Source organism: Dasypus novemcinctus, chromosome 29, assembly GCF_030445035.2.
Source record: "Dasypus novemcinctus isolate mDasNov1 chromosome 29, mDasNov1.1.hap2, whole genome shotgun sequence".
NCBI classification, from domain to species: domain Eukaryota; kingdom Metazoa; phylum Chordata; class Mammalia; order Cingulata; family Dasypodidae; genus Dasypus; species Dasypus novemcinctus.
In genome coordinates this window covers 10,622,154-10,694,242 of record NC_080701.1, presented here as the reverse complement: position 1 = coordinate 10,694,242, position 72,089 = coordinate 10,622,154, and the positions used below count along the sequence as shown (strand labels likewise).

The 72,089-nt window shown below is 45.8% G+C and overlaps 1 long non-coding RNA gene across 2 annotated transcripts; it reads right to left on the bottom strand.

The window, feature by feature from the left end:
- Nucleotides 1-28,259: 28,259 nt before the first annotated feature.
- On the bottom strand, nt 28,260-59,764 carry LOC131276552 (uncharacterized). Of its 2 annotated transcripts, none has more exons than XR_009184007.1 (5): nt 59,655-59,764; nt 49,049-49,204; nt 34,784-35,409; nt 34,393-34,699; nt 28,260-30,058 (listed from the first exon to the last, which is right to left on the bottom strand). It is a non-coding gene; the product is annotated as an uncharacterized lncRNA (long non-coding RNA). The 2 variants fall into 2 exon arrangements; XR_009184006.1 differs by having other exon boundaries at nt 34,784-35,311.
- Nucleotides 59,765-72,089: the final 12,325 nt, after the last annotated feature.

The following is a 72,089-nucleotide window of genomic DNA, read 5'->3' as shown; positions in this document are numbered from 1 at the left end:
GGGATTCGTTATGATGGGATCACGCTGCAGTAGGGTGGGCCTTAATCCAACACAACTGGTATCTTAGAAGAAGAGACGTGGACACAGAGACACCCAGGGGAGAAGGCCATGGGAAGGTGGAGGCTGAGACTGGAATGATCTGCCACTTCCAGCCATGGCACGCCAAGAACCGTTGACTGCCAGAAGAAGCTAGGAAGAGGCAAGGAAATAATCTCTCCAGAGCCTTCAGTGGGAATGGGACCCTGCCAGCCCCTTGATTTCAGTCCAGCCTGCAGGACTATGAGAGAATAAACACATTTCTGTTGTTTGAAGCCACCAAGTTTGAGGTACTTTACTAAGGTTGCACCAGGAAAATAGAACAGTATCTAGAATCTTGACGAGGGCCATGACCCCCTATTTTGCACCAGAGAACATAATAGGTGCTCATTAAATACTTGTTAAATGAATGACTGCCCTGAAATGTTTCTCTCAATTTAATTTTGAGGTGTCAAGTGAGTGTTATGTATTCAGACCACTGCTAGCCACGTTCAATGTGCTGAACAATGCATTGGCTCAGAGCTCTGAACTCTCCTCCAATTTCCTGAGAGAAAAGGCTATTTTCTCCAGCCTGGGTGTGTTCTGTTTTCCTAGTGACGTTTTGTTTTTCCTGTTGAGTGGGGATAAATGTACTAACCATCTATATTATGAGGACAATAGGAGAAAATGGGGTGGGGGGTCTCATGAGAATGAAGTTATAAATAAATTTCAGGCATTTAAAATATGTATCGCACATGGGGTTGACATAGAAAAATGGGATTTTCTTTTTTCTTTTTTGCATGCAATCACCTAATAATTGGGAATCATTTGATACTTGAGAGATAGATGGAAAACTGAGAAGGAATTCTATTATTATTATTTTTAAAAGATTTATTATTTATTTATTTCTCCCCCCCACCCGCCCCCCCAGTTGTCTGCTCTCTGTGTGTTCTTCTGTGACCACTTCTATCCTTATCAGCAGCATGGGAATCTGTGTTTCTTTTTGTTGCATCATCTTGCTGCATCAGTTCTCCGTGTGTGTGGTGCCATTCCTGGGCAGGCTGCACTTTCTTTCGCGCTGGGCAGCTCTCCTTATGGGGCGCACTCCTTGCGCATGGGGCTCCCCTATGCAGGGGACACCCCTGTGTGGCACGGCAGTCTTTGCATGCATCAGCACTGCGCTGCGCATGGGCCAGCTCCACACGGGTCAAGGAGGCCCGGGATTTGAACCTTGGACCTCCCATGTGGTAGGCGGACGCCCTAACCACTGGGCCAAGTCCGCTTCCCTGTATTATTTTTGTTTTTTTAAAAAAACTCTTCCTCATCTCAACTTTGCTTTTGAAATGACATGGTTTTAGACATTCTAGTTGGCTTGAAGGAGCCAACTTTGTAGAAAGAATCCTTTTCTGTTTTCACATTTGGAGTCCTGTCTTAAGGTGCCATCCACTGTCTGGGTCCCCTCACGGCTGTGGTTAGGTAATACCCAGATGCTAAGTTAGAATTTTGTGCTTGCCTCTCCATGAAGGAAAAAAAAAAAACATTCATTTCTTTAAAAAGTGATTCAGAGAACAAATTCTGGATATAGAATTGAAAGACGAAACCCTCTTCGTCACGCATCCGTGATATAACTCTCATTCAGGAAAATCAAGGAAAAACTTAGTCATCTGGCTCCCACACCGATCCTCCTCCACAGGGGACCCAGCCTCCAGCCTCTGAGGAGGCGACTTCTTGCCAGCAGCCTTCGGAGGGACTTACTTGAGCAGACTTTTCGGTTGACATGAGAGGCAAGGGAAGAGCTCCAACTTACACGTGTTACCAGCAGCAACTGGAGCCACACGTGAGGGTTTCCTCGTGCCTTCTCCCCCCTCCTCCTGAGGGGTTTCCCACCTGGCTGCACGATGGAATCGCCTGGAAACCTTTAGACATTCCTGCTCCCACCTCCACAGGCTCTGCTGGAGGTTTGCTCGTAGGAGACCTGGCCACGCCTGAGTATGCAGTGCCGACATTGCCCGTCACTGAAGGAATTTAAGGACATTGAACAATTGTTCACGAAGAAGCAAAGTCACCGACTTTGCTACAGAAGAGCAGCAGATGGGCTGAGAATCCAACAGAACCCCTGTCCCAGGCCACTCACCAGGCTCTGGTTAGCCACATCCTTGTTGCTGAGAAGTTTGGTCTGACGGGCAGTGGCTGCAGCTCCTGGGAACTGGTTAGGAACACAGACACAAGGCCCTTACCCCAAGACCTAAGAATCAGAGTCTGCGTTTTAACAGGAGCCGAAAGCCCAAGGAGGAACAGAATCATTTAAAATGCCTACTGGCTTCATGTGACGGTCAAGTACGGCTTTTGTGTAGGCCAGAATGTCTTCACAGTGAATTTTGACTCTGTGCTCTCCCTTTGACCCCAGGGAAGTCCTCTTAGATGGGGCTTTTTTTCCTCCCACCCATCTTGCCGTCCCTTAGAAGGATGATTACAGATGTGTTTGGGGTGGTGGTGGTTGGTAGGTGGGGCTCGCCCTTGCTGTCCTCTACTTATATATGCACCATAATTTATACGTAATACATAAACTGTGTAACCATTTGACACTGGATGTGGGCAGTTTAGGGACAGACAGGGTAGACTAAGTGTAAGCAATGCCTTTTCTAAGAGGCAGGCCACGTGGCAAATAGAAATGAATTCCAAAAGCTCTCGGAGGCATTTATGAACCACATCTCCAGATGCATCATCCTATTGAATTCTCATGACAAACCAAGTTAGGTTCAATTATTTTGCCATTTTACAAAATAATTGAGGCTCAGAGAGGTTACTTAAATCACCTTAAGTGAAAACAGATAAAAACAGGACCTTTGTTTTCCAAGTATTTTGGCTGTCTCAGGTAAGTCCCCGTTACCCCAGATTCCTGCATTTCATTGCCAGTTTTCTGAAGGCAATCAGGACTCACCCATTTTTCTGAACTAGGTGACATCTACTTTTTCATTGCTCCAGATACTCTAAAAGTAATGTTAATTAAAACGAATCCAGAAGTTCCAGTTTAAATAATGATAAACTGGTCTTGTTTTGTGGTTAAGCATTGGACACTCTTTTTTTAAAATTTTTTTTATTTTATTCATTTTGTAAAAATATTACATTCAAAAAATATGAGGTCCCATTCAACCCCACCACCCCCACCCCACCGCTCCCCCCCCAGCAACACTCACTCCCTTCATCATGACACATCCATTGCATTTGGTAAGTACATCTCTGGGCATCTCTGCACCTCATGGTCAATGGTCCACATCATAGCCCATACTCTCCTCCATTCCATCCAGTGGGCCCTGGGAGGATTTACAATGTCCGGTGATTGCCCCTGAAGCACCATCCGGGGCAACTCCAAGTCCCAAAAACACCTCCACATCTCATCTCTTCCTGCCCTTCCCCATCCCCATCAGCCACCATGGCCATTTTTCCCACTCCAATGCCACCTTTTCTCTGTGGACCTTGGATTGGTTGTGTCCGTTGTACCTCTATGTCAAGAGGAGGCTCAGATTCCACATGGATACTGGATGCAGTCCTCCTGCTTTCAGTTGTAGGCACTCTAGGCTCCATGGTGTGGTGGTTGTCCTTCTTCAACTCCATCTTAGCTGAGTGGGGTGAGTCCAATAAATCAGAGTGTAGGAGCTGAAGTCTGTTGAGGCTCAGGGCCTGGCTATCATATTGTCAGTCCAGAGATTCAAATCCCCTAAATATATCTTAAATCCCAACATCAACTACAATTCCAGTAATGTAGCATGAAAGTCTTGTGAAAAGAAATCCCATCTGAGTCCAGTTTCATCACGCAGAAACACCAGCTCCAAAGAAGGGCCATCTGACATGGCAGTGAACCCCATCTGCCATGACCATAGAACCCGTGGGTCTCTTTAGCCCTCAAAGGAACCAATACCTGGGGACACTCTTTTCAAGTATAAAATAGCCATGAGTATTTAAAACACTGAATTCTAAACAAGTGGTCTTATTTTCCCCAGTTTTAGCTTGCTAAAAGTTACTGGGAGCAATAAATCAGAAATAGATTGGCTTACAATGGGAATTATTATCAGGTTAAAAGTTCACAGTTCCGAGGCCATGAAAGTGTTCAGCCAAGACATCTTCAGGAGATGCCTTCTTCCTGAGCTGCAGCTGGGGCGACCAGGTACACGGGGGCATCCCCTCGTCTCTCCGCTCTCTTCTAGGCTTTCTTGCTTTCAGCTTTGGGCTGCTCTGTCTATGGCTTTTCTCTCTCCCAGCTTCATTGATTTCAACTTTTGGAGGCTTTTCTCCTCTCTGTGGCTGTTTTCCTGTAACTGTGCCTTTTTATTCCTTTGTTTATAAGGGATTCCTGTGAAAGGATTAAGACCCACCCTGGGTCATGCTCTACCAAAGTGATCTAATCAAAAGGAAGTTCCCTTAACTGATATTCAAGAGGTCCCATCAGCATTAGATTTACACAGAAATGGATTTGCTCTTCTGGGGTCCACCCAGCTTCAAGCTGTCACACCCAGATATGTTGGAGAGCATTCGGTCAAGCTCAACTCTAAGAAGATGGTAAGAACCCTTTGCTTTAGATTTCTAGAGACTGATGTTTGGTCAGCAGAGAATGGGCAAGGTAACAGTCAAATCAATGATGGTGTTTTAACCCCAAACTATCCTTGTTATATTAAAAGAATAAAATAATGGCATGAGATTGTGTGGATACAAGAGGCTGTGTTGGGACTGGATTCTTGCTGTGACACTGTCCAGCCATGGAGGTGAGAGGAAGCAGTGGGTCACATAGCCCATCACCCACATGATACAGAAGGAATCTGGTCCTCATTGGGACATGATCCATCAGTATGCACCCCATGAGTGAGCTCTCACCTTGACTTCTCCCATGAGAACACAACCTTGTATTGAGGAAATAATTTCAGATAAGAGAAGCAAGTGCTGAATCAGGTATTTTCATTAGGATCCTAAAGATTGCAGCCTACTCCCAATCGGGGAGGACAGACTAGTGTGTCAAGTTCTCAGCATTGGTGCAAGTATCTAGCGATCTTGTCCTTCAAGCAGTGAAGCTTGGTTGTCACTATGGGACCTGAGGGGTGGGGGTAAGAGGAATAGAATGGTTGGAACAGGGGGTAGCTGGGGGGCAATGGAGGTGTTCTACATGATCCTGCAATGATGGATAAAGACCATGTCAAACTATACCAAAAATTTATGAACTGTAAACCATAATGTAATAAAAAATTTATAAAAGTGTACAGTCTAAAATGTAAACCATAATGGAACCATGGTTGGTAGCTCTATTTCAATATCTGTACATCAGCTGCAGCAAATGTAACATCCACATGTAAAAAGATCATTTTTGGAGAAGGTGGAAAAGGGTTTGATGTTGGATATATGGGAGTCCCCTATATTGTATATGTGACTTTATTGTGATCTAAAACTTTTTTTAAAACATAAAAAAAAAAAAAGAATGTAGACACTGAGGAATAAATAGAAGAGATTGCCTTGCCACTGTACATACAGGACAACACCTATTATAGTAATGAAAGGCAAAACATCCAAAAAATTTTTGATGTTTTTCATTTTTTTAATATCCCAACTTATTTTTTACTTTATTTTAGTTTTTCTAAATTATTATGTATTCTGTTTCTAATCTTTAAACCTATCATTACTATTTCATTTTCCTATTAATTGAATTCAGCAATATATTAGACTTCATTTTTGAGGAAGTATTGGATCACAGAGGAGTTCAACTATGGAGGGGGAGGAGCACTGAAAGGGGATATCATTGATGGGGTATGCATGGGTGGGAGGGGGTTCTCCAGGGCATGCATATAGGGTATATAGATATGTTCAGATGTTCTTTGGGTAATGGATAGAGTTTCGCATGACAAATGAGGGAGTGCTGAGTTCCCATTCTGGGGAACTCTGTCACACTCCGCAATGCAGCAGCAACAATCTCCCAAATGCGAGGGCAAAGACTAGTGAAGAAGGAAGGTCCAATGATGGATCTTTGATACTGATGACTATGCTTAGGGGCCTATGTGATGGAAATTTCAACTAGGCCTAGAGCTGCAGTGTGTCTAAGAGTTACTTCCTGAGTGGGTGGTAACTCTCAGGATGCCTCGCTCAAATGTGGCCACTCTGTAAGCCAAACTCAGCATATAAGTGCATTACCTTCCCGCTCCCTCCCGCCTCCAGTGTGGGACATGACTCCCAGGGATGAACCTCCCTGGCACCAAGGTATTTCTACCTAGCATCAGCTAGTGATGCAACTAGAAAATGACATTGAATAAAAGGGAGAAATGGTAAAGGCAAATGAGTTTATATAGCTAAGAGACTTCAAAATGAGTCAGGAGGTCATCAGAGGCATTGTACTTATGTGCATCTCAGCAGGATCTCAGATATAGCCAAAGTAGATATAATCCCAAATAGGGGTGCTCCTGAGGGCTATGGAGACACCCAGGTCCAACAGTCATGACAGATGTCAGTGGGTCCTACTTTGGAATTTGTGCTCCTGAGTATGATAGAGTTGGACTCAGAGGTGACCTTTCTACACATGCCTCTTCTGTCATTTTACTGAACCTCTGGTTGGTGCTGAGATTGGTATATGCTTGGGAGACTTGAATCTCTGGACTGACTGTGCCGGCTGGGCCCTGAGCCTCAGCAGGTTTGTTGGACTTGCCCATGTCAGCTAACAGAGAGGTGGGGGTGGCCAACCACTACACCAGGGAACCAAGAGAGTCTACAACTGCAAGCAGGAGAATTCCATCCATCAGGCATGTGGGATCTTGGCCCCTCTCAAGTTAGAGATAGAGTTGGCATCGCCATCCCAGGGTCCTCAGGATGGAGGAATAAAATGTGAGTTAGAGTGGACTTACTCTACTATAGACTTATTGTGACTCTAGCAATGGAAGAAACGGTATCATTGATATGTGGAGACAGTGGCCACGGGAGTTGCTGAGGGCAGGGAGAGAGAAGAAGAGGTGTGATATGGAGGAATTTTCAGGACTTGGAGTTGTCCTGAATGATATTGCAGGGACAGATGCAGGACATTATATATCCTGCCATAATCCACTGAATGGACTAGGAGAGAGTGTAAACTACAATGTAAACTATAATCCATGTGGTACAGCTGTGCTCCAAGATGTACTCACCAAATGCAATGAATGTACCACACTGATGAAAGAGGTTGTTGATGCAGGAGGAGTGGGGGGTGTGGGGAATGGGGGTATATGGGATCCTCTTATATTTTTTAATGTAATATTTTGTATTATCTATGTATCTTTAAAAAAAACTTTTAAAATCTATATTTTATAAAAGATTTCAGCCTACTAAGACAATGTGGTCATGTCAAAGCAATGTTTTCCCTGATGGCCATGGTGCATTTTTAAATTATTACTTTTATATCAATGTTACAAATTACTCAGTGAACACAAAATAACTACAATAACAATAAATCCGCTTTAGTCAATGGTCACACACCCCTCCCCCCATTTTTGTTCATTCCTCAATCTTGAGGGGTTTGGGGTTATCTGCTCTGACAGCTTCAGGCTGAGAAGGGATGAAGGTATTATGGGCCAAGAAATGGAATTGTTTCGATTGCAGTTGAAGATGCTCCTTGCTTCTGGGATGGGGTTGGTCGATCGTCATTGTTTTGTTAGTTGTCCAGGGAAGGTCCAAAGAATTGAAGGGTGGGAGTTGACTGCATCATGGTGCATTTCTTATTCATTTCTTTGCTGCTTATATTTAGGTGATTAAACTTTCAGTTTCCAGGAGACCGCTAGATGCCTCATTTCTTCTAAAAAGCAAATACAGAGATTCAAATTTTATATCAAAATTTATTTTTACATATAAAGGATTGACAGTATTAATTACATTTCAAGCTATCTAAAATGACCCAGGAATGGAATTAAGAATGGCTACTTAAGGGAAAGAAACTAGAGCCACAGAATGTGTTTCATTCGCAGACTTTAGGAGGCAAGTACGACGGAACGTGGGGACACTCACTTTTCCCCTTCGTTCTGTTTTCTTTTTTCCTTTTTCTTCAATGGTATTCAGTTAGTTGAATGGTTTTCTAAATACAGGGAAGTGTTACCCTTTCAGGAAACGTAATAGAGATGGATATGGGAACGAGAGGCAGGTGCCAGATGGGAAGCCAGGCAGCCCTGCGTCTTCCATCCACTATTCATGAGGGCTCCCAAATCACATCTAAGAACAATAGCCGGAGAGTGCAGAGGGAACGAGGAGATGTCGAGAGATAGCTGTCTACGAGACAATGCCAACACCCAGGTATGAATTAAATATAATCCCAACTCAGCTTTCCCCATCATTAATCATTGCACAACCTAGCTCCCATGACCTCCAGCTGCATTCAGCCCCAGGGAGCGATCCTGGCTCTGTCGGGAAGTGCTCGGGTCTGGGGCAGGACTGCGGGAAATGATCCGCCTCTACCTGGAGGACAGGGCCAGGTCTGCTCTCACTCCCGGCCCCCCTCGTGCCCGGACGAGAGGCATTTGCGTGCCTCCAGGTCCTAAGGTGGACTAGTTTGTCCTGCTGGCTCCGGGCCTCGGTTTACGCAGAGGCTGTGGTCACCCCAGGGACGAGGCCCTGGGAAAATGAGGCTCGGGCACGGCTCCTGCTGGGAGAACTAGCCCGAAGAATCCCACGTATGAAGTCCCGGTGTTGGGTGCTCCCGGACGAGTCTTCCTCTGGCAACTTCGGCTTGCAAGGAGCGTTTGCCAGCAGGGCCTTCGAGAAGCCATCATTTCACGCTGTGGCACAGTCGTAACATTGACATCCGGGGCAAAAGGATGCTAAAGGCCTGTCCAGGAATTCTCCAACTTCATCCATTTCCAGTGATTTCACTTTCTCTTTTCTTTGTTACCTGCCAAGGGAAAACAGCTGATGAAAAGCAAAACAAAACTCAACAATGAGGTTATTTCCCTGCCAGCGTTGTTGCCCTGGGTTCCTGCTTCTGGTCTGGGTTTTGACATAAAGACATTGTCTGCCCATAGAAATGGGCTCTGCCGTGCCTTGCTCTCAAAACCTCAATATTGGCTCTCTGGCTAAGCCTCGAACTCTGACCCTCACTCCACTTAGCTCCTGGCAATCCTGGCCTGTCCCCTGACATGTGGCATTATTTTCGTGTGCTTTATTGTCTCAGCCTGACTTTGATGTTTGGCTGCTGTCCCACCTGGCAGTGACCTAGGACAGCCAGCCTTTCATTGGGGTCGCCCCATGGCTGGTGTAAGAGGGAGCACAAGTGAGCTGCACAGAGTTCAGATTGCCCAGCCCAGGTTTAGAACTGCTGCACTGGGTGCTCCTGAGGAGGTGGGTGCAGGCTCCTAAAGCTACTGCCCACCCCCACCCCCGGGAGGGCTGGGAGCTGGCCCGAATAGGGCTCAGGTCTCCTGAGATTGGACTGGCTTCTTTTCAGTGAAGGGAATGGGTCCTCGAAGTCCCAGGGAGCGAGTAGAGTAGAGATCTTTGCAAACTTGCTGTATCCTCAGTAGACGAGTGTTAGAAGGGGTCTCGACACCAAGGTGGGCCAGAAACGGGGCCGAAACGATGCTACAGGGCCAGCAATCTCAGCTCTACAGTGGCAAAAGCCAGTCATTGGGCGAAGGAAGAAAAGAAATGCGGGTAAAGTGAATCAGTGAAACGCTTTGTCTCTAAGTCCCCAATAATACGTGGCAGCTGTGGGGTCAAAGTAAAGGCGTTCTGAATACCCGGTGATCAGGCTCCTTCTTAAAGCTCCAATGCTTTTTTCCCTGCCTATCTGCTCTCCATGTGAGGACATGGGCAGGTAAGCATCAACATTAAACGGGAACCTTTCTGCACTGCATTGCCTGGATTTGAACTTGAGCCCGGCCACTTGCCAGCTGCCTAGTTTGGGGCAAGTTAGCCTGTCTGAGTGTCACTTTCCTTGGGATAATAGACCCTGCCACAAAGGGACGTTGGAAGTTTAAATCAGAGTTTGTGGCAAGACCTTGTAGTGACAGCTATAATAATAACTGGAGAATTCTTGGATAATTCCTCTTTAGTCTTGGATTTTCTTTCTAGGAGTCAGCATGACAATCTTCCCTTTGAAATGATATATGTGAAGTATCTGTCATATTTCTACACAAATGTCAGCAGCTATTATCCTCATCATTATTGTTATTATCAACATTACAGACGTGGCGTGACTTGTCTGAGATCACACACCGATCTGACGTGAGATGAGCTTCGAGATCTCTAAAATCCCAGCTGAAAAAGGGTTGCGTTTAAAGATAGTACCAAAATGTCATCTACGTTTACTCAATGAAATTAGATCCTGTTTATATGTTTTTAGGTAGTGTATGTAAAAGCGATTCTCTAAGACTTTGGCTTTGTCTCAAAAATTCCCCAGATCATATATGAAAACTCCCAACAAACACCTGACTCCCTTAATGTACGTAATCACTTTTTGGAAAAGTGGGCTTTCTTTTACCATTTAATAAATCCACTTTAGCTTTAACCTCCAGGAGGTTCCAATTTGTTAAAGATCTGGTTCTCAATGCATAAATCATAGGGTAAAAGAAAGCAAGATGCAATGGGACTAGTGGGAAGGACAAGCGCTATGCTCTATGGTCCACACTCTGAATTTTCCTGTGGACCTAAATCCCGCCCGGGCGCTGTGCTGGCAGAGCTGGATAGGGGAACGATTTAGAACTCTGCTTATCTTGATATCTCATCAGATAAAAAACGATTTAGGTTCTCAAATTTCCAGCCTATTTACTAATATCAGGGAGGCTTCTACCCTTAGTTTATCAGGCCCTTTAAAACCAGGCAAATCCAGTTCTCCAGTGGTAGGTGATTCCTAAAGCTGCAAATTGAAAGAAGCCACAGTGTTTAACATGGGACTGGGAGAGGATTTTGGCAAGGGTGACCATATAATTTGTTGACAAAAGTGCGATGCTTCTGAGGCTGAAAAGGAAATTTATATTAAATATGTTTGTGACCTAGAATTTGAAAATCATCAGTGTAATTCACCACCAAGGAGAAAAACCATATGGTCATCTCGATAAAAGCAGGAAAAACATTTGACAAAATTCAGCATCACTTTATGATCAAACTCTCAGCAGGGAGTGGATGCAGCTCAAGCAATTGGGCACCTGCCTCCCACACGGGAGGTCCTGGGTTTGGTTCCAATGCCTCCTAAAGAAAATGAGCAGACAACGAGCAGACAGAGGAGGGAGCCATCGGGGTGAGGGAGGGGCGATTTAAAAAAAAACTCTCAGCAAATCAAGAATAGAAAGGCACTTTCTCCATCTTGAAGAAAACATACTGACAACATCACATGTAATGGTGAAATATTGAATACTTTCTCCCTAAAATAAAAAACAAGAAAAGAGTATTTATCATATTTCTATTCAGTGTTGTATTAGAGGTCCTAGCTAGTACAATGAAGTAAGAAAAAGAAATTAAAGGCATACGAATTGGAAAATTAAAAGTAAAACTATAATGAAAATATAAAGATATATAAAATATAATAAAACTATATCATTATTTATGTATAAAATCCTAAGGGATCAACAAACAACTACTTAGTGAATTTAGAAAGGTTGCAGGATACAAAGTCAATATACAAAAATAACTTATATTTTTAAATACAGCAAAAACCTGGAAAATAACTTCTAAAATAATTCAATCTACAATAGCATCAAAACAAAAAAATACTCAGGAATAAATTTAACAAGATATGTGACACTGAAAACCACAAAGCATTGCTGAAAACAGTTAAAGACCTAGTAAATAAAGAAATAATACTGTGTTTAAGGTTTGGAAACCTCAATGGTCAGGATGTGAATTCTTCCTAAACTTTCCTAAGAGTGACTGCAAGTTCAATCAAAATCCCAATGTTTTTTTTTCCTTTTAGTAGAAATTAACAAGTCAGTTTTAAAATGCAAAGGACCTAAAAGCAAAAACTGTCATGAAAAAGAAGGACAAAGGGGATTCATATTACCTGCCTTCAATACTTCCTATAAATCTGCAGTGATCAAGAAGATAATGATAGACGGATAAATGGAGGATAGACAGATAAATGGAGCAGAATAGAGAATCCAGAAATAGATCCCACTTTTAGGGTGAATTGATTTTTCATAAAGCAACAAGGCAATTTCATGGGGGAAAAGAAAGTCTTTTCAACAAATGGTGCTAGAACAACACAGGGGTAAAAATTAACTTCAACTCCTATTTACACTATACACAAATACTAATTTGAGGTGGATCACATAGTATTCATTAAATGTAAAAGTTAATACTAAAATTTTTTTTTTTTTAGGTACCAGGGATTGAACCCTGGACCTTGTGTATGGGAAGCGAGCACTCGACCACTGAGCCACATCATCTCCCCTTTAGTTGGTTTATTGTTTGTCTGCTTGTTTTTTGTTTTTACGAGGCACTTGGGATCAAACCTGGTACCTCCCATATGGGAAGCAGGTGCTCAACCCACTCTAATGCTTCTCAAAGAAAACTTATAAAAGTATCTTCATGATCTAAGGGGAGGCAAAGATTTCTTAAAGAGGAAATTAAAGAGCACTAATGTTTCCTAGGCTGCTCAAGCTAATACCAATGCAATGGTGTGGCTTAGACGATGGGAATTTATTTGCTTATAGTTTTGAGGCTAAAAGAAAGTCCAAATCAAGGTGTCATCAGGCCATGCTTTCTCCCCAAATACTGGGGCATCCTGGGGCTGGCTGCCGGGGATCCTGGGCCCTCTACTTGTCACATGGGAAGGTGCATGGCCGCATCTCCTGGTCTCTCCGTTCTCTTCCGGGTTCAGCTCTTGCCTCCTGTGTTTTCCTCTCTGTCTGTCTGAATTCCATTCTGCTTATAAAGGTAATAGGATCAAGACCCGTCCTGTTTGGGCAGGGCCTTAACTGAAGTACCCATCAGAGAGGTGGACACATGGATCAATGAAACGGAATAGAGAACCGAGAAATAGCTCCATGGAAGCAGAGAAACAGATTTTTTTTAAACTAAGTGAAAAAACAGTTCAATAGAGGAAGGATAATTTCTGCAACAAATGGTGCTAGAGCAATCAGATATCATACTTGGGGGTGGCAGTGGGGAACTCTTGACCTAATTCTCCCACCTTGTATGAATATTAATTCAAAATGGAGCATAGATTTCAATGCAAGACATACAACTTTTAGAAAAACTTGGAAGAAAATCACCTGGACCTAGGGTGAGGTAAGGAGTTCTCAGAGGTAGCATGAAAGCATGATCTATAAAAGAAAAAGGTTGAAACTTGAAATTATCAAGTTTTGTTCCAAGAAAGACTTAAGAGGATGAAAAGACAAGCTACAAACTGGGAGAAAATATTTGCAAGCCACATACCTGACAGAAGACTGGTATCTAGAAAGTGTAAAGAACTTTCAAATTGCAACAGTAAACCAAAAACTTCAACTAGAAAATAGGCAAAAAAAAAAAAGAAAGAAAGAAAACATGACAAAAATATGTGAATGGCAAATAAGCACATGAAAAGATGTTTACCATCACTAGCCATTAGGTGTTTTATTAGTCAGCCAAGGGGTGCAGATGCAAAGTACCAGAAATCTGTTGGCTTTTATAAAGAGTATTTATTTGGGGGAAAAGCTTATAGTTACCAGGCCATAAAGAGGCCAGCTCAAGGTACGATAAGAGGTACTTTCTCACCAGAGTCAGTTGCCACGTGTTGAAGCAAGATGGCGGGCCGCATCTGTGAGGGTTCAGCCTTCCTCTTCCCCTTAAGCCTCCGTGGGCCCAGCTTCTTCCCGTCTCAGCTGTCAGGAGAGTGGCTTGTCTCTCTCTGGGACTGCAGGACCAAAGTCCTCTTCCACGTCTATGTAGCTCTTTCTTCTCGCATATCTGCTTCTACGACCTCTAATGATGTGGTCGGGATCAAAGCCCTAATCTTAACATAATCAAGTAAATTTAAACCTCTGAACTTGTTACAATCAAAGGGTATCACACCCAGAGGAACAAACCAGCTCACAGACAAACTGCTACCGGTGTACTGGGTCTCTGTGCATCTATGAGAACAGCTAAAATTTAAAATAGTGACCATAACAAATGCTGGCAAGGATGTGGAGAAACTAGATTTGTCATCTCTTGATGGTGAGAACGTAAAATGGTACAGCCACTCCGGAAATCGGTTTGGCCATTCCTTGAAAACCTTACCATCCCACTCAACAGTGACACTCCTGAGCATGTATCACTGAGAAATGAAAACCTCGGGCCACACAGAACCCATACCTGGATGTTCAAAGCAGCTTTACGACCAGCAGTAACTTGCTTAAACTAGGGCCACTCCATGCCGGGGCATGCTATTCAAGTGAAGTAATGATGCTCACAAGCCGTGGGTGGATCTCAAAGTGAAAAAAGCCAGTTCCAAAAGGCTGCACACTGGATGACTCGATGTATATACTATTCCAAAAAATTTTTAATTGTAAAGATGGAGAACAAATTAGTGGTTGCCAGGGACGAACTAAAGGGGAATGATGGGTGGGATTATAAAGGGGTGGCACGAGGGGGATCTTTGGATGATACGATTGTTCAGTATCGTGGTTGCGATGGTGCTTACAGGAATCTACCCTTGGATAAAATGGCATAGAACGATGCACATGCAATGTAGCAATGTCTGTTTCCTGATTCTGATGTTATACTCTAGTTATATTAGATGCAATCACAGAAAGAAATGGGTGAAAGGTAGAGAGGAGCTCTCTGTGCTACCTTTGCAAATTCTGGCCAATCGATATTTATTTCAAAATACTTTTAAAAACTGCCCCTTGAAAGACAATATGAAGAAAATGAACACTCAGATCCCAGATTGGGAGACACTGTTTTCAATTCATTTATAACTCCTAAGGGACTGGTGTCCAGAATTGTATAAAGTACATCTACATACCCATAATAAAGACAACAATCTAACTTTAAAAAGAAAATGAACAAAAGACATGGGCTAGATACTTCACAAAAGAAACGTGAATGACTGATAAGCACCTAAAAATGTGCTTGACACCATTGATCATGAGGACAACGCAAAGAAAACTACAGTGAGATGCCATCTCACACACTCCAATGATTAAAATGAAAAAGACCGATGACACCAAAGGTGGCTAAGACGTGGAGCAAGTATAACTCTCTGGCAAGTATGTAAAATGAGACAAGCGCTTTGAAAACTGGCATTTCTTAAAAAAAAAAAGTTAAATTGATTCCTACTCTATTGTCCAGTCATTCCCCTCTTAGGTATATACCCAGGAGAAATGAGGAAACATGTCACAAAAAAGACTTCTCGTACATGCGTGTCATAGCAGCTTTCTACAAAATATCCCCAAACTGAAGACAACCCACTTGTTCACCCACAATGAAACTCTACTCCATGTGGCAATAAAGCAAGCAAACTACTAATTCGTGTGCAATACAGATGAGTCAAACACATTATCTTGGGTGAAAGAAGCCAAATACAACCTGTCTGATTTCGACTTACACGAAGTCAGAGATCAGGAAAATACCCTATGGTGCTTAAAACCAGAGCAGGATCGCCTACGTGGGAGAGGTGGGTGGGTTTTAACTAGAAAAGTGTTTGAGGCAGTTTGGGGAGGCCATGGAAAGATTCCATGTCTTGATTGGGTTATTGCTTATACAACTAATTACATGGTCAAAACCAGTTGAATTGTACATTTCACTGAATGCAAACTGTACCTCAATACAACTTAATTATTTAGGACAAGGCATAAATGGGAACTATCCCAGGCAAGCTGAGATGTATGGGCACTCTAAATCTGGGTGCTTCCAGCAAATATTGGCACGGTTACAAGGAAGCCCCACTTTGTATGGAAAAGCAATTTAAAAAAAAAATCAGCTGCTATTTGAGCAGAAAATTGTTGCCTTCACAGATCCCCACAGTCCAAAAAAGGCAAACAGGCATCACAAGGTAATTCTGAAAGTAGAAGACTCTCTTGTGACACAAGCCCGCACTGACCCTGAAGGCTATTTTCTCTGCTGTTCCTGCAAAAACAAGAGTCCCTGAGCACCCTAACACCTGCTTCCCTCTTGTCACGGGACAGCGGAATGCCAGGGAGACAGTTTTTCTGTACACTATTGGCGCTGAGCTGATTTTCTGGAGCAGAGACTTTAGAAAGAGAGTTTGTTTATAATCTGACCTATTTTCTCTGTGTTCAGAGCCCTGTGTAAGAGCTCTATTTGCAAAGTTAGATTTCTGCCTAGCAGATTTGTTTCTGTAGGAGATTCTGAATCAAGGATTTCTTTAACGTGTTTTATTGCCCAACCTCTAGGCTACAATTCCTGTTTTTAGTAATTAGAGGATCCCTGGAGCTGAACTGAGAGAATTCAGATCTCCTGAGAGCCTCAAAACTGGCACACAACTGCAAAGAATGTGTGGGTATTACCATTAACAAGTCCTCACCCTGGCTTCCCTCTCTCCCAAGAAGGGGTTGTACCCGGGACGTCACCAACAGTGGAATACGGTGTAGAACAAAAAGGCAGCAGGCAAAGGAACCAACTGAACAGAAGTCCGTTCCTTTCACAGGGTCCCCCTCGGCGTGCTGCACCTGACTGCTTTGATGGTTCTCCCCCTGACTTCCCCATTAGGTCACTGGTGACGCCACTGCACCTGACCATCACGCTGGGTACCTGGGAGTCACCTGGAACCCTCCACGTCATAGCTTCCAAGTCCCTCAGATGCCACCTTTCCCATTTTGCTCCCATTCAGCCTCTCGTGTCCAATAACATTGTCGTAAGTTCCTGGGGCTGCTACAAACTGGATGGCTGAAAACACAGACAATTCTCTCACAGTTCTGTAGGCCAAGAGGGTAGAATCCAGGGGTTCACTTGGCCAAGCTCTCTCTAAGACTCTAGGGGTATGTGTTAGTCAGCCAAAGGGGTGCTGATGCAAAATAGCAGAAATTGGTTGGCTTTTATATAGGGTATTTATTTGGGGTAGGAGCTTACAGTTACCAGGCCATCAGGAGTTCAACTCAAGGTACCATAAGAGGTACTTTCTTACCCAGAGTCTATTGCCACGTGTTGATACAAGATGGCGGCCGACATCTGCAAGGGTTCAGCCTTCCTCCTCCTCCCAACTCTCCATGGTCGTAGGTCCTTCTAATCTCAATGCAGGCTGGGACAAGTTCTATCTCTCCTGAAGGCTCATTTCTCTCCGGGCTCAGCTGCTCTGCTCTCAGCTGTAAACTATCAGGTGAACGGCTCATCTCTCTTCCTGGGGCCTCTGCCATGTCTAATGGAGCCTTCTCTCTTTCCTCACATACCTGCTTCTCTGTGTGCTTACTTCCCAGGCTCCAGAATCAAAACTCCCACTAACTCCCTGCCCTATTATTTTCTCTCCTACTGATGTGGCCCAATCAAAGCCCTAATCATAATTTAATCAAGTATAAGTGAAACCTCTGAATCCAAAACAATCTAATGTGCCCAGAGGAATAGACCAGTTTACAAACATAATCCAACACCTATTTTGGAATTCATAAACAACATCAAGGTGTTAAAGAAAAAGGCCAGGAGACAACACTGATACTCTTTAATACTCTTTAACTGTTATGCAGGGTGGGCCCTTCCTTGAGTCAGCTTCTGATAGCCCCATGTGTTCCTCAGCTTGTGGCAGTAAGGCTCCATCCTCACGTGTCCCCTGCTCTATGTGTCTGCATCTCTTCTTCTAAGGACATCCATCGTGGTGGATCAGGGTCCCCCTGATCCAGTGTGGCCTCATCTTTATTGGTCACATCTGCAGAGACTTTCGCTCCAAATAAGCCGCATTCACAGGTTCCGGGGCTTGGTTCAGACTTCAGCCTATCTTTTCAAGGAGGGGAAGAACACACCTCCTTCTTTAGGCCCCTGGTTTTTCTCACCTGGACAATGGAGTTGACTTTCACTGACTTCCCTACCTCCAGTCCCTGCCTCTATCCCACCTGCCCAGTAGTTTGTCCTAACGTAGAGGTCACCATGCACCCTTATTCAAAAGTCTTCAGCAGTGTGCTCTCCCTTATGGAATTAAGTAAAACTCTGCTTTTGCAGTCCCAACTTTGATTAAACTCCGCACACCCAGGGGTCTGACCACTGTCACACTCTTTCAACACTGCCCTGGGTTGGTGTTCGGCCTTCTTTTTGGAGTCCATGCCATCTCTTTGCATCCTATCCCTGATGCTCATCCCCACACCAGCCCCTTTCAGAAGTCCTCCCTTAGCTCTCACCCGGGCATGTTCCCTCCCTCCTCTAAGCCATCTTAGCACATGTGAAAAGAAAAGTCTGATGGTGCTTACTTTCTGTCTTCTTTTAGGGTGAGTCCTAAACTTGACTTATTCCCATTATTAGATTGTAAACTCTTTGAAGGCCAAGGCTGAGTTGATTTGTCTTTGTAATCCTTCTGTATTTTACACAATATTTAGCACAGAGTAGGCATTTAATAAATATTTGTGGACTTCAATTCAATTTCCACTCTTGGAAAACTTACATATTTATACTATATGTGGTTAGGATTAGTTACCACAGTTAGGCCTGGGTCAAGATTTAGAAAAGTGTCAACTGTTCTCTTGCAAATAATTGAGCATTGTCTTCAGTTTGTATAAGACATTAAAAATAAAGGAAAAGTCCAGGAGACAAAACTGATACTCTGTAATACTCTGTTATACACTTGTCACAGCCCTCCATTACAGAGAAGCCATATGCAGTTTGATATGGTTATGAATTCCAAAAATAGATATTGGATTATGTTTGTAATCTCATCTGTACCTGGACCTGATTGAGTTACGATTAAGGCTTTGACTGGGCCACATCATTAGGGCACTGAGCGCCTACCTCTTGGTAGGTGGGGACTTGCAGATATAAGACATGGCAAAGGACAGAGTTGAGGGTTCTTAATGTTGGAGTTTTGATGTTGGAGTTTGATGCTGAAGTCTTAAGCTGGAGCCCCAGGCAGAGAGACAGAGCCACCTGTCTGATAGTTCACAGCTGACCTTGTGGAGGAAACAGAGGAGCTGAGCCCAGAGGAACCCAGGAAGCCTGACCCCTCGCAGACGTCAGCAGTCATCTTGCTCCAACACGTGAAAATAGACTTTGGTGAGGGAAGTAACTTATGCTTTATGACCTGGTGTCTGTAAGCTTCTACCCCAAATAAATACTCTTTATAAAAACCCACCAATTTCTGGTATTTTGCATCAGCACCCCTTTGGCTGACTAATACACTATGTCTGAAACCATAGGAAAAGCAGGACCTTAGAAACTGGAAGCAGAATGAGCTGGAAAGCCAGGTGGCAGCTGGAGGCTGCTGGCAGGGACCACGGAGGGAAGACGCCATGCTAGATGACTCCAGAGTCATACCTGCCCTCTGTGGCGAGGGCCAAGTTATCATGTGTTCACCAACCTGCTTTCGAGTTATGACCTTTTTTTTTTTCATCTTGGGTAAATTTCCTTTAAAACATGATTTTTCCAATGTCTTAATGTTTGGTGGAGTTGTTCTTGCAAAACTGAGGCTGCCTAAGCTTCACAGGGAGAGCCAAGGAAAGGATATTTCTGCCAAAGGTTAAAGCAGGGCTTTAAAGGAGTGAGAGTTGGGTTTCAAGGTGGCAGCATGAATCCAGGGCAAGGAAGCATCAAGAGGCAGAGATGAAGCTGCACCTCCATCTCTCTCTCGAAGATTTTTTTCTGGAGCTCTCTTTTGTGAAACTGTGGAGTGTTTCAACACCACTTTAAACAAGAGAGCCGGTTCCTGTCCAAGGTGCTCAATAAATACTCAGGTTGACTGCTGATAAATGCCCTTGACTATTCCAAATGGATTAGCTCTGCTTGAAGGGAGAGCCATGTGGTACTTCCATCCAAGACGAACACTGGCCCTTCTGCAGCTCAGACATGACCCCTAATTGCCTGGGTTCTTGTTTTGACAAACCATGGTGTCCGCCATCTTTGAAGTCCAAGCCTGGATCCTAAGTTTGAATGTGAGGGGTCCCTAAATCCGATGGGAAAGGCTGCACCGCTGCTCTTGTTTCCGCAGGCCTGGAAGGACTCGTGCTTCTTTTACTCCCCATCTTCGCCAACTCCCTTTCCTTTTGGTGGGAAGAACAGAGCTCTGAGGTAGGAGAACACCGGAACTGCCATGTCCGTTGGGGACTGAGGAATCTCCGACTTTACTCAGTCCTGGGTGGGGAGCTGCAGCCGAGGGGGGAGCAGAACGGAAGAAGCACGGCCGGAGAGACCACGTCTCCTCACTCTTTTTGGGCTTCAGGAATCAAGTCTGAATTCTGATGAGGACAGTGGAAAGCCACAACTTGTTTTTGAGACATGATTTCTCTGACGCCTTGGGAGAAGCCAGTGTGGAAGAATTGCCTTCAACTGGGTTTCTCCCTCTCTTGGGTTGTAATCATCTATGAAACCAAACACAAATGTAGTTAAAGGCTAGAATATATAGACAAACGTTTAAAAATGTATTTGATCCAACCATGCAGACATAGACACTATGATACCAATATCATGTAAATCCTTCTTTTTTTTTTAAAGATTTATTTATTTATTTATTTCTCTCCCCTTCCCCCCCCCCCCCCCCCAGTTGTCTGTTCTCTGTGTCCATTGGCTGTGTGTTCTTCTTTGTCCGCTTCTGTTGTTGTCAGTGGCACGGGAATCTGTGTCTCTTTTTGTTGCGTCATCTTGCTGTGTCAGCTCTCCATGTGGGCGGCACCATTCCTGGGCAGGCTGCACTTTCTTTGATGCTGGGCAGCTCTCCTTACGGGCGCACTCCTTGTGCTTGGGGCTTCCCTACATGGGGGACACCCCTGCATGGCACGGCACTCCTTGTGCGCATCAGCACTGCTCATGGGCCAGCTCCACACGGGTCAAGGAGGCCCGGGGTTTGAACCGCGGACCTCCCATGTGGTAGACGGACGCCCTAACCACTGGAACCTAACCAAGTTCACTTCCCTGTAAATCCTTCTTGATAGTTTCCCAAGCAAATACATACACACAAACATATTTCAAAACAGACCCACACTAATTATTCTGAGTTTTGTTTTCCTTCTAACATTCCCTTGTGTAGTTCTCTGTAAATGTAAGTGACACACAAACATTTGTACGGGCAAACCTCGTTTTGTTGCATTTCACTTTTTGTGCTTCACAGATACTGTGTTTTTTTTTTTGCAAAGTGAAGATTTGTGGCAACCCTGTATCAGGCAATTCGATCAGTGCCATTTTCTCAACAGCATGTGCTCACCTTGTGGTTCTGGGTCATATTTTGATTGAGGTATGTATGTTTTTGAGACATAATGTTATAGCACACTTAGACTACAGTATAGTGTAAACATAACTTTTAGATGCACTGGGAAGCCCAGAAATGCGTGTGGCTCACCTCACTGCGGTATTCTCTTTATTGCAGTGAATATCTCCGTGGTATGCCTGTAATGGCTTCAACTATTCCACTTTAGGCATATTTTATATTTTTTGTTTATCATTCTTGCAGTACTGATTTGGAACAGGGAGTCATTAACACTAATTATTTTGCTAATTTTGTGTTTAAATTAAGACGCAGGTTTCTTGGGGCACAATGTTTATATTAATATTTTAGGCCAAGAGTTGTGGCTTCAGGCCCTCAGTTTTTTAATGTAGCCCAAATATTGCACGGGCCATCTTGCCATTCTTGTCTTGGTATAAGCAGACTCTCTTTTTTGAGGATGTAGAGCACTCAGAGTCCTCCCCACCACATCGACATCTTCCTCTTACTTCCCCCGCCTCTATTGTTTAGCCTTCGAGTGTTTCACCTTAAGTCATGTTAGGACCTAAAGCTGGACCCAGAGCCATGCTCTTTCCCTGTTGTTTTTTTTTTCAGTATCCATCTCCCTCCCCTACCTGAGATGGTTCCTTCGTCTGTTTGCTCATTGTTGTTGCTCATCGTTGTGCTCATCTGCTCATTGTTTTTACTCGTTGCCTGCTCGTAATCTGTTTGTTTTTCTTTTCTTTAGGAGGCACCGGGAACTGAACCCAGGACCTCCCATGTGGGAAGTGGGCGCTTAACTGCTTGAACCACATCGGCTCCCTGCATGTTTTGTTTTTGGTCATTGTCTGCTTGCTGTTTGCTGATTGTCTTGCTCGTTGATTTTGCTCGTTGTTTGTCTTCTTTAGGAGACACTGGGAATCAAACCAGGACCTCCCGTGTGGGAGGCAGGCGCCCAACTGCTTGAGCCACATCCACTCCCCTCTTTCTCTGTTTTGCACCAGCAGTCCAAACCCTCTCTGAGCTTTGAGATGCTTCACTGCAGATCTGAGTGTCATTGGGAGGAGTCCCACGTGTACCCCACGCCTTCCCCCCAGTCTCCTTGCTAACACCTCCCCGTTTAACATCATTTGGGTGGACCCCACCATGACCCTCGCCATCGTGGCCCCCAGCGCTCACTGTGTCCCCTGTTGGGGAGCAACTCCGCCAGGCTGGTCTTTCCTGCCCTGCCACCAGAATTCTGGTGGACAAAAATAGCACATAAATAAAAGTACTTACCACTTTGGTTGATTTGAATGGCATTGGCTCCATCTTGATATACCATTTAAATATACATATTTATTTTACATAAAAGCATGGAAATTTGCACAAGAAACAGCTTCAAAGGATGGAGTCTTCTTTCTTCCTTTTGCAGCATGGGGCACCAGGGCCACGAGAATCAAAATTCCAGCCTTCTTGGTTGCTTAGGGCCAGAGGCTCACCCCAATTCCAGGTCCCTGGTTCCCCATCCCCCTGGTTTACTGTCAGACAAAATCAGGAGCTCCTTTGCAACCTCAGAGAGAGAACAGAAAGTCCCCTCCATATTCCCTGTGACTTGCAATCTTTTGGGGTCAAAGATGCAGATAAAAGAGGGAATTTAGGCTCCAAAACCTCCAAGCTTTAAAAAAAAATTGAAGAAATGAAAGGATATGAGTTTTCAGATCCCATACCAAAGAGTAAACTGTTCGCTGCTGTGACCTCCACTTTTCAGATTATCTCATAAATCTGTCTCCCTTTGTGGCCAGAAAGGTGACCTCAGTTTGGGGGACCCTGGCATGGGAACCAAGATTTTGAAGATTTGTTATGGGAGTTGCCCTCTGACTTTTGTACAATCCTTAGGAATGACTTTAACCTCGTTGTGACCCGACCCCCCTCCGTAAAAGGGAGATAAAATTACTTGCCCTCATACCATGCCTTTTAAAAATCTATGAGGTTCCCAGGGGGGAAGTTGTGTTTTAGTCTAGAAGGAAAATGATACTTTGCCCTTTCAACAACTCTTAGATAGTTATCCGAGATAGAAAACCTAATTAAGTGTATTCGTGTAGATGAAGTCCTTTCCAGCTGAACAAAATGTAAAGACCCAAGAAAGTTTTACCCTTAACTTTTGAAAAATCTTTGTTTCATCTTGTGATGAAGTAGATCACATCTCATAGGGAAAACTGCCCTTGGACTTGGAGAGTGGCATTTGGAATTCCAGATGAATATAGTCAGCCCTTTGGCGGATGGTTCTGATGAGAACCTGGCACCTGTCTCTCCTCTGCATTCAATGTCAGGTCCATCCTGGCTACTGGCATCTCATCCGGAGTTAGGGAGTCATTGTTTCCTTACCAATCAATGCGTGGATGTGCCAATGGCCTCTAACTCTACAGCATCGGCTCTGATCTCCCACTGAGCTTCTTGCTTGGATTCTAACCACCTGCCACGTGTCCACTGTGTGGCCAATTCCATCTCACGAGGCTCTGAATGGAGAGCATCATTACCTTCCCTTCCCCACCCCACATCCTCCTCCTACATGCTCCACCCCAGTCATCCCACCCCAACACCCATGCCAGACCATTCCCTTCTCTCGTCCAGCATTTTCAACCAATCAGGAAGTCTATTTTTTTTCTTTAAGATTTCAAATACACTTTATTTCCTCAATAATGCCTTATTTTAATGGATACACAATGCTTTTACTGTCATCAATTATAGGCTGGTTTTGAAACAATGCAATACCACAGCAGCAGGGATGGTCGCTGATCTCTCCGTTCCTTTGGGGTGACTGCCAACGAGGGGCAGTTTCCATCCTATTCCAATGTGTGTTGTGACCTGTGTCCCTACAGCAACACAGAAAGGGGATCCACCAGCAAATACGGCATTACCATATTTATCGTGGAACTCAGGTGTGCGCTTCTGGTGATGGCCATTGTTTGCTGAATGCTTCAAAGAACTTGAGGATGACTCAGACAAGAGAAACATCAGAGAAAGATCATGAAGCTGTAGACAGAGTATGGCCACTGCAGCTGCTGCTGGCTTGGGGCAATCTCATGCCCTGTACCCTTATCGGGAAATCCTGATCATTATGTCTCAAGGTTTTCTCCTCCTCTTCTTCTCTATGTCACTCTCCTACTTTGGTCTCTTACCATCTTTCATTTAAACTATTGATAGTTATTTTATTTTTTATTAAATTGTCTTTTATTTTTTAAGATACATGAATCACAAAAAAATGTTACATTAAAAAATATAAGAGGTTCCCACATACCCCACACCCCACCCCTCCACTCCTTCCGCATCAACAACCTCCCTCATCATTGTGGCTCCTTGATTGCACTTGATGAACACATTTTGGAGCACTGCTGTACTGCACGGATTATAGTTTACGTTGTAGTTTACACTCTCCTCCAGTACATTCAGTGGGTTATGGCAGGATATAGAATATCCAGCATCTTTCCCTGCAATATCATTTAGGACAACTCCAGGTCCCAAAAATGCCCCCACATCTCATCTCTTCTTCCATCTCCCTGCCCTCAGCAATTACCTTGGCCACTTTCTCCAGATCAATGCTACAGTTTCTTCCACTACTAGTCACAATAGTTCCCTAGTTGAATACCAGTAAGTCCACTCTAATCCATATTTTATTCTTCCATCCTGTGGACCCTGGGTTAGTGATGTCCACTCCACGTCTAAATGATGAGGGGGCTTAGATCCATGGCAGATAGATGCAATTCTCCTGCTTGGAGATATAAGCACTCTCAGTATTGATAGTTATTGATTCAATATTTATCAAGGATATAAGAAATGCCAGGCACTACTTGGGGTACAATCAGTGAGCAAAATATACAAAGATCACTGCCCTCATGGAGTTTGCACTCTAGTGGGAGGATGGGGGAGGCAGACAATAAAACCACAATAAATCAGCCAACCACATAGTAAATTGATCATGTAAAAAATACTATGGAAAAAGAAGTAAGGTGAGAGTGTTGAGAGGGGTTGGGGGGGAGGCTGCTGTTGGCCATTTTAAACAGGAAAGTTAGAGTAAGCCTCCTTGCAAAGATGTTATTTGAGTGAAGACATGAAGGAAGCAAACCATGTGGCTGCCGGGGAAGTCTTCAAAATGGGGGGAAGGATCCTGAAATGGGAGCAGAGCTGGAGTGCTCAAGGAGCAGCGTGGCTGGGGCGCAGGAAGCAGAGCCCACTGTACCGAGTCCACTGCACCACGTCCACTGCACCACGTCCACTACACCAAGCCCACTGCTCCACGTTCACTGCACCAAGCCCACTGCACCACATCCACTGCACCAAGCCCACTGCTCCACGTCCACTGCACCAAGCTCGCTTTCTGATCCTGAGTTGTCCTTGCTGGGTGTTGAGCATTAGGGTAGTGGGATCCTATTGGCTGCAGCGCTGCACACAGATTTAGGGGACCAGCATAGAACCTGGGGCACCACTCAGGAGGCTGTAGCAGCAACGCAGGGGAGAGCTGCTGGTGCCTTGGACCAGGGTGGTGGCAGCAAAGGTGGAGAGAAGAGGCAGATTCTGGAAATATTTTGCAAGTAAAACCACCTGGATTTCGGGAAGCACTGGGTGTGACACAAGTTTAGGAGCCAGGGACAGGGAGGTAAGGGACCCGATGGTTTGCCGGCGCCTGGTTCCCCCTGCCTAACCCCACTTCTTGAAATCCATCCTCCAACCCTTGCCAATGACCTTGAAGAATGCAAACTTGACCTGTCACTGCTCACTTTGGCAGCTCCATCTTGGACTACAGGAGGTCCTTGTGACCTGGCCCTGCCTGAACTCTCAACTCTCCAGCTTCACTTCCTGTCGCTCTACCTTGAACAATGACAGTCCCCCTCCAGGCTCACGCTGGCCCCTCTGTACCCGAGGCTGTGCCTTGGCTAATGCTGTTCCGTGGTTTCCTGCTTTGCTTGTGTCGCGTCTTCTCCCCTGATTCGCCGGGTTGGTGGGCGTTCAATTTCCAGCCCGACTCGGCATGGCCCTCTCCGGGAGGTGGCCCGAGTGCCCGCCTCGGCGTTCCCATGGCTACCTGTGCGGGTGGCTCACACGCGCTGCCCGCAGGTCCACGTGTGGAAGAGCGTCTGGCTTTTTTGCGACTGACTATAAGCTCTGCTCTCTCCCCCAGGTACTTAGCACCTTACGGAGCACTGGAGGACTCAGGGTTCCAGAACGGTTCGCCGCCTGGGTCTGCGTAAACCTGACGCTGGCCAAATTCCCGCCCACTCCACAGCCCTTCTGTTACCAGAGTCTCTCTAGATTCTTGGCTGTGCTGCAGAAATGAATTTCCAGAGCGCACGGGGTGAGTTAGGTCAGTGATTTATTCAGGTAGGGAGGGACGAGAAATGGGAGAAAGTAACAGATCAGGGGTCCTAGGAAGGGAGGAAGGGGCTGAAAAGTGATAAAGCAGGCTGATTTACAGGCTACAATTTCCCGTTACAGATTAGAACCCCCCAGGTTTACTTGTCTAGTGATCCAAACGGAGGAGAAGGCAGAGAGAGAGAGTTTAGGCCTCGCTGTCTGCTTTTTGAACCATTAATTATTCCACCCCTTTGCTAAGGGCAGGGGAGGGGCTCCGCACTTTGCTGTTTTGATTGGTCGCCCCACCCATCAATCCCCCAGTGAGGACCCAATGATAAAGTCCCCAGGGAACTTCCGGGGGTCTCCTGGCTCCCAGAGGAAATCTCTGTTCTGAACGGCAGGATCCTGGGGGGAGGGGGAGGTCTTGCAGCAGCCGCCCTGGGGTTATTGATGTCCCTGTGGACTCTCTGCCAGGCTCCAGATCCATCTATTGCTCCCCTGTCCTACTGGCCGGCTTCACCTCTGCGGGTCCTGGGACCCAGCCTTCCCTTTCATCTCTGGAAGCCACAGGGCCGGAGGCCGCGGGCTCCACGCTGGGATCGCCAGGTCCCTTGGTTCTCTCTGAAGCAGGGCAGCCCACCTGGGCTCCAGCTGGCCGCCCCAGCCACCCGGGGGCTCGGCCGGGAGTCATCGCGTACATTGTACAGTATTTTGCTCCTGAGCATAAGACAACGGAGGCCCGAAACCACCCAGCAGCCTTTTCGCCTGGCGGTACTGGTGGCTGCCCGGGGTTAGGCTAGCAGTGAAAATATCAGCCCGATCGTCGCGGCAGCAGGGCCTCCCATCGCAGCTGACAAAGTCTCAGAGCAGCAGATGGGGTCATTTTGTAAGCTTTTTGTGCCCAGAGAATGAGGGACCGAGCAAAGGGCTTTGTGGACCCACGCGCTAAAACGGAACAGGGCAGCTGCAGGAAGCACCAAGCTGTGCCCTTCGGGAGGGGAAAAATGAAATGAAAACCCAAAAGGCCTCTCCCCGCAGTGAAGGAAAGGCCCCCACGCTGCCCTAGCCCGTCTGTGCAGCCCAGGGCTCTGGGCCTGCAGCCAGGGGCACGGAGCTGTGGCCTGCGCAGCCAAATGAGCGGTGCCAGGGCCCCCGGCTGGCAGTGGTTGGCACCCTGGCCCGTCACCCGGCGCAGCCCGGCAGTGAGCCTGGGAGAGTGGAGCGGCCACGGCGGGGGCAGCGTGGCAACCTCACGTCCTTCTAGAGGAGGGAAGAGTGGGAAGGAGAGCTGCCGGGGGGGCAGTTGGCAAGGGGAGTGGTCTTGGGGCTTTAAACCATCTCCAGTGCCCCGTGACTCTAAGAATTTGGTAAACTGCCTTTTATTAGCGCTGTTAAGCCCCGGCAGCCTGGAGCCGTCTCTTCCAAACTCAGCCATCTGTTCCCCTTCTCTCTGTAATTCTGACCACACACAAAGGTTTAAGCTCAGCAAAGGATTCTTCTTGCCTTTAAAAATAACGGGGGATAAATAGAGAGATGGAAGTGGGTGAGCACAGAAGCTTCAGAGGCTGTCGCCTAAGAAAACGGCTGTTTCTGACACAGAGCCCTGAAAACGGGCTCCTTTCATCATTTCTTGATAGGATGACGAGCGCGAGGTTGGACAATAAATAAGTATGCATTGAACTACTTGGTTTTATTAAGCAGTTTTATTGAGATATAGTCACATACCATACGATCTATCCAAAGTGTGTAATCGGTGGCGTGTAGTTATCATCACAATGTGCATTCATCACCACAAAGAATTTTAGAACCATTTCATTACTCCAGAAAAAAAAAGCCATACCCTTCAGCAGTCCTTCCCCAGCCCTACATAACCACTAATCTAATTTCATCTCTACAAATTGATTTATATTTACGTTGTATATAAATGGAATCATACAATACGTTACTCAATATATTTAGCTCATAGCAGTGCAATCAGACAGTATTTGTCCTTTGGTGTCTGGCTGGTTTCACTCAACATACTGTCCTCCAGGTCCATCCACATTGTCATACGCTTCACGACTTCATTTCTTCTTACAGCTGCATGCTCTTCTGTTGGGTGAATACACCACAGTGTGTTATCCGTTCCTAGCTTGATGGACACCTGGGTGGTTTCCCCTTCTGGCAATATGAGTAATGCTGCTCAGTACAGTTGTGTAGACGTCTGTTCCTGTCACTGCTCTCAGTTCTTCTGGGTGTATACCCAATAGTGCTGTTGCAGGGTCACACGGCAAGTCTATAGTCAACTTCTTTAGGACCTGCCAAAGAGTCCTCCACAGAATAGCCCCAAGTTCAACTCGCTCCCCAAACAGAAATCCTTTCCCTTGCATATGGCTCTGTTCTAAATACTTTTGATGGCAGGTGTCCATTACCTCACCAAGAAGCCCCTTTTATTTGGAGAAAGTTCTTATTTTCAGATACTTCTCCTTAACATAGTGCCTAGATCTCTTTCTTTAACTTCCCCTCTTTTATTTTTTCCCTTCCTGCCAAGAGAGTTTCGTCCAACGCAGGTCAGATCTGAAGACGAACACCAGAGCCCCAGGCCACCGCCTCTTCCTCTCTCCCACGGCGAAGGGAACCCGCGCACCGTCCAGTGCCATCGACTTCGTGGGTGTCCTTGCCCCCCCCAGCCTGAGCCCAGCACTCCTGGCATGTCACCCCTGTGACGTCAGCTACCGTTTTCTGAACGCGGATCTCTGATTCATGCATCCTAACACGGCCTTAGGTTGCAGCCATCACGTGGCATTTAAGTAAGACGCAAACTTGTGGTCAACTGAAAAATCCTCGTCTTTTCCACTTGAACGTGCTGGAGAGCCCGGTGCCCGCGCTTGAGGCCACCCTCGGAAGCCTGGCAGACGTGGAGGAGAGGAGGGCATCTGGGCCGAAGGGAGAAGCTCGAGCAGCGCGCTCAGAGAACACACTGAGTGTCCCGCCAGATACCAAAATCTAATTAAGGCTACAGTAATTAAAACCGCTTTACACCAGCATAGACATAGAACTGAAAAGAAGAGAGAAACGGAGCCGTGGAACTTAAGTATTTATGAACGATTTCCTTTCAAATAAGCAGGGCAAGGAAAAAGAAAAGAAAAAGAAATAAATAAGTGGGGCAAATACTCTTTGAAGAGTAGTCTAACAGCACTTGGCTGTCCATTTGTTTAGGAAGGTGATTCAATGCATTCTCATCTATTGTTATACACCCAAATTGATTTTAGATGCATTAAAGATCTAGATGTTAAAGTATACAAATACATACATGCAGAAAAGACAACTTTTGAATCATAGGGAAGGACTCCCTTGAAAAAAGACTTCAGACCCAAAGCTGTTCTTTAAAGGGTTCCACACAGCAAAAAGCATTTTTAAGAGTGTTTTTAAGAGTTAGATGATCTTATCTTCTTGGTACTCAACAAGATGGATAAAGGATCTTTGGCAGGTGAGAGGGTTGGGCTGTAAAAAGAACAAAGAGAGAAAGAAAGTAGCATTTTCTTGGGGGAGAGGGAAAAAACAGTCTTCTATAAAGCATATAAAACACAAAATATTTTCTTTCAAACTTTTCAATAGCAAGTTTGTTTTTAATTGTTGCTTCTGTTATATCTATACATATCTACGTATAGATAAATAATCTCCAGGAAAGTTTCCCAGGCCTCCAAGTCCTGTCTCATATAACATTAAAAAACAAAGATAAATTGGACTTTATTACAATTAAAAACTTCTCTTCATCAAAAGGCATCAGAAGCATGAAGATGCCAGCCACAGATGGGGGAAGATAGCTGCAATAAATATTTCAGCAAAGGACTCATCATATAACATTTACATATACTGACCGCTTTCTCTAAACCCTGCCAAATATTTCTTACAAGGAAAGCCGCCACTTGGCTCAGTGCAGCTGATGAAACTTCAGAGGAGACATGGACGGAGAGCAAATGATTAGATCGAAAAGCTGGTGAGACAGCTTGTCTGTGAGACAGCTTGTCTGCGAGACGTGAACGGAGGGCCCCAGGCATGTGGTGGGGAATCCGAGAATATTGTTCAATGAGTAACTGACTGAATGAATGAATGGCCAGCAGGGGCGGGCCTTTTACACTCTTGGCCTTGACCTGGGCAGGTGAGAACCTCCCACAAAGCCTCAAGAAAAAATGGACGTCACCGCCTCAATCTCAAGGGCACTTGGCAAGACAGACGTTTTGGCTCCATTTATTTTCCAGTTGACTTGTTTGTCCGTCAAGCTCTCACTTGTGAACGAATAGCCTGTGCCTTCCTAGGAAGCTGTCAGAAGTCTCATATGGAAAACGATCCTATTTCAAGCACAAAATCAATTGCTAGTGAAACATAAATTGAACAAAAAGAAATCACAGGCTCTTGTCATATAAATGGCTCTATTTTGTCTCCTGGTGTGCCTTTAAAACATGGATCCTGGAATATAAATTTGACCAATCCCCATAACTTCTTTTGGTCACTCTTAGGTTAAAAAGGAAGAAGAGGGGAAAAAAAGAAAGAACGTTCTACAATCCCCTTAAGACAGGTGGTGTACGTTCAATCATTCAAAACACCTATTTCCAGGAAATAAGGTTCAAACTTGTGTTCAAATTCACTTTCCTTGCCGGCGCCAGCCGGGACCTACTGTGCGCCGCCTGGCTGCTGGTGTGTGACTCGGGGAAAGGGATCTGTCTTTCCCTGATTGGTGATGAGGCGCTCCTCCCCCAGCTTGCCAAGCAGGATCCAGGCAGATGGAGAGGAGGAAAAGGGTACCGGAAAGTTCTTGCTCAGCAGGTGCTGATCTAAGAGGCTCACCCTCTCTGGACCTGCAGATATTTAAAACTGACTCTTTCTCATTAGCCACTTTGGAGATTCCTCTGCTTTGCCCCTCTGATTCAGTTCCTTCCGCATATGCAGTGCCTTTTTTTTTTAAGGCCCCCTCCATTGTCTGCTCTCTGTGTGCATTCGCTGTGTGTTCTTCTGGGTCGGCTTGTATTCTTATCAGCAGCACCGGGAATCTGTGTCTCTTTTTGTTTGTGTCATCTTGCTGGTCCCACTCCTGGGCAGCCTGTGCTTTTTTCACGTGGGGTGGCTCTCCTCACAGGGCACACTCCTTGCACATGGGGCTTCCCTACGCAGGGACACCCCTGCATGTCAGGGCACTCCTTGCGCGCATCAGCACTGCGCATGGGCCAGCTCCACATGGGTCAAGGTAGCCCGGGGTTTGAACCGCGGACCTCCCATGTGGTAGGTGGACGCCCTAACCACTGGGCCAAATCTGCTTCCCTGCAGTGCTTTTTTTTTTCTTCTCTTTTTTAATATTATACTCAAAAAATATGAGGTCCCCATATACCCCCGACCCCCCTCACACCACTCCTCCCCCCATAGCAACATTCTCCTCCTGCAGTGCTTTTTCATCAATGGTTGTTCCTTATTCAGCCCTTGTGTTTCTGGTGGCTCATGCTCACAGAACCTTCCCAGTGGTCTCCTCCTCCTTCACCTCCTTCATCTGGATTTTAAATGGGTCTGGGATAGCTCCTTCTCCCCCAGGACCCCTTTCTGTCCTACAGAGGCCACAGATGTGCTCAAGCAGTTTCTGGGGTGCAGGACAACCTTAAGGCCACAGTCCTTCCCCTTTGCAAGGTGCCCCGCAGCTCGCCGGCAGTCGTTCTTGGCTTCCAGATTTCCCGGGCAGAGGCCATTTGCTCCCCAAACATGAGGAACACTTTTCAAGCTCTCCCAATGTTCCCATTAAAGCTATTCTCATGAGCGTCCTTTGGTGGGCCTCGCAGCGCTGAGTGATTGTCTCCTAACAAACCCTTCCCACATGCCCCTTCTAAGTCCCTTCTCTCTTGACCCTTTTATCGTCTCCGTATGCAGGAAGAGCTCTCCTTGAACAGCCCAACGATGGTGCAACCAGTGTTCAAGCATCTTCTTTGAAATGATGCTTGATTGTATGTTTCACAACTAATTGTGATATCTGAGACTTTATTTTAGTGCCTTGAATAATCCAATTTAACATTTTTATACTATTTCATTGAAAGTTATCTTTTGTACGCCAGGTTGATGACTCTGATTCCATGGCTAATTGGGGACCTCACTGGGGGAAATGGCTTGTTAATGAATTAATTTTTTTCACCCTGCAAACTTTTTAATGATTATTTTGAGCTTACATTTTGGAAATGTTTTACTTCAAACCGCAACAAGTAAATGTTTATAATATACAAAGAAAATACAACCAAAAGTAAAACTTGCTTTAAGTGTGTCTTGCACGTAGATTAGTGTCTTTTCTTTTCTTAATATGTATTTATTTTTGAGCTGCACAAACACACTTAAGAATTTGATCTTTATAGTACAACATTTAGGAAATAAAAATGTACTCCCACCTCAAAGAAATAAGAAGGTTGTGCAGGATTATATGCCAAACAAAAGAGAGAAGGCAAGCGTACGCTGAAAGTGCAGGCATCATTAAAAAGGAAGAGGAAAAGCTTGAGAGGCTCATTAACTCCCTGTTTTAAGGAAGCAGGATTTTTGACCACGTAGCTTAGAGTCCAGCAACACAGGGGGCAGTGGTGGAAACGTAGTGTGTGTAGTATGAAGTGACCAACTTTACACAAATACACGGTTAGAAACTTACCAGAGAACACTGAAGATCTGAGAAGCTGCTCTTTGGAGCAGTAAAGTAGGACCACCTTATTCCAGTCATGGATGGCTTATTAATTTTCATGTGAATGTAAACAAATAGCCATGGACAAGGATTTTGAAAAGAATCGCCCATTTAACTTGTTTTCCGAGGTAGCCAGCCTCCCAAACGTTGCCCAGCGGCCCCTGCCTCCCAGCCCTCCCGCGCCGTGGAGTGCCCTGCCTCCCTGGGCAGGGATGGCTGGGGGATCCCAGAACAGAGAGAGGCAGAGGCGTGGAGTGCTACTTTCAAGATCAGGTTGTGACACACTTCCGCTTCTGTCTCGCTTGCTCTGTATCTCATGGGTCATTCACTCTGAGGGAAGGCATGTTGTGAGAAACCCACACTGGAAGGAACCAAAGCCTCTGCCAACAACCACTGGAGTATGCTTGGAAGAGGCTCCCTCAGCCCCAGTGAAATCTTCAGAAACTGTAGCCCTGGCTGATAGCTTCCCTGCGACCTCGTGGGAGACCCTGAGCCAGAACTACCCAGCTAAGCCGTGCCGGATTCCTGAACCCAGAAACTGTGTGCAACAGAGATGTTTATTGTTTCAAGCTGCTGGGTTCCGGGGTCATTTGTTACACAGCCATAGATAACTAATGCACTGTCTAAACAGTCGGATAAACGGTTTTTAACATGTGCAAAGTATTTTCACACAGATAATTGCATTTACAGCAACAACCGGATCCCTCTTTCTATCTAAAGATCAACATAAAAATAAAACACAAATTTAACAGAGGGTTTTTCCTTTTGCCAAAATATGTATTACAGGACTTCTTTGAAAATACGAGCAGGCTAATCAGATATGTTTAAAATAGAATTTAATCTACAAAACTCTTATTTCCAGACAATTTTTCAGAAACACATGCATTTCTGTATATTGCGTGTAAATAAGACACATCTGTAAAATCATTCTCCAGAGGGCCAGGCAGGACTCTGGGTCTTTTGGATTTCCACGCTTGCTCTGGGCAGCTCTGCACCGTCCCTCTCCCACACACATCACACTTATCTATTTTTAAACAATCTCTGGAAAAGGAAATGTATATGAAGTGTGGGTATGAGGGAAAGCAGCAGCAGTTTGCCATCTTGGCGAAAGTTCTTAATAGATAACTGAATTACTCACGTGCAAAGTGTTCTCTGTTTCTTTCCCATGAACTTTCATTGCGTTCTTCCGACAAGAAGTGAGGCAAACAACGGTTTCATCTCTGGAGAACTGAGGCAGAGACGAGAGGAAATGCTTTTGGAGAGGTCGTGTAACTAGCAGGAGAAAGGAGGATGGCTGATGGAGACCTGAGTTGGTGGGCTGTGCCCCTCTGTGGAGTTCTGCTCTGGAACACAGGGCCTGAGAGCCTGCTGAGGGGCTCGGCCCTCCACCACCGCACAGCGCATGGTGTATCTTATCAATACTGAAGCAGCTGAAAATACCACTCCTAAAAAAAAAAAACAAACCTGTGAGGTCTGGGAGCTGAATTTTGAATATACCAATACAGGAGTGGCAAAGAGACAAATTATACCTGATGTGACAGGAGAACCCTAGCGTGGCTCACCACGACACGCAGCATGTTCCAGAAGCATTGCTTGGCAGGGGGAGGAAACGTGCCCCAGGTCCCCTCCTCTTGCGCCCCCTTCCCCTGCGTTAGAACCTGTGTTTGCGACGCAGGGCAGTCATCTTGTGAGGACCTCCAGAGGCCCGGGAGGAGCAGGTTCAGAGCTGCATCTCCATGCCGGGGCTACAGCAGAGCCAAGGTCCTGGGGTCGGTGTCAGGCTTCCGTCGCATCCCCCAGCATGCTGTCGTCACCTCTGGGCAGTCTCTGGAATGGTCCAGCCTGCCCTTAGCCCCCCGCGGTCATTGGCACCAGGGCTAGTCCAGGGACGCTGCCCACACCACCTGAGGTCTGTAACCTCTGCTCCTTCAGCCGGAAGACAGCGCATCTGCTCGCGTGCTTGTCTCTGCGTGCACGCGGGGCTGCTGGAGGGTCTGCTCAGGTTCAGAAGTTTCTGGTGCAGTGATGTCTTTTCATGGTTCTCAACTTGAGAGTTTCTTTAAAAAGAATAATTCGAGGGGAGTGAGTGTTGGCTCGAGTGGTTGAGCACCTGCTCCCCGCATGGCAGGTCCCGGGTTTGGCCCCCCAGTGCCTCCTAAAAACAAAAACGAACAAATGCAAATAAATGAAAACACCAACTCCAGGGAGCTGATGCGGCTTAGCGGTCAAGACCTGGCGTCCTGTATACAAGGTCCCGGTCCAATCCCTGGCCCCAGTACCTGAAAAAGAATAATTTTTTTTTTTTAAGAGAGAGACTATATCTAAAGAATAGAATAAAGTTAAAGAAGAATGACCATCTGTACTAAATAAATTAAATGTATATTATCAAGTATATATATGTATTTTCTAAAGATTTATTTTCTCCCCTGCCAGCCCCCACCCCCCATAGTCTGCTCTCTGTGTCCATTCACTGTGTGTTCTTCTGTGACTGCTTCTGTCCTTATCAGTGGCACAGGGAATCTGTGTTTCTTTTTGTTGCATCATCTCGTTGCGTCAGCTCTCTGTGTGTGCGGTGCCATTCCTGGGTGGACTGTTTTCTCATGTGGGGCAGCTCTCCTTGTGCATGAGGCCCCCCCTACCTGGGGGACACCCCTGCGTGGCACAGCACCCCTTGCACACAGCAGCACTGCGCGTGGGCCAGCTCACCACATGGGTCAGGAGGCCCTGGGTTTGAACCCTGGACCTCCTGTATGGTAGGCAGATGCTCTATCAATTGAACCACATCTGCTTCCCTTGAGTATATATTTTATATTTCTAGGTGTGAACTGAGTTTGAAATACTAAGTCCTGAGCCCATTTTCTAGATTTTTTCTTTATGCTCTTGGTCCCCCTCTGGGGGCCCCTCCTTATTTTTTCCGTGCTATCTTCAGTGATCCGACCAATGAAGCTGGCTGTTCCTTGCTATGCCTCTCTCTTATTGGAGTGTTTTGCTGTGAACACGCTGTTGACACCCCGATCTGCCGAGTTCCCTGGCTTAGTTTGGGGACCACTGCTGACCACTATTGGAGCCCTCCTCTCCCTCCTCCCCCACATCCAGCCCTCATGAAGTCTCGCTGATTCTGCCTCCTGACGATGAGTCATGCTCACTTCCGCCGCCTGGCCGCCTGGCCACCATCTCTTGCCTGGGCTGCCGCCACATCCTCTTACTGGTTTCCTCACCCCCAACGCCGCTCCTGACTGACCCCTTTTCCCACTCAACAGCGAGCATCTCTTTACGCCACTCCCTTGTCTGCTGCATTCAGCTCACAATAGGTTGGCTCAGAGGGAAGGCAACGCAGAAATAAAGGTAGAGGCACAAGAGGGAGACAAACCTGGGACCAGGGCACTCACAGCTTCTGGAACTGAGAGCCTCACCCCTAGTTTTCCCATCGCTTTTATTGGGAAAACTCCTAAGCAGCTGTTTGCTATCTGAACTGCAACATCATTTACAATAACAGGGAACAACTGCTACATCTGACAACTGCAACATTTAACAGGTGTAACATTTACAGTAACCAACAGGTAAGCCAGTTTCCCACAACATTTCCCCCTTTTCGTTTTTACAGAGTCTAGGCAAATGACGTTTTTACTGATTAATAAAGCTTTAACAACAAATAATAAGACTTCCAACTAGCAGAATAGACTTTCATTTTTCACGGACTTAAAATTTCCAACCGGAAAGGCTATATAAGCCAGTACTCGATATTAATCCAATTTACAGGCTAAATTAATACAAACTCTTACCCAGCCAAACAGCATTTAATAATTTGATAGAGTAGCAGGGACCTTACAGCTTGTCCCAATTGTTTGCCTTTTCCAGGCCCTTAAAATAGCACTGTCTCTGATGTTTCTTAGTAGGGTCACTGCCACAGGTTTCTTCTATGCAGCCAGATTCATTGCCGTCAGGCCAGGGCAGAAAGTCTTGAACCACAAAAGTCCATTGCTGACCTTTTCACACAGTTTTTGTACTTTTTGTATTCATTCAGGCTTGTTTTACTTTTACAAAACACATTATCTCACTGAATGCTGCCACAATACTTTTACAGCTGGTCTATGCATACTAGTTCTATTCCACATATCTCCATATTAAGCATTTTATTTTAGGACAAAATCCACCTTATTAAATTTCAGTTAGCATTCCCACAAACTTTTCACTTTTTTCAATATTCGCTTAACTTGGGAAGCGGACTTGGCCCAGTGGTTAGGGCGTCCGTCTACCACATGGGAGGTCCGTGGTTCGTGTGATCTGAAGCCAGGCCCAGCACATCCGGGAGAGGAGGATACCTGAACAGCAGGAAGGTGGAAGGCAAACCAGAGGGCGTCTCATCCCAAGGACAAACCGAGGTCACCGGCTCGAAAAACCCTGCAGGCTGCCGAGTGCCCGGCAAACTGCCATGCCACAGGTCAGGGCCTCGCAGAGGCTGATGGACCCTCTCGGCTCTTCCTGCCCCTGCCATGGTCTGCGGTGGCCCCTCTGTCCCCAGCGCTGCCAGAGGCCAAGGCAGTGGGTACCGCTGCCGCAGCCATGTCTGGACGATGCCGCACAATTGCCCGGGGACACTGAAATCGGGGTGCTGGCCCAAGGCTACGTGCCGTCTCTCATCACAGACCCCTAGTGACACCAGGAGGTAGGCGGTTTTTCAGATGAAGACACTGAGGCTTTACGCGGATGGTCTCAAGATCTCACGGCTTCTCAGCAGCAGAGGGATTTGAAGCCAGCGCTGCCCGATGGTGCATCGGGGCCCGTCCACCTGCAGCTACAGCCCCCCAGGGGGAGCCGGATCCACAGGAGGTGTGTGTGTCACCACCTCAGCAAGGCCCTCAGACAAGGACTGGTGGGGCTTCTCTCCATAACTTCCCAAGAAACCCTTCAACCTTCTGTAAAGCTCTTCCAGGAGAAAAAATTATTGGGATTCTCATGAAATTTTTTTGCCTCCTTACCAGTACTTACTGAGCATGTGAAAGTATAGTGTCAGAGGCTTAAAGTATGACTTTCACCAAAAAACAGACTCAACATGTGTCGGACATTTCTTCACTCACTGAGTGACTAGATGAGATGGAAAAGCTGCTCCAGGAGCATTTTGAGGAACCGCATATTTGTGGGTGTTTTGAGAAAAAAAAATGAATGGCAGAATAAGATGGCGGATTAGATGCAAAACAGGTGACTGTCCTACAGGGCAATAAAATCATGACCTTGGGGTTATCTTCTCTACCAAATAGAAATCTACAAAGTAACATGAAACCTCACAGAAGTGTCTGGCCTGACCGAAGAGTTGATGGCAAGGCCAAACACAGATGTATTTCCCTCCCTTGGCACCTTCCAAACTTTGCTGCATGCGAGAATCTCTTGGGGAGATTTAAAAACTCCCGATGCCCCAGGTCTCACCTTTGTTACTTTCCTGTCACTTCTGCCTTTTGCCAGAACTGTCATTACAAGTAATGCAATGAGATGGCTTAAGCTACAGGTGTTTATTAGCTCATTGTTTCAGAGACTAGAGCCCCAAACTAAAGTGCCATGCCTTCTCCCAGTCATTCATGTTTTGGCAATGCCTGTCTTCTGTCACACGGCGACATCCTTGGTCTCCTTCTGTGGCTTTCTTGGACTTCTGGGTTCTATATCCATAGGCTTCTTCTTCTGAGGCAGGTTAGTACAGGGTAACTGGAGGAGAAGATGAGCCACAACATGGCTGACAGACAACATGGATGACAGACAACATGGCCGACAGACAATATGCTGACAGACAAGATGGCTGACAGACTGCATGAATGACAGACAACATGGCCGACAGATAACATGGATGACAGACAACATGGCTAATAGACAGCATGGCTGACAGACAGCATGGCCAGCAGACAACATGGCTGCAAGACCTCACTGGGGGGAAGCGGACTTGGCCTAGTGGTTAGGGCGTCTTATCTACCACATGGGTTCAAACCCCGGGCCTCCTTGACCCGTGTGGAGCTGGCCCATGTGCAGTGCTGATGCGCGCAAGGAGTGCCCTGCCACACGGGTGTCCACCGTGTAGGGGAGCCCCACGCGCAAGGAGTGCGCCCCGTAAGGAGAGCCACCCCGCATGAAAGAAAGTGCAGGCTGCCCAGGAATGGCGCCACACACACGGAGAACTGACACAGCAAGATGATGCAACAAAAAGAAACACAGATTCCCGTGCCACTGACAACAACAGAAGTGGGCAAAGAAGACGCAGCAAATAGACACAGAGAACAGACAACTGGGGCGGGGGGGGGGGGGTGGTGGATAAATAAATAAATAAATTAAAAAAAAAAAAGACCTCACTGGGACCTTGAGTTTAACCTTGAGGCCCCAGTTTCTCTTTCTAGGACCTCCCCTTGGCCCTGGATATTCCGAACAGGCCGTACCATTGGTGGGGTAACCAGTAACAGCTGGGCCCATCCCCTTATCATTAACGAGGGACAGGAATAAATAACGGTGTGAAAGGTGACCACACAAGGCAGGGTACACTCTCCCTGCCTAGAGGAGCCTGCACCAAATCTTGGTGTGTATTTCCATCTTTCTTTCTCATTTCTCAGCAAACTCTCTTCTTTCCCCCATGTCACAATAAATTCTTTTTACTGGCTTAACTAAGCTGGCATGTTCTTAAATTCATTTATGCAACATAGCCAAGGACCTAGAGGAATCCAACGTTTTCCTGTCTTCACCTCCTCTCTATAATTAATTCTCCAGTATCAGGACTAAGGCCCACCCTGATTCCACCTGGCCACCCCTCAGTAGGATGTTACCAGTTCCTAATCACAAATAAGTCCCCACCGTAACTGGTCGCATCTCCAAATGGGTTCACGCCCACGGGACCTCAGAACTCAGATTAAGAACATGTCCTTGGTTGGGGTACATGATTCAATCCCCAACATGCTGTCACAAATTACCACAAAGTGAGTGGCTTTGAGCAACAAATGTATCCTCTTCCATTTCTGGAGGTCAGACATCTAGAATGGGTCCACAGAGCTGCCCTCCCCCTGGAGGCTCTGGGAAGAATGAGCTCCTAGCCTTTTCCAGTTTCTAGAGCCCACCTGCATTCCTTGGCTCATGACTCCTTCCTTCAGCTTCAAAGTTAGGAACAGAGAATCTCTCTCTTCTCTCACGCCTTCCATCCTCAGAGCTTCTCTCTCTGCCTCTGATCATCCTGCCTCTCTCGTAAGGACCCTTATCATTACCCTCGTTCTAACTGGATAATCCAGTATGATCTCCCCATCTCAAGAGCCTTTGTTTAATCCTACCTGCCAAGTCTCTTTGACCATGTCAGTTAACACATTCCCAAGACATGGGCATTTGGGGGCACCATTACTCAGCCAGACACACTACCCACTACCATTAAATCAGAATGCCTGGGCTGGGAGCCAGGCATTGTAGCTTTTTGAAGGTCCTTAGGTGTTTCCAATGTGAAGCAAATTATAAAATACAACAATGCTCTAGATGAGTAAATAATTTTCAGGCAATTCAGTTAAATAATATACCTGTAAGACATTAAAAGGACACACCCTTTGACTTTGCCTTATTTACAAGTCTGGGATAATTTTTCATAGCAAACTAAAAAACATATCAAACAACTCTCAAATGAACAAAGCTACACTTTGAGGAGCATCTGCAAATCCTTTCTCTGTCTTAACTGACTCGGGACTAGATGCTCTTACCATTTCTGCAAACTGGGTAATTCCCTGCTGCCTTCCACCCTTCTGTGAAATGGAGCAAATATAACTCATTTCTTTCATAAAGCAGTGGTGACTGTGGCTGAAATGCCCTCTGCAAATGTGACTACTGTACAGGCTGGAGAACGACACGACCCACGGACCGCGGAGGAGGTAAATGCCTTTCGAATAACAAAAATGAAAATACGCACACATACACGTATACCACCCATATATCTTTCAATGATGTCTGACAGCTGAAAACAAACAGAGGGAGGCTGGGACAGCAGATAGTGGCTGCATACCTGGGAACCTTGGAGAATCTCCCAAAATATCAAATCTCTTGCAGTAAACCTATCAACAGCACACTTTACTGGCTTTCCACCAGTGCTGATCCCAGAGCCTCAGGGCAAACTTCTCACAAGAAAAGGAAACCGAGGGCTCATTTTCAACACCTGACTTGATGGTGTTTTATTTGCAAAACAGAACGTTCCCAAGATCTGTAAGAGTCTGCGAGATATTCCTGGAGACACTGAAAAGAATGCTTCTCAGGCTTAATGTAGAGCGAGGTTAGACCCTGAGGGTCGCTTTTAGATGCCATGTGCAGTGTGAACACCTCTGTCCTGTTCACAGCGGCAAACCTTGTTTGTTTGCTTTTAGATGAAGGGCTCAGTCTGGCTGACAGGCTCCATCAGTTGCTACACTTCATCTGTCACTCTACAAGACTGATCATCACGGCTGGAATGCGCAAGGAATCACGTTTCCTAAAGCAGTGGCTTTCACATCTCCTCGTGCCAGCAGAACCAACTTCTCAATGAAATCATAAGAAAAAGCCAATGTACAGACGACAAGCTGGGCAAAGCTGCTTTTGTCTTCATGCCTGGCGCCGTTATGCTTCTTAGGAAAGAACACATCTTTCTTTGGAGGGTGCTCTGGCTGGGAGCTGAATTTAAAGGGTGAAATGCCAAGGGCCTCTGCAGACATGCCTTTGTTCCCACAGGGATTGAGTGGAGAGAGGAAGGGGGAGGAAGGGAGGGCAAGGAGAGAGAGCCACTGCTGGGAAGTGGCATATTTTGCTCTGTTTCAATAATAGTAACCCGGAGACTGAAAAGGTGTTAGAGAAGAAGACTGTCTAATGCAGACTTAGAATGGCTTGTCTTCTTGGGTAGACTACCCACCTCGTGACTTCAGCTCTGCAGGAAAATCTGCTATGCTAATGTGTACGTCTCTTGGCTGGGGTTTTGAGCTTTGTTTTGTTTCTCTTTTCTTCCTATGGAAATCGGGGAAGCAGCTTAGTTTCCTGTCTTAGGCAAAGTGATGTTGAACTTGGTGCGGGGGCAGGAGCTCGCTCGGCCGACAGAACCGTGGTCATTTCAACCTCGCAAGGAGCTGAAGGCACGCTGAGGAGAGCTTTGCAATGTCCAAGGCTTTGGCATTGTGAACCCCTGACCTGAGCCATTTGACCTGGCTCTCCCCGGGCTGGGGGCGCAGGGGACACTTGTTGACCTTGGTCCTGCTCGAGGCAGGGCGCAGGTGCCTGTTCAAATGCCCTTCCCCGTGCTCCTCCCACCCCCGCCCCCTCGGAGCTCCCCCAGCAGAGCATGCAAACCCCCAGCGTAAAATCCGTGTCCCCCAGCGGATCAGCAAGCGCAGCCCTTTCTCTGGCTTGGATCTCGTACGTCCCCTGGCAGCGCCCCTGGGGGAGGCACACCCGGGAGGTAGCCTGTTCTTGCCTGGCCTTCAGGAGGGCCCAGGGCTGTGGTCGGAGCACACCTGGAGAACCAGGAGCAGCCGGAGGTGGGAGAGGCTCCGCGCTGCCTGCGGTCACCTGCCGCTCTAGGTTCGGTAGCAGCGAAGCCCGGGACCCTTTCCTTGTCTTCCTCTGCTCTGGACTTCTAGAAATCAGGCTGCCAGCTGCCCGGCTTCTTTCCTGGAGATGCTGTACTAGCCAGCTGACGGGGTGCTGAGGCAAGGTACCCGAAGTCTGTTGGCTTTTTTAAAGATTTATTTACTTATTTCTCCCCACACCCCTTGTCTGCTCTCTGTGTCCATTCGCTGTGTGTTCTTCTGTGCCTGCTTGTATTCTCATTAGGCGGTTCCGGGAACCAATCCTGGGACCCTCCAGAGTGGGAGAGAGGCGATCATTCTCTTGTGCCACCTCAGCTCCCTGATCAGCTGGGTCTCTTACATAAAGAGTATTTATTTGGGGTAAAAGCTTATAGTTACCAGGCCATAAAGCATTAAGTTACTTCCCTCACCAAAGTCTATTTTCACGTGTTGGAGCGAGATGGCTGCCGACAGCTGCGAGGGTTCAGGCTTCCTGGGTTCCTCCCTTCCCAGGTCTTGCTTCTTTCCAGGCTCAGGGTTCCTCTCTTTCTGGGGCTGGCTTCTCTTCCCTCTGTGAGCCTACTTCCTGGGGCTCCAGCTTAAGACTTCAGCATCAAACTCCAACATCAAAAACCTCTGACTCTGCCCTTTGCCAGGCCTTTTATCTGTGAGTCCCCACCCACCAAGGGGCAGGGACTCAATGTCCTAATGATGTGGCCCAATCAAAGCCCTAATTATCAATGATGCCCAGGTATAGACCAGATGACAAACATAATCTCATATCTATTTTTGTAATTCATAACTATATCAAACTGCTACAGAGGGGTTTTTCAATGAAATGAAAGCAGCCTCTCGAACATTCCAGCAAAGCTTGGGCAGGCAGCGATTTCCCAGCTCCTCGTCCCTGCCAGCACACCCTCGGTGCCGCAGCCCTTGAACTTCTCAGTGTTGGCGTTGGGAAAGGAAGTGCTGATGAGGACAATGTGCCCCGCTGAGCACAGAACTCCTCTATGGGGCTGGAGACTGACCTGGAAAGAGAGGAGGCTGCGCTGCTCCTGGCATCTGCACTGCCCAGGAGCTAAGGGTTTGCAGGACTGGCCTTTGTTCTCCAGCTCACCTGGACTCTTAGCTTCTGCTCTGGGGTCTGGGATCCAAAGACGGAGGAGCACCTTGTCTGCTTTCTTTTTTTCCTTTTTTTCTTTTTTTAAAATTTATTTCTCTCCCCTTCCCCTACCACCCGTTGTCTGCTCTCTGTGTCCATTTGCTGTGTGTTGTCTGTCCCTGCTTGCATTCTTGTCAGCGGCACGGGAATCTGTGTTTCTTTTTGTTGCATCATCTTGCTGTGTCAGCTCTCTGTGTGTGGGGCACTACTTCTGGGCAGGCTGCACTTTTTTCACACAGGGCGGCTCTCCTAATGGGGCACGCTCCTTGCCCATGGGGCTCCCCTATATGGGGGCCACCCCTGCGTGGCAGGGCACTCCTTGTGCGCATCAGCACTGCATGTGGGCCAGCTCACCACGCAGGTCAAGAGGCCCTGGGTTTGAACCCTGGACCTCCCATGTGGTAGGCGGATGCTCTGTCAGTTGACCCAAATCCGCTCCCGTCGTCTGCTTTCTGAACCCTGAGCCCACACTGCCAGCGATTATGCACCACATCACAAACGTTTGCCCTTCCCGTTGTCTAGGTATTTTTTTCTTGCAGATTTGGCTGTTGTCTGATGCCAGCAGATCAGGGCTTAGGATGAGGAAAATTCCCTTACCACATGCAAATGCATTGGATATAGGTGGTAACAGAAAAGAAAAAGGATTATTAGCCAAGACAGGGTGGGAAGATACCAGGATCTGTGAATCAGTCTTCCTACAGATTTCTAGGAAGGTGGAGAATTTGTGTCTTTTGAGAATGTGAACTGAACGGACAGTGGAGTCAAATATTTGATCAGTTCTTTAGGAAAATCAGTTACGCCGCTTGTTTGGCTCAGGAGACTGTTTAATTGAGGCAGATTCTTCTGACCACTAGCCCCAAGTAAACGTAACCTGGAATAGCACAGGTTCTGAATCTCTGTTAAAAGATACTGCAGAGGGAAGCAGATGTGGCTCAAGCAATTGGGCTCCCATCTACCACATGGGTGGTCCAGGATTTGATTCCTGGGGTCTCCTGGAGAAGGCAAGCTGGCCTGAGCTACGAGCTGGCCTGCGCAGAGTGCTGGCCTGTGCAGGAGTGCTGGCCCATGCGGCTTGCTGGCCCGAGGGGAGAGCTGGCATAGCAGGATGACACAACAACAACAACAACAACAACAAAAGATACAGAGGAGAGACAATAAGAGACGTAGCAGACCAGGGAGCTGAGGTGGCACAAGAGATTGAGCACCTCTCTTACACTCCAGAAGATCCCAGGATTGGTTCCTGGTGCTGCCTAAAGAGAAGATAAACAGACACAGAAGAATGCACAGTGAATGGACACAGAGAGCAGACAGCGAGCGCAAAACAACAAGGGAGGGGGGAGAAATAAATAAACAGCACTTCAAAAAAAAAAAGATACTGCAATAAAAAGTGAATGTCTCTTCCATTCTTTTCTTACTTTCCATCTGAGCCTTATCCCATACCGGGGTGGGAGGCGAGCTTTAGGACAGATCCTGCAGCTGTGGTTGCCTGGTGCAGGGGTGCAACCAACTTTCTCATCTGTGGGGAAACAGGTTAGGTTGCTGATAGGCCAGGGGACTGCTGGGGACCTCGGGGGACCGCCAGGGCAAGGCCCACCAGCTCACCCTACTGTGAGGGAGCTTCGGCATTCACAGATCTCAGATCACATCTGCTTGGGCAGTGTGTTAGTGTCCTACACCTGCCAGGAGCAAGTACCACGAATCACTCAAAACAGCAGAAGTTTCTTCCTTCCCAGTTGTGGAGACTGGAAGTCTGCAGTGGAAGGCTCCCGTGCCTCTGACAACCTTGGGTGGCCCCAGGAACCCCTTGGCTAATGGTAGCATCACTACCTTTGCTGGGCCGTTTCTCCTGCTTGTCTCTGTCTTCATATGTGTTCTCCTCTCTTCGTCTGCAGTTCTTCTCATCTCATGTGGACACCAGTCACGTGGATTAAGGGCCCCCTACTCAGGTGTGACCTCATCTTAACCAGTGCCATCTGCAAGCACTCTCGTTCCAAATGAGATCATAACCTGAGGTACCGGGGTTAGGACTTCAACACACCTTTTGGGGTAACACCATTCAACCCATAACAGGTAGGTCCTGGGCAAGGTAGAAGGAAGCACCCGTGGGGCTCGTCACTGTTTTCTGTCCAACACACTTTGCTTCTAATCAGAATCTCTCATCTGGTGAAGACTCAGGAAGCACACAGCATTGCCAAGCAGCTGTGGCCAAGAGAAGCCTCTCCGCTGCTGGACCAGGCTCGCCCACCACCTGCCTACGTCTAGATGGCCAGGTTCGTGGAACAGCCGGTGATTTGTGCTATCTTGCTCTGTGGCAATCAGTAGAAGTGATGCTTGGGCAGGACACCGGAGCTGTTTCTTGACAGAAAAGAGCAAATTCTCTGTCTTCTGTCCCTAACCCATTCCAGATGGAGACCCTACATCGCCCACCCTCCCTTCAGGTCCTCAGCCTTTGGCTTGAACTAGGGTGACATAGAGCTTCCCTGCCTCCCACATTTCCAGGACAACCTTCCCACCACTGCCAGATTCTTCCTTAAATACTGCTTTGAGCGCCGTTACTCCCCTGCTCCAGAAGCTTCAACTAGATCCCACTGCCTCCAGAGTGAATTCGGCCCCGCTTAGGCTGCCAGTACAGTCCCCCACAATTTGGCCTTAACCTACTTTTTCCAAACTCATCTCCTGCTTCTCTCCCACAGGAACCTTCCTCTTCAGCCAAATCTGTCTCTGCAGGCTGGCCCAAGCGCGCCTGGCACATTCTGTGCCTTTGTTTGTGAACTGTGCCTCCAATCCTGGGGCACCTCCCATGTTCCTCTCTCCATAAATCCTCCCTATTATCAAGGGACAAGCTCTTTCACCAACTAATCCTTCATTGTCCAGCCCAGAGTGACATTGTTCACTGCTGCATGCCTCCAGTTGGTGCTCTGGTTCTCTGCAAACTTACCCCACCAATAAGAACCTGGGGAGGCGGCGCTGGCAACCGTGCAGCCAGGGTGATGGAATCTTCTGGCGGCCGTTCCCCCCTCGCTTTAAAGGGCAGGCACAGGCTGGGAGTAGAGGGGGACAGGGGAACTTATCAGGGAAGACATACTGGCATTTACCCTAACACAAAGGCTGCTGCATTAGCAAGTGAAATTCTTCGCTGCTTACTTGCAAAGTCGAATGCACTTGGATTTTTAAAGCTGAGACTGCTGTCACAACCTTGATGTGTCAAGCCGGCACCACTGACTTTACCTCCACCCCACTGGGGCGCTGGCTTCTGTCCCGTGTTCTGAGCTCTCCCGGGTCATTTCCACACTCCCGCCGGGTGCCCCGCTGCAGGGTTGTGACTTCACAGCTGTGGACCTGTGGACCGGAGCCAAGCTGTGCTCCTTCCTGGCTCAAGCCTTTATCTAGGAGCCTAGATAAAGAGGAAGCCCCGAGCCCTGTGGCGTTCACAGAGGAAGAGGCGGTGACACACCACACGTTTAAAGAAGAGCAGTCGGTTCTTCCGAGGACCCAGGCATGAGACATCCTCTTGAATTCCACGGAGCTGCCGGCTTTGGAATTGCGCTCACAGTTTTTCTGTGTGCCGGGTTTTGTCTGTTTGTTTCATCTGAAATGGCATGTCTTAATTTTTCAAAATTGCTGGCCCTACCAAGTCACGTTCACTTAATACGAAAAGGAATCCATTGCCACTATCTAATTCCAGAACATTTTCTTCACCTTTAACTATCGATAAGCATCCCCTCTCTCTCTCTTTGGGGAGTTTTCATTCTTTCAGTGGCAATAGTATAAACTCAAGGTCTAACTAAAGTCATAATTGGTGAAAGTAGCCACCTATCAGCTTTGTATGCTAGGAAGCACTTTTCCAGTATTTTGGATCACCCTCACTCTTTGTGGACATTTCCCTTCCCCCATTTTATGGTCTTCTTTCACAACTATTACATTCATGCCCATTTTCTCTTTTTTTCATAACAGTTTGGCTCAAGTTGAAACAGGAGTTTATTGCAGATGGAATTTGCCTTAGGGTCAGCATTTTTCACCCCTAGAGGTAAATGACCTTGTGGCTGGTTTCTGGGATAACCTTTTACAATTACAGAGCTCATATTTCTCAGGCAATGACCTGGGAAAAAGCATAGTGATTTTAAGTTGACTGTTCAGTTGGTCATTTGTCTCAAGCTATGAAATATTCAGACACTTACAAGCATCATGTGGTGAAAACACATCCCATCTACTGCAGTACTCACAAGAATTATATATATGTATCTATCTATATATTTTTTAAATTTATTTTTTTATTGAGGTCCTGGGGCCAAGGATTGAACCCAGGACCTTGTGTGTGGGAAGCCGGCACTCAACCACTGAGCCACATCAGCTCCCCTGAGTTGGTTTTGTTGTTTGTCTGCTTGTTGTTTGTTTTTGTTTTCAGAAGGCCCCAGGAGCCAAACCTGGGACCTGCCATGTGGAAAGCAGGCGCTCCATCTCTTGAACCACATCCGAGCCTAAGTGTGATTTTTAACGGGCACGTTTCTCCAGCTGTGCTGCTATTTTCCAAACCCCACGGTGGTGCTGGGCTCATCTCACCACTTCCCCGGCTCACCACTACCTGTCCCCAGGGTGGGGCTCCAGTTCCGAGAGCGTGACCTAGACAACCTTTGAGATTTCCTCCATCCTTGGGAGGCTATGATTCAGTGTCAGGACTTCTAGTAACACGGAGGAAACCGCACGCCAACAGCCTTTTAGATATTATCTCAATCTTCATGGTACTTACTCATCTATTAAATAATAACTTGTAATTCGTGAAAGCAAAAGTGTGCCCGGAAAAGCTGATGGTGCTGACCTAGATTTGAAGCCTCGTTTAGCTGTGCAATCTTTCCAAGGCCCAGTTTCCTCATCAGAAAACAGGGGCAGTGCCCACCTCTTCCCACAGCGGTTGGGAACATCGAACGAGATGAAGCAGGGGTGGCTCTCAGAGCAGTGTGGGTTTCCCCCTTTGCCTTCCCTTTAGTTGCTGTAGCCTTTGTGTTAGAAAGAGCGTCTAATTACCCAAAGAACTTATTCGCACCTTCCTCGCCTGGTGGGGTCCCACCCGTGCTGGGACCTCTGAGCGCTGGCTACCCTGCACTCACCTTGTCCAGAGCTGCAGGAAGCAGGAATGCTTTCACCTGAGGGCACCTTTGGCATGTGTGATGGGAGCATATTGTATGACAAATTGCCATGCAAGGAGAGGAACAAGCCAAATTATTCTCAGTTGAGTTCACAGCAAATTCTGTTGGAGTGGGAGTCTGGAAATAAAGGAGAAGGGGAAATGGCAATGTAATAGCAAACACATTTGCATAGATGCTTGTAATCAAAGCCATTCTCACTCTAAGGGGAGAAAACAAGGTCCCTGGAGCTATCGAAGGCCCCCATACACCTCCCCCATTCTTGAACGACCTCATCAAAAACTCCCACAAGGGAAAGGGATGTGACACAGCTGACAGAGCGTCCACCTACCATATGGGAGGGTCCAGGGTTCAAACCCAGGGCTTCCTGACCCCTGTGCTGAACTGCCCATGTGCAGTGCTGATGCGCGCAAGGAGTCCCCTGCCATGCAGGGGTGTCCCCCGCGTAGGGGAGCCCCACGCGCAAGGAGTGCGCCCCATAAGGAGAGCTGCCCAGCACGAAAGAAAGTGCAGCCTGCCCAGGAATGGCGCCGCACACACGAAGAGCTGACACAACAAGATGACGCAACAAAAAGAAACACAGATTCCCGTGCCACTGACAACAACAGAAGCGGACAAAGAAGAACACGCAGCAAATGGACACAGAGAACAGACAACTGGGAGGTGGGGGAAGGGGAGAGAAATAAATACAATAAATCTTTAAAAAAAAGGGCCCCTCACCCACAGGAACGGATCAGTTCAAGAACATAGTCTTTTTTTTTTTAAAGGATTCCCAAGATTCAAGCTCTCACACACGCTCAATCTAATACGGCTGCTTCACCTTACAAGAGCAGGCAAAAGCCTGAAAGATTTACTATCTGGCCCTTTGCAGAAAAAGTTTGCCAGCCCATGAGCTACTCACGCCAGCTTGTTGCATTTCCCTTCCCTGCGCACGCTTTTCCTGGCTCTGCCCTTTTCTGTTTCCTTGCTTGTCCACGCAGCGGTCTTCCCTGTCCTTTAAGGCTTACTGCTGACATCACTGCTCCCAGCAGGTTTCCTTGGACCCCAGAGGGAGTCAAGTGCTCTTGAAGGACTAGGACTGTGAACGATTCACTGCATACTCTCAAGGCCTCCCCACCACCTGATACGAGGCAGGGACCCTCACTAGGATTTGCTCTTACCACGGGCTGCTGTCGAGGTCAGAATAATAATTGCCAGTGAGACAGGGATGGTTTTCATGGCAAAGTGTCACGACTGCATAACCTGCTGTCGAGCAAGATTAACTGCCAGCTCTGTCTTGGGCCCCATCCAAGGGAGTTCACCCAGCAGTGTCAAGGGAAGCACGTCCAGCCTCTCGTTTTAATTGTCACAACCTCCCTCCATTGAGGTCTCAGACTCCATGATGTGGCGGCCTCAAGGTCGTTGACAAAAAGAGACCCTCTTCCTGAATGCCAAGGGCATGTTCCCCCTTTGGGGTCCCCTGATCAGACAGGATCCTGAGATCCTATCAGATAACCCCCCACCCCAGTCCCCCAAAACCCATCTTCATAGTCTGAATGGAAACTTCTATTTTGGGTTGGATGTCAGAAACACAGTAAGTGCAGAAAACTGATTTCATGAGATGTTCACCAGGGAAATAGCTGGATATGGATGTCTCAGTGCAAAACGACTGAGCATTGATACATAAATATGCACGAATGTAATTTATTGGAGCGCTAAATGATTAGAAAAATCGCTCTTAGCTAGGGTGTGCCTCGCAGTGCAGTGTGTAATTGCAATAGGTTAGTTCATCTTTATTTTTAAACCCAGTTACCTGATGGTCTAGAAGGAGAGAGTAAATCAGACAAGAAGTTGTGGGTTACTACAGAAAGTGATTGTGGAAGAAGGTCGACACAGTGATTCACCTTGTAACTGACTTGTGACCTTATCCAGGTCATGAGCGGAATCTTATATTATGACTAATTCAAATCGAGCCTTTAAAGGACCTGCAATATTTGATCTTCATACGAGCAGGAAGTGAGTGCTCTGACTCCAGTTTTGAAGGACTCCTGCCTGCAGAGTTTGGTTTCCCTGGCCCGGCCGACCGCCACCGAGGCAGGTGTGACATCCCTGTGACATGGCTCTTCGGAACTTCTGTGCCCTTGCTCTGTTCTTCTTGCCTTTCAGGCAGGAAGAAGGTGAGAGCTAGGAAAACTCAACCGTTCGTCTAATCCAGTGCTGCCTGTGCAGATGGAGGAACCGAGACGCAGAGACGCGGAATGACTTGCCGGAGTCAACCAGGAAACTTCCGGGTTGAGACTTAAGCCCCATGCACTGGCTCCCAACACGGTATCCTTATCATGTAACGAAAGCTTAGCCAGATGGAAAACTAGATCGGTCAGAATCACAGATCGGAAGCAATGGGAAAACGTGTGATCAGCTCGGAGGTTAACTTATTGACAGGACTTACTGAGCACCTAGAAGATGAAAGAGAGGCATTGGCCAGTGTGGATTTCAAGTATGCTGGAAGTAGGGGCAGCTCTAAAATGAAAGGCATTCCATGAAATGGCCTGTCCACTAAGAAGTCAGCGGGACGTTTTTATCCAGTGATTCTAAGGTCAAGGATTTTTGAACCATTTTAAAGAAAGAGAGCGGCGCAGCATAATTGCCATACTGTATTTAATACAGCAGTGTATCAGAGGCCATTATTTGAATTTATTTAATGAAATGAATATTTTTTTATTCCCAAAGACTGTTAAACTTAACACATAAAAACCCCTGAAACACCCACTTTCTTAATGCATGAATTCTATGTAAAATATTAACCAACAGAAACCAGCAGTATATTTAAAATTAATAACTAGGAGTGGACGCAACTAAAGTCGTTGAGAACTTAAAACATGGTTAGCCATAACGTTCTCATTAGAATTCTAAAGAAACAAGCAGCTACCAACAGGCATCCCCGCCAACATCCTGCCTCTCCCCAAAATCACATGTAACTTATCTGAAATCTCTGATCTCAGACCGCACCCTAGTTTTCATTTCATATTTGAGCCTGGACTATACCTTGTCACTGGTGGGTAAACCACGGAAAGCAGGGGGGGGCAGGAAGTAGTGAGGCACCCGAGAAAGAATATCTTTGTCCAAGGGAAAATGAATAGTCATCTATTGGTAAATAATCCCAAGCCCCAACAAGCCTGCTCAGTGTTCCTCTTTCCTTCTTGCAAAGCTATAGAACATTTAGAGCGTCATTATAATGAAGAGTGATGCAGATAATGGCTCATGCAAGTTCCATGGTGTTTAAATCTTGGCAGGAAAACTAGGTGGACTGAAAGGCCAGAGATTTGACTTGACTGTTAGAACTATCTATGTCCTTTTTGCCCCAGAACAAAATTCCTTTAATTGCTATTCCTGTGGATTTTAAGAGATTTACTATTTCAGAGTGTCCCTGAACTTGTGACAACTCTTCTCTTCCTTCATTCTCTTCATTCTTAATTATTAGTGTTTTAATATCTTGTCTCAAAGTCACATCGCAGCTCTTTCCATTGGTCATTGATTAATGGAATGTGTCACGGCCGATAAAAAGTATTTTTGTCCTGATTTATAGTTTGCACTCCCCTTTCTTGCTAGCTGATTTGGGGGAGACTCCTTGACTTCTGCACTCCTCTTTTTTCTTGATCACATCATGAGTTTTTAATGAGCTTATCTCTAAGGCCCTGTCCAGTTCTAACATTCTCAAGGAGTCCTTACTGCTGGGCTGTACATTCCTAATTTAATTCTAAAATAAAGATGAACAATTTTTAAGAGTTTCGGGGAGAGGTGGTGATGTGAGGGGAATAAAACTCACTGCTTAAAAGGCAAAGAAAAACGAGTGACAAAACCATGGTCGATTCTGAGCTGGGGAGGGAATGACACGGAATTTCCTACATCAGCCCACATGGGGAACAGATATTTAGAGACACCCCAGGAAGTCCTGAAGCTGCTGACAGCGCAGTAGCAGGCAGCTGCCCCGCAGCCCGCGGCCTCTGCCCGCCCCCTGCCTCTTTCCTCTTGCCCTGCTTTTCCTCCCAAGTTCCGGCAGATGAATGGGTGTGAGAGGAAGTAAAGGAGGGATGATAAATCAAGCCCGGAAGGGCCCCGGGGAAGGATGATGAGAAAACTCTTGCCCGTCCCACCCCTGGTCTATGGACCGTAGAAAGGCGAAGTAGCATAAGGGAAAGGTCCTGGCCTTGGGGCTATCCCGGGGCTTTGGCAGTGGACACGTGGGCAGGGTGGTCTTATTTCTACAGATTCCACACGACATGCAACCTTGTAAAAACACTTCACTCCGTTCCTGTCTGTGTAAGTCACTTCCTCGATGACAGCATCAGCTGGGGAGCTTGTTCCAATGTGGCAGGAGAGGAAGGGACAGCTTGAGGATTCTCATCCTGCATCACGGCTCACCTGACCCCTCTCACATCCCCACCTAGTAACCCAAACCAGCTGAATGAATCCACTCCAGCCCCCACCCAGCCCACCCAAACAGCACCAAATGACCCGAAACAGAAGGCACAAGCCCTGTGCCACCTCCCTTTGCCTTCTTGGTGAATTCAAAAACACTTCTACGGCAAAATGGCAGCTCACATCTCCCCTTTAGGTCCTGTAGTTTACAGCTGGGATTCCTAGGAAGGTAGTCCTTTTAATATAAAATGTCATTAAACAAAGAATCCTTTTTGCCCATAACTAGTCAGAAAATGCACAGTGGTGCCCAGCCCTGGCCCATCTCTAGCAAGAAGAGAACCAGGAAAATTGGACTTAATTCGTGGCACAAGGACTTTGATGGTTCAGAAGGATTTATTCCTGTGTAAAAGATTTATTAGGAACAGTAGCTTCCTGAGAAAGGATGTCAGGCCTCATTCTCTCCCTGGAGAAGTTTAAGCAAAGAATACTCGGCCGCCCACTTCTCTGCCTGGAAAATAAGAGTCATCCTGCTGGGAGCTCTGAATGAGCAGTCACGTCGCCCTGCCCCCAGGTCTCCCATGGGCATTGTGGTCGACCACTGCCAGACCCCATAACCACAGCTGGAGCCTGCTGAGGCTACTGGCACCGTCTTCTCCATCCAGGAAAAACTAGGGAACGAGTGAGCCAGACAAGAGATCTTTTTCCCTTTGGGACAAAGGTCCCAGGTTATTCTGGAGTCTTGCTTAGCTTAAAACAGAGAGAATGGAAGCCACTGAGCAGACCCTGTGTATTTGCATTAACTGATCGGTCAGCCCGATATTGTTCAACAAGGGAGGCACGGTGGAGACAACACAAGGTCTAAAAGAGACCATCCTTCCATCGCCAGATTTGCTCTACGTTCTTGGTTAAGCTACAAGAAATGAATTTCAAGAGCAAGCCCGGTTAGTTAGGCCAGTAATTTGTTAAGAAAGGGAGGGAAGATAAAGGGGCGAAAATAACAGATCAGGGGTCCCAGGTAGAGAGGAAGGGGCTGAAAAGTGATAAAGGGGGCTGATTTGCAGACTATGAATCCCCCTTACAGATTACAAATGCCCAGGTTTTACTAGTTTGCTCTTCCAGGCAGGGCGGGGAAGGCAAGACCAGCGCAGGAAGTTTTGATTTTGCACTAGCTTTTTTTTTTTTTTAAGATTTATTTATTTATTTAATTTCCCCCCCTCCCCTGGTTGTCTGTTCTTGGTGTCTATTTGCTGCGTCTTGTTTCTTTGTCCGCTTCTGTTGTCGTCAGCGGCACGGGAAGTGTGGGCGGCGCCATTCCTGGGCAGGCTGCTCTTTCTTTTCACGCTGGGCGGCTTTCCTCACAGGCGCACTCCTTGCGCGTGGGGCTCCCCTACGCGGGGGTCACCCTTGCGTGGCACGGCACTCCTTGCGCGCATCAGCACTGCGCATGGCCAGCTCCACACGGGTCAAGGAGGCCCGGGGTTTGAACCGCGGACCTCCCATTTGGTAGACGGACACCCTAACCACTGGGCCAAAGTCCGTTTCCCTTGATTTTGCACTAGCTTTTAAAACCATGAATTATTCCGCCCTTTTGCGAATGGCAGGGGAGGAGTCCCAGCTGCTGGCTCTTTTGATTGATTGCCCCACCCGCCAATCCCCCAGGAGGGCCCAATGATAAGACCCCTGGAGAATATTCGGGGCTTCTCCCGGCTTCCAGGGGAAATCTCATTCCAAATGTGGGAATCTCACAAGGGTCTTCCAGCAGCCATCTGGGGGTACCGAAGGCCACGTGTTCCAGGGCGGCAGTTTTTCTGCCAGGTTCCAGATTCATCTATTGATTCCCTAACTAGTCTGCCTCACTTCCCCACCTTCAAGGAGTGCAGACAGTTGTATTAATAAAAGTGTACCTAACAGTAAAAAGCTGCACCTGGGTTAGAATCAAGGAAGTTCAAGGGTAGTGCCTATAGCCGAGGGGCAGGAAGCAGCCGATGCTCAGAGCCGCACATCCTTCCTGCAGGTTTCAGCAGCCCCAACGTGGGGACAAAGTGTCCCCCCGGGTCCTTCCCCTTTGTCTATGACTCTGGCTTGAGGAAAAGACAGTTTTCCAAACCAAAAAAAAAAGATGGCTCCATTGCATCTTTTGATCCAAAATACATGGTCAATGCTTTCTTTTTCTTTTTAGACTCAGAATAGTTAGGGACACAAGTTCCTGGAGAGTTTCGAGAGCTCCGGGGTCTCCGTGTGAAATATTTCTGTGACGAGGTCTCCAACACAGGACTGCACGGCTTCTGTTGTTTAGCTGAAGACTGACTTACTGCAACGTTCAGGAGGGAGATACAACATCAGGCGCTGTCAGCATGCAGACAACCCCCGCATTCTGTGCGCCCCCACAGCGTCATTGCAGTCCCCCAACTCTCAGGAGCCCTGACTAAGGCTCTTTTTAACAGCAGCTTCCATCGTGTTTCCCATAAACAAAACAGAACCTGACTGCATTAAAAGCCCATCACCAGAAGCGGATTTGGCCCAACGGATAGGGCGTCCGCCTACCACAACGGAGGTCCACGATTCAAACCCCAGGCCTCCTGACCCATGTGGTAAGCTGGCCCAGGTGCAGTGTTGATGCGTGCAAGGAGTGCCCTGCCATGCAGGGGTGTCTCCCACGTAGGGGAGCCCCACGTGCATGGAGTGCGTCCCGTAAGGAGAGCCGCCCTGCATGAAAAATGTGCAGCCTGCCCAGGATTGGCGCTGCACACACGGAGAGCTGACACAGCAAGATGACGCAACAAAACAGAGATGCAGATTCCCAGTGCCGCTGGATAATGCAAGCAGACGCAGAAGAACACACAGCGAATGGACACAGAGAGCAGACAACTGGGGGGGGGGGGGGAAGGGAGAGAAATAAATAAAATAAATCTTAAAGAAAAAAATTTTTTTTAAATTATTCTGCAGAGAGAGGAGACAGGGTGCTGAGGCCGACTGGCTGTTGAGCCATTCATTGTCCAAAGGCCCTCGACTCACCAAGGCAGCCTCAAGATTTCCCCACTGGTTCTTGACCAGGCAAGGTAGCCCTGGGGCCCTCCTATCCACAGGCAATAATGCACGCAGAGAGAAAACTGCAGAGCGGACCAGGCAATGGCACTCCGTGTTCCTGCAGCCTGGCTGGGGCCCTGCAGGGGCTTTGGCGGCCCTAGTTCTACCTTCCTGCCCAGTTCATCCTCAGGACTAATCCTGTGATATGGATGCCCCGAGCGGATGGATCAGCTTTGCCAGGGGCATCTAAAAATCACCAAATGACCAACGCATCCCAGAGTCCGTCCATGCTCCCTTGGGAGGAACTTGTTGCGATGGGCTTTTATATTTTAAAGATTTACTTTTTATTTCTTTCTTTCCCTTTCCCTTTCCCCTCCCCCCCTCCCCCGCTCTCTGTGTCCATTCTCTGTGTGTTCTGTGTCCGCTTGGATTCTTGTCAGCAGCACTGGAAATCTGTGTCTCTTTGTTGCGTCATCTTGTTGTGTCAGCTCTCTGTGTGTGCGGCACCGTTCCTGGGCAGGCTGCACTTTTTTCATGCAGGGCGGCTCTCCTTGCAGGGCACACTCCTTGCGCGTGAGGCTCCCCTACGCGGGGGCGCCCCTGCGTGGCAGGGCACTCCTTGAGCACATTAGCACTGTGCACGGGCCAGCGCCACATGGGTCAGGGGGCCCTGGGTACTGAACCCTGGACCCTCCATAAGGTAGGTGGATGCTCTATCAGCTGAGCCACATCCTCTTCCCTCTGCAGAATAATTTTAAAATGCAAGTTTCTCAGTCACCAATATGTACCTTTTCTCTTTGCATTTGTGAAAGGAATGGTGTAGCTTTTACCCTCCACCTCCCAGACACGGACAGCCTACAACGGATTTTTTTATGATCTGGGTTAAGTGGAATTTTACTACATTGTTTATTTAATAACCTTGCTCTCCTCTGCAAGCTCAGTCAGCCAAGGCTAATTCCTACCTAAAGAACAAGCAGCTTCCTAAAATACCTATTGAAATGCATACACTAAGTACATAATTCAACTCTTTCCAATTGAATATAATATGTGCATACATTTATTCGTGCCAATCTAATCTCCACTTGGCTTTTAAAATCTGACCTTGCTGTTCACTCTGTGTGAAATCATAGTCATTTATTCTGTCTGGTATTGGAGTTAAGGATTGTGACTTTTTAAAAATTATGAGGCTGGAAGAAAGTGGTATTTGACAACCAAAAAAACCAAAATCATACCCTTAAAATTTACTGCTCTTAGCTAAATTCAAAGCAATATCCTAAAAGGTCAATGCAATTTTTATTTTAGAGAAATAAAGATGACCACTTAAACTTTGATAACATTGAACTAACATATAAAGACACCACTGTTTTTTTTTAAATGAAAGCAGTTATGTAAAATTTCCATTATATATTAATAATATATACTTTTACTTTAAAGTTAAATGAGTATAATTTTTTATATATTACTAGGTACCTCATAAGAAAATACCATGGTGACTATTATAAAAATGCTTGTAATAAATGTTGCTTTTAAATGTACTGATGACTATCTCTTAAATGTATCAAATGGCTTTTTAAAAATAGTTTAAACATTCTGTTTGGTACACTCTAGGATCTTTCATTTCTTGTAGAACATTAGAAGTTTTTACAAGGAATCACAAGGTATTTGGCAAAAATATCTGGTGGAATATTATCATGTATAACTTCACATGGGAAGCTAAGTTACTTTTTCAAAGGTACTTGGAATGGCAGAGTAGGAGAAGTTAGGCTTTTCATGCATGAAAAGGTTGATTGATTTGCACGTTAGTTTCTATTATTATTACGATTCATTCTTATGTTTATGTCGGGTATTATTCTGCCTCCTAACTACTCAACTCTTCTCTGTTCTCACTGCTTCAAACAAAATTCAGCTCTCTCCCACTGGACCAGTTGCCTCCACCATGCATGTCTACCTATCAGGCCAAATCCCCTCTCTAAACTAAACATCTGCACCTGCCTGCCACTTCTCTGCTTAGAATACTTCAATGACCTTCTGCTGCCCTTGGGATAAAGTCCAAAATCTACGGCCCTGCGTGATCTGCCTACTTCCCTGGGTTCGTCACCTGCGGCCCTCCTCCCCCTTTCTAGTTTTAGCTTCCCTGGTCGTCTGCCTTGGTGTCTTGCCCATTATGTCTCCTCTTCCTGTTTCCTTGTTCCATTTCATGAACAGAGACTTGGTCCAGCTCAGAACTACTTGCAGAGTCAGCTTCAACATTCATCGCCTTGGTGAAGACGTCTTTGATACCAGTTTAGATTCATTGCTCTACTTCCATTGCCACTTTTCATTCCCCCTCGGTAATTTTTAATCTCTTGCAGTTATGTGCTCAGTGCCTGTCTTCGTAGTTGCAAAATAAATCCATGAGAGGAGGGGCTGTTTCTGTAGAGGCATCACTGTGCCTGAGCAACTAGCACAGGCCCTACAAGGGCCCTCCATTAAAGAAAAAAGGGATTTTCCCGATAATCCTGTGGGGCAGACAAAGATGGGTATTATTATACCCTTTTAACAGATGAGCAACATGATAAAAGAAGGTAATTGACTCATTAAAGTTAAATGTCTAGAAAGTATAGAAGTGGGACTACCATTGAGGTCAACCTTATTGCCTTTAAAAATGCATTTTTCCTGTTTATAAAATGAATATGTGTTCACTGTAGAGATTTGAGGGAAACTTTTTTTAAAAGCATGTAGAATAAAAGAAAAAAAAAATTAATCACCCACAATTTTATCACCAAGCCTTTTTTCGACCATCACACAGCCGCACATTCATGCACAAGCCCATCCTAACGTCTTCAAATTAAACTTTAGAATGTTCTTATAGTATAAGAGAGCCTTCACAAACATAAATAGAATTGTATCAGTACATTTACATACACACAGATCCTCCATTATGTGGCGGACCCATGAAATCAAGCAGGAAAAGTATGGCAAGGAATATAGGAGAAATTTTACACGGGAGGATATCCAAAAGGTCAACCAGCATGTGAAAAGCTGCTAACCTGAAGCCACAAGATTCTCGAGCATTACACACTCCCAGAATGCTAAAACAAGGGAGAAGAGGATGAAGAGTGTCGCAGCACAGTATTGCAAATCCAAAGCTCTCTGCAAAACATACCCAGGAAAGGATATAAGCAGACTGAAGAGAATCAGAGTTCTGGCCATGTTGGTGGTCCTGGGTAGGAGATGCTTTCCTTATCTTCCCCAGCAATAAACTAAATTTCCCCTAAATGCCTTTGTCAGAGGCTATGGAGGAGGGGTCACCCCAAAAGTCCCAGCTGAGTTTCATCAAGTGGCAAGGGCTAGACATCTATTGTACTATATTACAATGAACTTTATTATACAAATGACTCACTCTGAGCGTGCACCCTGTTTTATAGTAAGACTGTTTATCACAGAGCAGCTGTGCCACTAACTGTAGGGAAGCGTCATCTTCTCAGATGACCGATGGAGCTGGGCTTTGCTACTCCCACTGGGTGTCACTGGCCTTACTTGTCAAGGTGAAGGAAAAATCCCTGAAGTGGCCGAGTACTTGACCTGGCCCTCAAGGAGTCAAAACTTAAAAAACAAAAACAAATTGAAAAAACAGGAATTATTATCCCAGACAGGTTTTGCTTTGTTTTGTTTTTTGTGGGTTTTTTTGCAAGTAGAAATCAGTTAGTCCATGCCAAAGTTCATGCATCTACGGGGCCAGGTTATGGTGTCCAGTTGTTTGGTCAAGCAAACACCAGCCTGATTATTGCCAAGGGGACATTTCGTGGGTTTAAATTGTCAGCATACATGATTGCCTCTGTGAGTGAGTCCAGGTACAGTGAACTGAGAGCTGTCCCCAACAATGAGAGCAGTCCCATCCTACCAGTGGAAGGCCTTCAAAGGAGATGCGATCATCTCGGCAGGCGGAGGGGAGAATGTCAACCTCTCCTTCACCAGCCAGCTCCTCTCGGGGGATTCATCGAAAACCTCCACCAGAGTTCCCAGCCTGCAGCCTGCCCTATGGAATTCCTACTTGCACATTCCCACAGTCACTTGAGCCAATTCCTATAATAAATGTCATCATATTCAGATGATATATTATATATAATTATATTTATTATGGCCTGTCAGTTGTGTTTCCTTGGAGAACCCTGACTAATACACCTGTCCGATACGTCAAGGGTAAACAGGGAAGAATTGAAAGGAAGGTACACCAACCAGCATGGAAACATGTTTTTTGTTGTTACGAAGTGATTTTATTAAATTGACTTGGACAAACTCTAGGTCAAATAATATTTCCCAAAGATAACATTTATGGACTTTAAAGTCCGACATAAAATTAGTAGCTTCAAAGTGTTGGTCATATTCCCCAGCAACAGCATGATAAAATAATTCAACTATGTAGAAATATAAAACTCTAGGACTAGCTGGAAACTTGGAAAACATTTAGCCTGATAGCCTCCTTTTAGAAAGTGAGGAAACTAGACTCAGAGATTAAGCAGTTTGCCCAAGCTCTCATACCTAATAGTCATAAAGCTAGAAATCAACCCAATTTTTCCTGAAACCAAAATTCTAGCAATGGTATTTCCACTGGCTCTCTATCAACTCAAAGGCCAGGCTTTTCCCCAATGTGCCACACCACCATGGCATGAAAGGGTGAGAAGATACCACAGTAGATCATCATTATAGAATTCAGGCCTGGAAGGGACTTTAGTAAATAACTAATGCAGCCCTGTCATTTTCAAAAGAAGGACATGTTTACAAAGTGACTTACCACACGAATTCTGCAACTCATTAACCCAGAACGTTCCTTTAGGTCCTGAGTTGTCAACACTCTGAGGGGCTCTGGAGTGTAAACCTTTGCGTTTTCAAAGCCCTTGGAATCATCCTTGGTAGAACACTCTCGTCCTTCTCAGGTCTGGAAGAAGACTGCGCAGTGTCCCCTGCAGCTGAGGGTGAGGTGCTGCTTGTCTTGATGCCCCTTGGAGGGTCACTGTGGCATCCTGCCCTACGCATCAGACACGGAGCCTTTCCAGGAAGCAGCTCCTGGGTGCCAGGCACTTAACTCTTCTTGCTGAGGAGTCCCTTCAGAGGTTCCTCCCGGTTCCTTTCGTGTCTGAAGAATGAAGCTCTCTTAGCTTCCCGGGAGGCGAGTCGCTTGGATTTGCAGATCTGGTGAGAAGCTCACTGGAAGGCTCCTCTGCCCTGAGCTCAATGACTCTGCTGGCATGAAGGGTCCCGGGGTCTACCAGCCCCAAGCCATGGGCTCCCCGCACCCACCCTCCCTTTTGTTAACAGACACCTCGCAGGTCCAGGAAAATGATGTTTCATACCAAAAATGTGCCACGCTGCAAGTGGTACAGATGGTATATGCTTATTGCAGAGATATTTTTTTTTTGGAAAATTTTAAGGTTTACTTTAAAGGAATAATGCTTCCATACTTGAGCTGCCTTTTGTCTGGTATCTTATTTTTTGAATTTGAAATCAACTTTGAATTTTTAAAGTTTATAGAATAGGGAAGCGGCTGTGGCTCAATCAGTTGGGCTCTTGTCTACCACGTGGGAGACCCTGGGTTCACGTCCCGAGACCTCCTTGTGAAGGCAGGCTTGCCTGTACGCTGCGGAGAGCCACTAGCCCACAGGCGCCGCAAGTGCCACCTGGCCCGCAAGCGCCACAGAGAGCCAACTCAGCAAGGTGACGCAACAGAAAAGGGAGACAAGCAAAAACACAGAAGAGCGCACAGTGAATGGACACAGAGAGGAGATGGCAAGCAAGCTGCAAGTGGGGAGGGGAAATTAAATAAATAAATACACACAGAAGAACGCACAGCAAATGGACAGAGAGCAGACAGCAGGCAAAAAGCCACAAGGGGGGGAGGATTTAAAAAAGTGTTTATAGAATAAAGTCCACCCCTAATTTTACCACCAAGCCTTTTTTTTTTCAATGTATCTTCTATCAACTAAATTGGAAGCTGTCCCTGGAGATGACGGTGATCAGGGGATGGATAGATATATCTTATAAGTATGGCAGGGCTGACAGAAGGAGGTAAGGGGATGACACTAGAAAGCAAGGACCCTATAAAACTCCAAGATTGCTCAGCATTCTGTGAGGAGAAAGAGGGGCCCCTTTTCCTTTCATCTTTGTGGATCTAGTGTACCCTCATTTTCCCTGACAATCCATTATCATATTTTTCTGAATCTGCTACTTGGCTTATATATCACAAGCAAATTTTAGAGGAGAAGGTACTATTTTACAACCAGAACTTAGACGATTTTTTTTAAGGGGACATAGGCAAGGCACTTCCTCTCTATGCCACTGTACCACATGTCCTCCCTGAACTTAACGATCTTTGTATTGCTAATGACAAATGTTACCAGACTCCAAGACTATAGCTGTTTGGCTGTGAATGACAATGGCAGCCTTTGACTGTGAACACATGTATAAAGACACAAGTCAAGAGCATGGGAAGAGAACAGTAACCAATGGAAATCAGCTTTACCTTCCACCTCTTTTTATGGTTTAATACACTCGTGTGGACAGGGTATATGGTGACAAAGGATCCATTGAGCCTGTTGTCATCAGCGCAGAAAAACTTGGTGTTCCTATGTGTCTTCTAATTCTCTTAATATTTGCATAAATTATCATTCCAACAATAGAATTTGACTGCACATGATACTTTACAATGTAATGGAGTGAGAATAGTTTTATACTAATTATTGGCTCTAATTTTTAAAGAACTAGTGACTATTGGTTATATTTAGCAAAATACAGAATTTTGCTGATAAATGGACTTGCAAGTTTATACACCAAATTTTAAAATGTTCATTAAAAATTAGGCTAAATTAGAGCAATCCTGTGTGAGCTAATTCACGTCTGAATTAAGAACCAAGCAGTAAAAATAAAGGGATTGGGAAGCGGATGTGGCTCAAGTGATAGAGCTTCCACCTACCATATGGGAGGACCTGGGTTTGATCCCTGGGGCCTCCTGGTGAAAAAGAAGAAGAGAAAACATGCTCACACGTTGAACCAGTGCCCGCACAAATGCCTCCGTGAGTGCTGTATGGTGAGTCAGTGCCCCGCACAAGTGAGTCACGCCGCAAGGTGATGACACGTCAAAAGAGAGACAAGGGGAGAGTCAAGGTGAAGTGCAGCAGAAACCAGGAACTGAGGTGATTCAATTGACAGGGAACTTCTTTCCCCATCAGGGGTCCCCAGGATTGAATCCTGGTGAATCCTAGAGGAGAGAAAATGAGAAGAGAAGACAACACAGACAGCAAAAACAGCAGGGCAGGAGGAGGGGAAGGGGGAATAAGTAAGTAAATAAATCTTTAAAAAAAATAAAACTAAAGGGATTGATGGTAGAGACCTTGTAAAGGAATCTCCTGGAGTTGGTGAGAGAGAAGGAAGACGACTAATGAGTCCCAGGGTTTCAGGTCTGCGTGACTGCCATTTGTCATTGCCATTTATCATTGCCAAAAGGAATGCTGAGAGTTGGTGCAGTTTTTACAGGGAAGATCTATGGGTATTGTTCAGACACACTGTGTTGGACCTAGCAGGATGAAAGGAAATCCCCAGTAGGCAGGTGAAATTGCCTAAGGAGTGTGACGTCTGATGTTGACTAGATACGAGGTAAGGAGCAAGCCGTGTCCTGATGGGATTGTCCTTTAAGGAAATCAGCCTGAAGTGTGTCCACATCCAGCCCTTAGAGGAGTGCAGACGCCAGAGGCACCGCCCCACCCCCTTCAGTTCTGAACACTGAAGACCTATTATGCTCGGTTTTTTCTCCTTCGAGACAGTGCCGTACAGTATGCGATTGCATTCCTGGCAATTTGGAAATTCCTGGTGACTTCCATGGGGCCGTTAGAAGTCATCGCAGTGCCCTCCGTCACCTCTCACTCCCTTCCACCTTCCAGGTCGTCTTTGAAGTTTCCTCTGCCCGGTTTATTTTTAGATTCTCATACTGATATCCATTGAAGTCTGAACTGGACCAAATTCAATTTCCAAAAGCCCTGCATTGTGGACTTTGACCTGGTCACAGTGGGCAGCTGCGCGGGGTCTGCTCCGGGCCAGGCCCTCTGACTTCAGCATTGAGAAGAATCCTGGAGATGAGGAGGCAGCGAAGGGCGGGGGCTGCCCAGCTTCGAGGAGGATGCCTTCTCTGCATTGGTAATTTTAGAGGGCTCCCTAACGACTCTGAGATATGCAGGAATTTCTGTTCCTGACCATGCCTTGCCTGCTATGGTCAGAGAGAAGCCCCGGAAGTACATTCCAGCTGGGTGGCCTTACAGCAAAGGAGGCAGTGCTAGACTTCTGTGAACTGCACATTCCCAAGTGGTGGAAAAGGCCTTTTAGAGTAGCTCTGGGAGCTATGAAAGATGTTCCTGCAGAAAAGTTTCTTTTTTTTGGTTTTTGTTTTTAAATGTAGTCAAATTGTAAAGGTTCCAAGCCATGTGTGCTCCTTTGTGAATGTTCAATAATCAAATGAAAATAGTCCTCAAGACTGGAGTGTATTCGCCTATTTATCCTATCTTTAATGCCAGGCCATTAACTCTAGTTAACCTCTCTGCATTTAGGCTGAACATTTCCTCTCCTTTTCTGTTAGTGGCACAGAGAACTCAAATTTCCCTCTGCCCCTCATTTAACAACCTGTATTGTCTATTAAGAGTAACATAGATAAATAAGAGGTGTAGAGTGTCAAAGGACATATTTTAGGACCCTTACTGTGCCTATCAATGAGAAGGACTGTTTCTTTCTTTGTACCTTGAGTTGGATAGTAAATTTCCATTGGGGTCCAAAAGAACAGGGAATTTAAAAAATATTAAATACATTTGGAGAGCTTCCTCTTCTCCTTCTCCTCCCATTTGCTTCCATTCTTGAACAATTCATTAGATGAGAGGAAAAAAGGTAGACATCCTTATTCAGAAGGGAAAGAAGGGCTGTGGTTCTAGAGGGATGTGCCCAAGCTCAAACAGAGAGGCAACCTGGTGGTGGAGACCAAGTGGGGTGAAGAGGGCTTTCAGGTGGGGAGGTGGGCAGCCCAACATCAGAGTCAGAGCCGGAACGGGGGAGGAAGGAGTGATGATACATTGTTTATGTACAGGGAGATTTGTCATATACGCACATATACTGGGAATAGCAGGAGCCAGTTTTCTCACTATCAGGGAAGGTATTACAAATATGGAGAAGGAGAAAACCGAATGAAACTTATGGTTTTGGATTGGGTTTGGTGATATCAGGATGAACTCGTAGTTTTCCATTCATATTGATAGATATAGAAATATCCATAGAGGTAATTACAAATGTATACATATATTCTCTAGATCTGTACACTGAGGGGACCTGGGGCTAGAACACCCCAACGGCAATGAGCACCCCTAGTGCCCAGACTTGGCTCCTAGATACCGTTTCCATTAAAACAGGCCAGGGCTGATACAGGATAGAGGCCTAGAAAGTACAAGTTGTGCTCAAAATATCTTGTTGCACCAGGAAGCAAGGAAATGTTTTAACAGTAATAGAGGTTTTAAAAGGAAACAGAAGCCAGCTTGAATGGGCTCTTTTTGGCCACATCAGAGACAATTGGAGCATTATAATAAATAAGGCCATAACAGTTTATAACCAATTGAGTGAAATAAGGAACAATGTGTTCATACTCATGTAAATAAATGAGTTAACACATTCAAAGTTTGAGGAGAAACTGAATAGTTACAATTTCAAAGGGTTTCCCTCCAAATACTTATTGCTTACAAACAAGAACAGGGTAATTCTATAATGGATGAAAATTTGCAGACACGTTCTTAATCAAATGATCCACAGTGAATACCATGAGTAGTGGAACAAATTGAAATCATGTACCATATAATAGTGTAACCGGATTCCTTCAGGTTCTTGGCTGTGTTACATAAAAGAAATTAAGAACACGCCAGTTCTGTTGGGCCATTAGTTTATTAAGGAACCAAGAGAAGAGAAGAGAAACAGGAAAAAATAACAGATAATGGGTCCCAGGAATACTTGTGGGCGGGTCTGAGCAGAAGAGAATCGCACAGCTGCTCTTTAACCCATTAGTTGCTCCTCCCCTTGTTAATGTTCAGGGGAGGGGCCCCAGCTGTTTGCTGTTTTGATTGGCTACCCCACCTGTCAATTCTGCGGGGAGGGGCAATGATAAGGTCCCTTGAGAAAAGCCCAGACTTTTCCTTCATTCCAGATGAAATCCCGTTCCCTATGGGGAATTTTTGCAAGGTTCATCCAGCCACCTTTTGGTAGGGGTCTTTTCCCTCCATGGGTCCCAGGCGGGCTTCACGGCCACGCGTTTCACAGCCATGGTTATCTATCAGATCCCAGATTTGACTTCTCATTCCCTAACCTAGCCGGTCTCAATTGGATGAAATGGGAAAAATACCCCATTACTTTTTTTTGATATTGCTGCCAAAGATGCACAACCTGAACCTAACCAGGAGGAAATACCAGATAAATCCAAATCGAGGCACATTCTTCATTTGTAGTCTTCAAAAGTGTCAAGATCATGAAAGTAAAGACCAAGGAACTGGTCCAGACTGAAGGAGGCTAAAGAAGCATGACAACTAATGCATCATGTGGGTTCTGAACTGGATCCTTTCACTCTAGAGAGTATTGCGAAGGTAATTGGAGAAACTTGGAGAGAGTATGAGGATTAGATGGTAGTTACGTATCAAGGTTAATTTCCCGATTTTGTTTATTGAACTTTAGTTATGACAAGAAGTAAGTGGAGCTCTAACATGGTCAGGGAAAGTTGTCTTATGCTTTTATTTGTATGTCCTACAATACCACACATACACACATACACCCAGAGTAAGTGTCTCATTAACAGGAATCACTTTGATGGCTGTACCTACTGGCAATACTTGAAAGCTGTTACCAGTTACAACCTTGCAGCCAGTGATTTCTATGTGCCTGCTTTGTTAGCTGCCTTTAGAAAAACAAAAGTCCATGTTAAAATGTTTACTTTCATTGTTTTTCTCCTTGACATTAACAAACTGAAATAAAGAAAATTTATAAAGGTGAAAATTTATGGCAAATGCTCAACAATAAAGGATTACTTAAATAAATGGATAAATTTCTACAGTGAAATACTATGCAGTCATTAAATTGTGCATCTTACTGTGAATTCAATTCAGCTGTTTAAAAAGTCTGTCAGCATGATTTCATACTACAAGAGCTTATTTATAGTAGCTATTTGGGGTGGTAGATTCTGGGTGAGTTTTGTTTACTTTTTTATGCTTATCTGGGTTTTCTGAAATGAAAACACACCAAAGTAAAAGTTATAAAACGGCAATTTTCAAGGGAATTTTTATGAATAATCACTTGGATAATATGTCTAGATTCAATGAAGGCATTTGTTAAACTATCATTAATTGCCTATGGGAGATCAGAGTATGGAAGAAATGGGATTCAAAGCCTTATTGATTTGAGAATACAACATGTATTACTTGCTCAAAAATACTCAAAAGCACTGATGCCTAGAGGAGAATGATCAAACCCCTTAAAATGCATGGTGTTCTAATTCCTGTATTGGTGCTATATGTAATAAAGCCATATAGGTAATGTAAATTTTTCAGTAGCCTCATCAAAAAGTATAAAAGATGAGCAGGTGAATTGATTTTTTTTTTCAACATTAAGACTTTTGTACTTCAAAGGATATTATCAAGAAAGTGAAAAGTTAAATTACAGAATGGGAGAAAATAGTTGCAAACCATTTTGGATAAGGGCTTAATATTGAGAATTTATAAAAAACGTTTATAATACAACAACAAAAAGGCATATAACCCAATTAAAAAGTGGATAAATGACTTCAATAGATACTTTCTCTAAAGAAGATATACAAATGGACAGTAAGCATATGAAAAGATGTTCAATATTATTGGCCATTAGGGTAATGCAAATCAGAACCATGATGAGATGTCACTTAACACACATGAAGATGGTTACTATTTAAGAAAATATGAAAGGAAAATAGGTGTACATTAGAGAGGACATGAAGGAATTGGACTTCTACTTCATTATTGGTGAGAATGTAAAATGGTGCAGCACTGTGGAAAGAAGCAACGTGGCAGTTCTTCAAAAGAATTAGAGAATTACCATGTGATACAACTATCCCACTTTTAGGTATATACCCAAAGATAGGAAAAACAGGGTCTAAAACAGATACTTGTACATCAATGTTTACAGCAACATTATTCAAAATAGCAAAATGGTAGAAACAACTAAGTGTACATCAACAAATGGATGGATAAATGAAATGTGGTACATACACACAATGACATATATTTGACCATAAAAAAGAAGTTCTGAGACGTCCTGAACCATGGTAGAACCTTACAAACAGTGTGCTCAGTGAAATAAGCAAGACACAAAAGGACCAATATTGTATGATGTTACTTATTAGAAATGTCTAGGAATATGAAATCCAGACAGAAAGTAGATTAGAGGTTATCAGAGGATGGGAGGAGAAGAAAGGAGGAGTACATGTTTGGTTGATATAGAGTATATGTAAATAAAATTAATAAAAATTTTGGATTACAGATAGGCTTAAGGTTAACGTCAATGTTAGCAGTTGGGTTGGAGTGTGGATTCTAGTTAGGATTGGGGATTGTGTTAGATTTTGGGCAAGTCTTAGGTTTAGAGTTAAGCTTAGCGCATCACTAGAGTTAGATTTAAAGATAGGTTTAGGTGGGAAGTAGATGTGGCTCAAGTAATTGGGCTCCTATCTACCATATAGGAGGTCCAGGGTTTGATTCCTGGGACCTCCTTGTGTAAAGCAAGCTGGCCCATGCAGAATGCTGGCCCGTGCAGGGTGCTGGCCCATGCAGGAATGCAGGCCCACATGACGTAGTGGCCTGAGCTGGTGCAGCAAGATGATGCAACAAAAACGAAACAGAGAAGAGACAATGAGACCCAGCAGACCAGGGAGCTGAGGTGGTGCAAGAGATTGAGCCTCTCCCACCACTCCAGAAGTTCCCAGGATTGGCTCCCAATGCCACCCAAAGAGAAGACAAGCAGGCAGATGAATTGATTTTAATAATGCTTTATTTAACCCAATATTTCTAAAATACTGTTAATGAAGTGTATTGCATTCTTTTTTCATACCATGTCTTTGAGATTTGATGTGTATTTTACACTTAGGGCACATCTCAATTTAGACTCTCCTCATTTCCATTGTTCAGTGGGCCTTGTGGCTACAGGCTATTACATTGAACAGCATAGCTGTTGACTCAAACTATATTTCTAGCCTTACCTGCAATCACTTTTCAAATACACCATAACATTATTTGTTTTTATTCATATCATTTTCCTCAAATAGCTCAAAATGAGAATTCATATAATTGCATAAAAGAGAACTCTAGTCTTGAACTCTAAAAAGCTGGTTCTAAAATATTACAAAATATTTTCCCTCATACATAGTTCACCCTACCATTCTTTAGAACAGCAAAACTTTGAGAACAAACAAACAAACAGCCTTGAGAACAACCACCCCAAGCATCTAACAATAGGGAAACGGATACTATTTCATGTAACCAACCTGCCAGGGAGAGGAGACTGCAGCAGAAAGGGACTATGGAGCATGCTGCTTGGGGTGGAATGGAGGGACATGAAAAGCAGCTATCCAAAGTGGAGGCCCTGAACAGGGAAAGAGAGTTGAAGAAGGAAGAACCTAGGAAGGCATAAAGAGTTCACACTAGCACTAAGAAAAAGTCTGGACTTCTGGTCAACCAAGATGGCAGTATAAGGTGCTCCAGGGTTCTGTTCCCTTACAGAATCTTTGAAAAACTAGCAAAAACTGGCAGAGCTATCTTTGTCAAAACTCCAGAAAAGAGTTAAAGAGTAGCAGTAACTGAGTTAGAACCAAATCAAGAAAATGCGACTTAATTAAAAGTGGTAGGAGAAGCTCATGGTGCCCTTGGCAGTCCTTCTCCCACCCCCTCCCCAGCATGGTGTGAGTTGGCCTGCAGGTTCGTGGTGGGTCCCTGGTCCCATTCTGGAAGGGGAAGAGTAACTCCTATACACATACAGGTATGCCTGTATGTCAGTGTCAGTCTATCCAGTGGTAGCCTGTAAAACTGAAGCAGGTCAGTCAAGTCTGGCTAACCCTAACAGAACTCGCTGTACAGGCCATATCAGCTTGCAGACAATGAAAACAGTTTAAGAAATAAATCAAAGCAGAAAATGGCAAAGCTTTACCAACTTTAAGACATACAATTGAGCACCCTGGAGGGGAGGGAATCTATTTCATAGGGATCTGAGTGATATTCAGATTCCTGTAAACCTAGGGAATCCCGAGGCCACAAGCACAGGCTCAGGAAAAGATGCAGGTGCAGAAAAAAGGATGAGGACCCCTCCTTTTGCCTCAAACTGATTTTTTTTTTTGTACTGGGAACCAAGGGTTGAACCTGGGACCTCATAAGTGGGAAGCCAGCACTCAACCACTGAACCACATCAGCTTCCCTGAGTTGTTTTTTGTTGTTTTTGTTTTGCTTTTTTTTTTTTTTTTCAGAAGGCACCAGAAACTGAATCCAGGACATATCATGTGGGAGACAGGTGCTCAACCTCTTGAGCTACATCTGCTCACTGATCTTCTTGATAGGAGGGTTAAACTCTGAAGACAAACACCAACCAACACTGAGTCAATTTGCAAAGACCATGAAAGGTGTTTTTTGCATTACTTTGATTTGTTAGCTCCAAACAGTCAAGGAAATCACTCATATCACTAGTTAGATACAGAGAGCTCAGAGTTAACACATTGTTAAAATGTACTGTGTACAACAAAATCTTACAAAGCAAAGAGACAGGAAATGCAGGCCCACCTGTAAAAATAAGATAACACTTCAGAAACCATCAACAAAGCATACCAGACTGTAAACATACCAGCAAAAATTTTCTAAAAAGAATGATCCTGAATATGTTCAAGAAGATAAAGGAAAACATGGTATTAGGAAAATAACAAAAGAACAAATATGAGAGTCCCAATCAAGAGATAGAAATGATAAAAAGGAAACAAAAGAAAATACTGAAGTTGAAGACAATGATAACTGAAATTTTAAAATTCCCTAGAGGGTTACAATAGCAGAATAGAGCTGATAGAAGAAAGAATTAGTGCAGTCAAAGATAAGACAATTAAAATTATGCTGGCTGAAGAGTAGATAGAAAAAAGAGACTAAAAAAGTGAATCAATAAATGTAATATAACACATTAACAGAATGAAGGAAAAAAATTCACATGATCATCTCAACTGATGCAGAAATAGCATTTGACAAAATACAGCACCTTTTCTTGATACAAAGAGTCAGAAAACTAGGAAGAGTAGGTGTTACACTGCTCCCGCTGGCTGCGGAGCTTAGCTGGCTCAGGGAGAGCTGCCGGGGGGCCGGGGGCCCTTTGAGCCGGCAGCAGGCGGTTCAAGGTGTGGTGGGGACACGCAGCGCGGTGGAAGAACGCCACGGAGACGAGGACTGTGCGCAGGTCTACTTTATTGAGGAAGTGCACTTGGTTATATAGTGCTGGGTGAGGGAGGGGTTAGTGCAGGGGTGGGCTAGCTACAGGGTGGCGGTGG